Raw genomic sequence first — 69913 nt, 5'->3', positions numbered from 1 at the left:
CCCAACACATTTCTGCAGCCAGCACTTGCATTTCCAGCCCTTTTCCTTTCCTTCCTGCACCTGTACCAGCTGGGCAACCTGCCTCCTCACCCAGCAGGCCCAGGCACTCAGCCCTGGCCAAGATGCACCAACTCCACACCCACCAGGGACTCCCCATGCCCCAGCCCCAACCGGGGAGTCACCCACTGGCCCAGCCAGAGCAGATCTCCAGTTCCCTTCTGTTGCTGTTTCCTCATGCACCTTCCCCCACCAAGAGCCTCTGGAATTAGAGCCCTTACTGGGACCCTTAGACCCCAAAACATCTCAGATCTGGAAAATGCCCAGGTCACCTGATTCAACCCCACAGTCACAAAAAAGATACTGAAGACATTCATTCAGTCACCAAGTATTTATTAGGCTACTATTATGTGCCAGGGGTACACCAGGGAGATCCCTGTCCTCATAAAGCTAACATCCAGTGAGGAAGATGGGTATAAAACAAATAACAGTAGAATTAAAGATTCAGTTCTGAATCGTGCAGTGCTGGAAAAAGGCAAGTTTCTGAATGAGTGTATAGCTCATGGGGAGCGGGGTGGGGGAGGGTTTCTCTCTGAAGTCACGATATTTAGACTGGGAACTGAAGGATGAATAGAACTTGATGGAGGGGTGGAATGGAGAGGGTGAGGAGGACATTTCAGACAGACTTAAGCCCTGAGTCCATACTCCATGGCCACCTCACGTCAGTTCCCTGGTGGGTCTCCTCCCTTATCTTGTTCCCACCTATCTCCTGATGAAGACCTCCCTAAGCTGAGGGTGGGGGGTGGCAGGAAGGCAATACTGGTTGCCTTTAGCTTGCTCAGTGTGAAAGATTAGATTAGTCACTAAGTTGTGTCTGACTCTTTTGCAACCCCATGGACCATAGCTCACCAGGCTCTTCTGTCCATGGGATTTCCTAGGCAAGAATACTGGAGTGGGTTGCGTTTTCCTTCTCCAGGGGATCTTCCTGACCCAGGGATCAAACCTGTGTTTCCTGCATTGCAGACAGACTCTTTACCACTGGTAAAGAATGGTTATTTTATACTTCAGCTTATGTGTAACATTGCAACTTCTCCCTCTCTTTTTTCTTTAAATACTAATCTAGAAATTTTCTTCATTACCTAAACTTGACAGAGTAGAAAACCAAGATGATTAAACAAGTATCATTGGATTCACAGGAACTAGAGTCTAAACCAAGATTTCCTGTGATTTTTAAGTAACAGCATGCCTTTAACTTCCTCAAATACTAGAAGTGTACAGATCATGAAGCTCCATCAACCCTCTACATGCCATGCATTCATCAGAAAAGTCCTTGTACATGTCATATTTAGTTTATGATATAAGCAAATGCTATGCCCATGTGCCTGCTTCAGTAACAGTTAACTTGAAGCCCATAGTTAACCTGAAGAATTAAGGAGCCATGGTGCTTGCAATGTGAACCCCATCACATGCACGTGAAAGCACTAAGAGAGGGAAGGTAATTAAGAATGGAGTTAAGGCATATGCTTGCCTTTAGTGAAAAACAAGAATAAAAATTCCAAATTTGGGATGCATGAGAATATTGGTGGTTACTGAAATGATGCCTGTGGGTGCTCAAAAATGAAAATAGACTAATGATAGCAATGAACAGTAGTGTCTGCACACCACACATACACACACACCCCACATACACACACATTCACACATTTCAGCCATAATTCCTCTCTCCCTCCAGCAGAGATTGAATGAGAGTATCTGTCAGCATGTTTGTGGTTGTCGTAATGAACAGCAGAATCTTGTAGCCAGTGGAGGTAGATTCCTGGAAAGACTATACAAGGCAGTGGTGGTGCATGCAAGCAGGCACTCAGTTTAGTTCTGGGGCATGTCTTCTCATCTGTGAAATGGGGATCACAGTGCCCTCCTCACAGGTTCAAATGAGGCACTGTATGTAGGAGGGCCTGGGGCTCATCACCCAGTATACGTGGGTGTTTGGGGAATGATACTGAAAGATTTGAATAAAAATGCTGCTGACGAAGAAGTAAGTGATGACTCACAGAGGATGATAACATTAAAATTCAAAAAGATTTCAACAGAATTTTACCATGAAGAAACACTATTAGGAGGACACTAAATCAAAAAACGCTAGAGTCCTGCATTTAGGTTGAAAAAACAGGCCTGCTGAGGGCATAATGGGGTGAGAGATGGGTTAACAGCAGTTGTGTGAAACACTCCACTGGGCCAGTGGAGCTGACAATGTGACCGAAAGGCAATGCAATCTTGGACTGCAATGCTATTATTATTGATGTTGCTACAACATGAATTCAGAACTACATCATTTATATAGTTTTACATGTATCACCTTATTAACTGAAGGATATTGTTAGATCAAGGGAAGTAACGGCTCCAGTGAACCCTGAGTCAAGGGACCCTTGGGTGTACTGTCTACTGCTGGTCACTAGCTGTAAAACTAGTGTGAGCAACCAGAGGATAGCCTGATTTGTGCAGACAAAGGAACAGAAACTCAGCTCAGCATCACCATGCATTCGCCATGTAATCTTAAGAAAGTGACAGTCTCTCCAAGCTGAGCCTCAGTTCCTTCAGCTGTCAAACAGGAATGACGACTCCTATCCTACTGACCTGTCTTGGGGATTAAATGAAATCACGTGAATCAGGTACCTAGGAGAGTCCAGAGAAAGGACCACTGAATATTATTGGGAACCCAGCCCTCTCTATCAGTCATGTATGGGTATCTGTTACCAGGGTCTACTGTAATCTGGTTTGATCCCAGGCAAGTTGCCTCCTGGTCTTCACACTCTGCATCCCCACCCGACGTGATGAACCAGTGAGGACTCAGTGGGGCCTGAACAGACAAACCAGCTACACTGGCCACACCTACTATAAGACAAGTCAATAGACAACCACACCTCCTGTCCCCCGGACCCTGGGATTCTACTTGTCTGGATGTTTCCTGAGCACCTGTTGCAGGGAGAAAACCAATTCTGACTCCATGTTGGAAACTGTTTCTTTGACTTGCTTTTATTATTATAATCAGACTCAATGGCTTGCCTGGAGGACCCTGCCCCTCTGCTTGACTGTAAACTAAAGTGCCTTTTTTCATCTTATGGACAGATAGCTTTGTTAGGGGAAGCACGCTGATTGAAACCGCCCCCTGGCCAGGCACCACAGTAACCATTTGCTTGAGTTGTTTTACGACAGGAGGCACTGTAAGGAATAGCGAACTAATAAGCCTCCACCAACCAGAAGAGTTCGAGAAAAGTCAAAAGGAGACCCCACCTGTCTGACCACCTCCCAGAATCCTTCTCTCTGGCATCCATCTTGGCTGAACAAGACGTGCACCACCAGGAAGGACTCTGAGTCAGAATGATTGGCTAAGGACAACCCAGAAACTAATCCCATCACCATAAAACCTGAGACTGCAAGCCATGTGACAGAGCTGTTCTCCTGGGTTCCTTTACCGTCCTGCTCTCCACCCGGGTGCCCTTTCCCAATAAAATCTCTTGCTTTGTCAGCTCATGTGTCTCCTCGGACAATTCACTTCCGAGTGTTAGACAAGAGCCCAGTTTCAGGCCCTGGCAGGGGTCCCCTTTCCTACAACAGTTTGTCCCTGCCCACCTGTGAATAGAAGAGATTAACACACCCCTTCTGAAGACTGGACATTCCCTTGGAGATGTTTCACAAGACTGAAGACCCTTTTGTTGCAGGAAGGGGGACCCCTTCCAGGGCCCGAAACTGGGCTCTTGTCTAACACTCGGAAATGAATTGTCCGAGGAGACACATGCTGACAAAGCAAGAGATTTTATTGGGAAAGGGCACCCGGGTGGAGAGCAGTAGGTAAGGGAACCCAGGAGAACTGCTCTGCCTCGTGGCTCACAGTCTTGGGTTTTATGGTGATGGGATTAGTTTCCGGGTGGTCTTTGGCCAATCATTCTAATTCACAGTCTTTCCTGGTGGCGCACGCATCGCTCAGCCAAGATGGATGCTAGCAAGAGGGATTCTGGGAAGTGGACGGACAGGTAGTGTCTCCTCTCGATCTTTCCCGAACTCTTCCGATCTTTCCCGAACTCTTCCAGCTGGTGGTGGCCTATTAGTTCTGTATTCCTTATCAGGATCTCCTGCCATAAAACAACTCATGCAAATGGTTACTATGGTGCCTGGCCAGGGTGGGCGGTTTCAATCAGTGTGCTTCCCCTAACACTTTCACTTTACTTCCCCCCTGCATCTCCCTCTCTATTCGGCCTTTTGACTTTAGTTCTTCATTGCTTCTATCTCTCTGATCTATAAAAGAAGCTGGCATCCAGATCCCAATAAGATGGTTATTTTGAGGTGCTAGCCTGCCATCTTCTCAGTCTGCCGGCTCCCCAATTAAAGTCTCTTCCTTGCCTCAACACCTTGTCTTTTGGATTCATTGGCCTATCGTGCGGCAAGCAGAGAGAGCGTGGACACGGTAACACAACTGCTATGCACCAGGAGCAGACAGACACGAACACAATAAGCATGATCTCCACTATCACGGCCCTTGTAGTCTAGTGGGGAAGAAAGAAAGATAATAAGATATGTACCTACACAAAGAGAAACACATAAAATAAATAATGACAGAGTGCCAAAGAAGAAGAGAATAGATTACTAATTTGGGGGCCTCAAGAGATGGACTCGTAGAAGAAGGGACATGTGAGCAGAGTGCTGAGGGTGCATAAGAGATGCCCCAGCTCCCCTCTGTTAACTAAAAATATATAGTCACAACCTGAATGTAGAGAGTTATTTTATTTGGTGGGATGTTTAGGACTCCAAGCCAGGGAGACAGCATCTCAGTAGCTCTGAGAAAACTGCTCCAAGGAGGCAGGGGGGGAGTCTGGCTATATACAAGTTTGCTACAAAGGGAGCAGGCAGTCTGAACATCAAGTATCAAGTATCAAGTTAAGGAATTTAGCATTCTATATGGAAAGATGCAGGCCTCTGGGCTCACAGAATCCATTCCTTTCATATGCACCTCAGCTATCTGGGGCCAAATCCTGTTTCCTTGTTTACCTTGCTTCTTGGAATCACCATGGAGGGGATGGGAGTGGGTGGGGTGGCAGCATCCACTGGATCACAGTTTGGAGAGCTCTCATTCACACTTGAAGGCCAGAAATCACTAATGGCTGTGCCATTTCTTGTTTATTAATAATGGCAAGAGAGATTTCATTTCACACCTCTCTGCAGGCAGCTTCATCAGCCTTGGGTGCAAAAGCTCTTGGCCACCCTGAGAGGGAACCTCCAGCTTCCCACTGTGGGGACACACTTCTTACTCCAGCCCACTGCAGAAAGTCCCCCAGAAGTCCCTGCCACCCCCTCAGGGTCTCACACCCCCGTCCACCACTCCTCCCAGCTAATCACACCTTCCTCACCCACAGCCAGCTCCTGTAATTAAAGCCCTGTCCTAAATCAGCTGCCCCGGAAGAACCTGCTGGGCCAGAAACACACCTGTCCATTCTTTGTGGCTCTAAGCTTCCAAAAGATGTGTGCCTTCCCCAGAGCCACCCCACCCCGGCCTTCCACCCCCACTTCCTCCTCCCCAGCAGGGCTGGCAGCCCTGGTGAAGGAGGAAACAGACAGAACAGGCTCCATCTTGAAAGCAGGGCTCCATCTTGGGCCGGACTGTGGACTGTGAGCTATATACCCAGTATCTATGGAAACGACAGACCAACTGGAAAACCAGGCCCCCTGGATGGAAGAGCCCCAGGGCTCGTACCTAGACTCTCTGTTGCCTAAAAGAATACCCTAATTATCGGTGTAACCGAATAGAATAATAAATTCTATCTATCATGCTTATTGGGATATGACCACAGGCCTATTGATAATTGTCAACTGTTAACTACCTAGGCTTAAGGCATATGAATGGGGGTTAACTTTGTATCTTTCTTTTCCTTTGTTCAGACTAGTTTCAGGGAATTGGGGGAGGTGGGTTTGGGCACGTACACTTCGGGTACTTAGGTTTTCAGAAAAACTGGTCCTTGACTAAGTCTCCTTGACTAAGAGGAGACTCTGCCTTGGGCCCACCGGTGTAATAAACTGCACTCCACTATCTGCATCGTCCTTCTGAGTGAGTTTGTTTCCCAGAATGCGTGGCTACAATACTGGGACAGAGCAGAGCTTGGTGGAGGGCAGAGTCTATGGTACTACAGCACAGAGCCCATCATCTCCACGCTGCCGCAGCCTAGATGTTAGTGAGAGCAAAAGAGAAAGGGCGAAGGCAGAGAGATAAAGCAGTAGAAGGGCTGTCAGAGAGAAAAGCAGAGGCCCTGAGAGATGAAGAGGGAGGCAGCCTGAGAAAAAGAGAGAGGGGGGAGGCAGGAGGGAGACAGGGGCCACTAGAGAGATACACAAGTGTGGGAAGAAAGAAGCCAGTGAGACAGAGGAAGAGCCAGGAAGCCCATGAGAGGCTGGGCAGAGACCTCGGGGAGGGAGCCTTTCCTGAAGGGCCAGCTTGTGGGGAGCAGCCTCAAGGCCCCCACAGGGAGAAGGTTACAGAAGCCTCCAAGGGCTGGGGGAGCACCGGTGCTGGAGAATCTCTCCCCCACCCCAATCTCACACCGATGGAGAGGCCACCAGAGTGCGGAGGGCTGGGAATTAAGAGGAATTAACCCATGGCCTCTGATGTGTTATGAGAGTGGGCGGGTTCCTGGCACCAGGCAGACACTGGGATTTTCCACTCTGTGACAAACATCCCAAGACTCCCAGGGAAGGGCTGCCGCCCTTCTGGGCTGGGAACGCTGCCTCTGCTTGCCCTGCCCTGTACAGATGGGGCTCTTCCCCTTCCAGTCCGCAGACAGGCAGCTGCCACACCCCCACCTCAGTGCACCAGCTCTGAGCCAGGGAGGTGCAGGCACAGGCCCAGAAATCCAGGTCAGAAGGGGGAAGAGAGGGGACCAGCGATGAGCCACCAAGAGGACCAGGCAAAGGCCCCGGGCACCCAGTGGAGGGAGATGTCATCTCTGGTCTAGAGAAACAGACAAGAAGCCTCTGGAAACCTGGTGGGACTGGGGGGTCACAAGGAGGGCAGGGACAGGTGGGCAAAGGCCCCAAAGTGGGCAATTGCGGGAGGAGAATCTGCAAATTGCAACCTAAGTCTCATTCTATGCAAAAGGTAGGTTGGAGTTGTTTTGCCCGATGTCCGAATCCCCGAGCAGGAAGAGAGAAGGCTTCCAAGACAATGCAACTCGCAAAAAAAGGGAAGTTTATTACTGACTCGAGCCAGGGCTCCTGCCGCAACCAACGCAGTGGTACAGGGTCAGAGAGGCCAGAGCCCCAGCTGTTACATAAATTTATAGGGTGAACATAAGCAGTTGGTAGCTGGCTTAAGCGGATTGGTTACATGTTTGCAAAGCAATTTTATTGGTACAAACTTTTGTTCAAACTTAGGCGTTCACGGGCTTTTCCGCTTTCCCTCACGTTCCCTTTGTTCCCTTTTGGGCGCCTGTTGATTGGCTGGCTCCAGGCGGCCTGATGGGGGTGGGGAATCTTACCATTTCAGGGGAAACCGAAACTTAGGTCCGAGCCGCCTGTTAGCCCTGGCAGCCTCACAGGAGTGATTGTGGAAAGCCCTAAATGCTGTGCATGCTAAGATGTTTACTTTATTCTGTTGGAAAGGAGGGGTCATATGTGAGTTCAACCAGAGAGGTGCAAGAATGGGGCTGTGCTCAGAATCTGAGGATTCCTAGGACTTCCCTCGTGGTACAGGGATTAAGACTCCATGATCCCAGTGCAAGGAACCCAGATTCAAGCCCTGGTCCTGCAACTAGATCCCACATGCTGTAACTAAAGATTCTGCATGATGCAGCTAAGACCTGGCACAGCCAAACAAATAACCTCATCCCTTTAGAAAAGATCAATAAAGTTCTTCAGATTAAAAAAAAAAAAAAAGAATCTGAGGGTTCTTCTTTTATTTAACTCACTGAGTGAACTTAAGTCATCTGCCCTCTTTGGTTTCAGTTTTCTGGAAAATAGGCTTAAATTGAATTAGTATTTCAGAGTCAAATAAAAGTTTTGGTGGCATTTTGTTTCTTTCCGAGCTTACAGTTGTGGAAAATAGCTAACAAGATGGGCTTAGAGGCTCTCCAGCCCCGAAAGTCCAGGGTCATGAAGCCACTGTGTCCCTCCCGTGCCAAGGGCTCCTTCACCTGTGCCCGACCTGTGGGGCTCCTCCCTGCTCCCCCCAGCCTTTGCCAGCTCCCCAGGAGGCTGAGACTGATGCCCACAAGGGTGTATCCTTCCTGCCAGTGTCAAATAGCAGTAACAGACGGCAACCACCACCACAACAGTAACAAGAACCATGATACCACCACTCACCTTTGGCAGGATCACATTATATGCAACCACGAGTCATAGGACTCTAAATTCACTTAATCCTCACAGCTAACCTCTGAGGAGGGATGTTAGTATGAACTCCACTTTTTTTTTTTTTTTTTTTTGGCCACCCCTCACGGCTTGTAGGATTTTAGTTCCCTCACCAGGGATCAAACCTGGGCCCCAGCAGTGAGAGCTAACCGTCAGACCACCGGGGAATTCCCTGAATCCCACTTTAAATAATTAAAGGGGAGCTGGAAAGAATTTCTGCACACAAAGGACTCCGAAGAGGCAACTGAATGGAATTGGCTGCCTCAGGATTGACCTTGAAAAAGCGTTTTCTGACTGAGTGCTCTGGTTTCACCTAGATTGTGTGTATTTAAAACTAATAAAAGTAAATAATCTTGAAAAGACAATAATTCAGACCCTGCAATAACGCTGATTTGAGGAGGCCTTGATGAGCACTGATGGATATAAGGGTGTCTACAACCCACTTCCTCCCTCCCCCCCCCCGCCCAGGAAAGCCTGCCTAGGTCAGGGGCTAGGGAGGCTAGTGAGACCCTGAGGCCAGGAATGTGCTTTGAATCAAAGGCCAGAGACCCTCCGCTCTGCAGGGTGTTAAGAAAGGCAGAGAAAGCTGGAGGGCAGCTCTTTTCTTGGGATCACTTCTCATCACACAAACACCTTTTTGGCCACTCCCTGTAGGAAGGACTCTGAAACTCACCCTGGATGTTGAAAGAGAAGGGGAGACACACTGTGGCGAGTTGGGGAGGTTTCACCCCAAAGAAAGGACTGGACTGACCAGAGCTTCTGGTCCAGTGACTCCCATCCCAAGGGGGTCTCCTCCTGGAGCAGCCTCCCCTCTCCCCATGGCTCTGTAAGTCAGAAAGGGGTATTGAGACCCCCAGATAAACAATTCCTTCCCCTGCTTATGTGCCCAGGTGGCCTGAGTGAAGCAGTCTTTTGGGCCTAGAAAAGAGAACAACAGTCTCAAAGGCCCTTGCTGAATCATCTAACTTCGGAGAAAACTTTATAAAGTATAACTTTAGTTCCACCCTGATGCTCCAGGCTGGTTGCATCTATCTGGGACTTATCACTCCCTGTCCGTAAACCTACCACCCCCTACACCCACCCAGAAGACTTATCACCCCCTGCCCAACTACAAATGTCACCTCAACAAAAGAATACTCAAAATATCCCGCCTGATTGACGTTTGCCTTATCACTTCCACAAACTTCCCTATAAGTATGAAGCCTCCCTGATCCCTCTGGGCGCTCAGCCTGGTCGTTAGGACGACTGTCACCCCTCCTTGCCTAAATAAAGGTAACCTACTTCTGTTGAGGTCGTCTTTCCTCTTCTGCCTCACCAGAACTATACCCTACACTGAGGATAAAGTGAATCCAGTGAGATTGGGGGACAGTCTTTGAAAAGCACAAACAGCTGTGAAAATGTGAGGTTGAACCTGCTTTGTTCTAAGAGGTGTGAAACACTCTAAAAGCAAAGACCAAAATACCAAAGGAGGAGGTGGGGCGTCCAGGTTTCTCCCCTTCTTCCTCCTTTCCCTGTTTCCAGATCAGGAAAAACTACCATTAGCAGATAGTTTCCAGTTCCTATGGAACTGGAACTTCTAGTAAACAGCAGGAGGTTATTTCCCCCATCTGAAAGGATGAGGCTTCACTTTGGGCAGGAGGAGCCCAGGGACGGAGGGCTGCAGAGCCCCAAGCTCTGAGTCCCCGCTCAGCTTGATGCCTAGCAGACCCAAACGGGGAAGGACAGAGAGCAGCAGTCCACATAGAGGCTGTGTGGACACAGCCTCTGCCCTCAGGGAGCTCTGGGAGGATGGGGACATGGGACTCTGGAGACACAACAACCACAGCAGCCAGAGAAGCTCTGAGTCTCAGACTGGGAGGCAACAGAACAGAGAGAATGCTGGTGGGATGAGGTATTGTCCAACAAGTCTTCCCCAAAAGGGGGATGATAAGCAAATTGGAAAGGGGAGCAAGGACTTGGTCTACTCATTCTTTATTCATCCATTTCTCCAATGACTTTTGTATTTGTAGCACCTTCCCTGATAGCTCAGTTGGTAAAGAATCCGCCTGCAATTGCAGGAGACCCTGGTTCGATTCCTGGGTTGGAAAGATCCCCTGGAGAAGGAAAAGGCTACTCACTCCAATATTCTGGCCTGGAGAATTCCATGAACTGTATAGTTCATGGGGACACAAATTGCGGGACACGACTGAGTGACTTTCACTTTCACTTTTCTGTATTCCAGACACTGCTGAAGAACTGAGGACACAGACATGAATGAAAATGGACAAACTCACAACCCAGTGGAGAGAATTTCTATAAATAATCACTGCCCTGAAATAAGGGCTGCATACAAATATGGATAAGGTAGTGTGTGAACAGAGAGGAGGGGCTGGGTTGTTGACCTGGGTCACGTGTGAGGCTGGGAGCTGCCAGGCAGATGGTGAGCGAGGAAAGGAACAGGCCAAGCTGACTCCATCTTGAAAAAGAAGGAAACTCCATCTTGCATTTTCAGTGAGCTTTGGACTATGTGCCTGGTAGCCATGGGGATAATATACCTATGGCCGAACTGGCCTCCTGGACTGATAAACACCAGATTCCATACCAAGATTTCCCATCACCAAAAAGAATGTATTAATCCCCTATGTAGTCAATCACCTTTGTAATCTTTATGGCACTCATTGGTGTAGGCTACAATGCATAACCAGCTGACCCTTCTGATTGTGAATCATGGCTGTAACCTGATTGTATCTCCCTTTAAGACTTTCCAGGCTAGGTTTAAGGAACTTGGGATTGTGGGTTTGAGCAGTACACTTAAGGTATATAAGGTTTTCACCAAAGTCGGTCAGAGTCCTTGGCTAAGAGGAGACTCTGCCTTGGGCCCGCCAGTGTAATAAACTGCACTCCACTATCTGCACTGTCATTCTGAGTAAGTCTGTTTCCCGGAGTGCATGGCTACAACAATGGCAGGGGAAGGCACACCAGGAGAGGGGTGTGTACAAAGGGACAAGGAGGCTCACCTGGGTGAGGAGGTGGGTGCTGGGGAGAGGAAGGTGAGGAGGGAAGGAGGCTGGGTGCAGACTCAGAGGGCTGGAATGCCCCACTGTGGGGTTTGATCGTATGGAACTGATCACACTAGTTAGGAAATGATCATACCAACCTGAAGCTGAAGAAACAGGATGGGGCTGGCAGGGAGGGGACACAGGTGTTGAGCCAGGATGGAAGGTGAAGAAGGGGAGACTCAGGAGCCACGGTTCGGGAGGGGGTGGTATTGGAAGGAATTTGGGTTCCCTTATTGTCTGAAGTGAGGCCAAGTCTTAATGATGTTGTACAGAGCCCGCCCAGGAGACAGAATGTTGGTCACATCGCTGTGCCCCACCAGCAGGTAGTTGGGGACCAGATGCCCCTTGACCACGGAACACTGGATCAGGTTCTGAGCTGCCTCCAGCGCTGCGGCATTCGGTGGTTTTTCTGCAAAACACATTTAGCCCAGCAATCACTAGGGTCTCAAGGTTACTTGCTTTGGGCAGGGACAAGCACCTAGCCCAGGCTCCCTCTGTCCCCATCACCACCATAGCCAACAAATTCCTGTAAGTTTCTTGGGAAAACAAGGTCGTTGTGCTCCCTGATTCTGCCTTCTAGAAAGTTCAAAGCCTCTCTGAAAAATAATTGCAGCTCAACACACCACTTCTCAACAGTCACCACGGGGCAGACATGGCAGCACCAGACCATTCATTGCTTGTCCATAAGAGATAGTGATGCACCCCAGTGCAGTTGCCATGGTTACCAAAGAAGACGCTACATTTGCCAACAGTGCTATGAAAACACCAAAGTTTGCAAAAGACTTTTTTCTCTCTTGCTCCATGCTTGTGTTGGGCATGGCTCTAAAAACAGATAGAACTGGGTATTGGTACAGGTGAATTTGGAGGAAAGATTCTGCCTGAGAGGGACTCCTGGGGACCTGCCTCTTGCTTTAAGCATCCCACTGACACTGTCAAGCACCACAATGCATCTTATCCCCATTGCTTCCCAGATATTTCACATAATACTTCATCATCCAGAGTCCCTCTGCCCCATGTTTACCCCTTACCTACAAAGTTGCCTATGAAGGCAATTCCTAGGCCAATATCGTTGTATCCGTATGTGTGAGAGCCTTGGGTATGCCAGCCAACTCCTTCATACACACCACCATCCTGGCCCACCAGGAAGCTAAAGTTAGGCAAAGGGAAAAGGAGAAAATTACTCTGGGGACAACTGGCTTCATTCACTCCTTGAATCATTAATTCATCCTTTCATCCACTTGCTATTATTATTACTACCATTACTATCACTCTTACCATATGTGCCAATGTGAACAGAGACAAAAAGGAAAAAAAAAAAAAGAAATAGTCACTGAACCTAAGAAATGAAGACAGACAGTGACAAGCAATGATGACAGCAACATCAGTCCACTGCCACATGCTGACACTAGTAATGAAAACTGATTTTTATTCTGATCCTGTTGGCCACTAATTTCTTGACATGTTCTCCTCCCTGGTTCTCCTCCCCAGGACTCTGGTCTCACCCCTTCCCTCTTCTCACTCAACATATTCTCCCTGGACAACCATCCAGTCTTATAACTCCAATTGTTGTTGTTTTTTAGTCGCTTAAGTCATGTCCAACACTTTTTCCCTCTTTTGACTCATATCTGCTCATGGACTGTAGCCCCCCAGGCTCCTCTGTCCATGGGATTTGCCAGCCAAGAATACTGGAGTAGGTTTCTGTTTCCTTCTCCAGGGGATCTTCCCAACTCAGGTACTGAACCCACATCTCCTGTGTCTCCTGCTTGGCTGGCAGATTCTTTACCACTGAGCCAGCTGGGAAGCCATAGCTCAATTACAAGCTCTAAAAGCCAACATGTCCAAACAAACCCATCTTCTTCCACAATTTCCTTAGCCAGAAAATTGGGCATCAGACTGAATGCCTCACTCTCGTTCTCCCAGCCCTATCCAATCAACATTCATGGCTTGTCAACCATTTCTCCTGTTTTAAATTTCTCCACTTACCTCTATGCCGACAGCTGCTATGCTGCTCCAGGTCACCATCACCTGCTGTCTGAATTACTGTAAAAGCTGTCTGCCCAGAGTTTTACCTCCTCCCAATCCATGCTTAAAACAGCCCCCAGAGTGGTTTTGCTAAATACAGATCCCATCATAGTGCATGGATTTTCCATTGCCTTTCAGATAGAGTCACCCTATCAGGACCAATGCCCAGGCCCCTGTGCGGTGGCTTCTGTCAGCCTTTCCAGCCTTCCCTCTCACCATTCCCCTCTTTGTCTATTTTAGGTAGGAGTTAAGCTTCTCTGTGGGCATCCCAGGTGGTGCTCATGGTAAAGAACATGCCCGTCAATGCAAGAGATATGAGAGACACGGGTTTGATCCATGGATCAGGAAGACCCCCTGGAGGAGGCCATGGCAACCCACTCCAGGATTCTTGCCTGGAGAATCCCAGGGACAGAGGAGCCTGGTGGGCTACAGTCCATAGAGTCGCAAAGAGTCGGACACAACTGGGGCAACTTAGCACGCAAGCTTCTTTCATTTGTGCTCTGTCTGGACTCCAGGCCCTTGTGTGTGCTGCTCCTTCTTGCCTGGAACACTCCGCATCCTTCTTTGCCTGACTGACCTCCACTCCGTATCCATGTCCCAGTGTGGATGCCTCTCCCTGCTGAAGCCCTGCTGTGATACCGTTCAGTCCTCCGAAGTCTTGTTAGAGGTCCACCCTGGCACATTCTGTTACTCATCCATCCCAGTGCCAACACTCACAATCGTCATGACTGTTCACTATCCTCTCTCCTCCCCAAGGGAAGGAGCTAATTCATCTTGCTGAGCACCAAGCACGTAGCATGCATGCATGCTCAGTTGCTTCCATTGTGTCTGACTCTTTGCGAACCCATGGACTGTAGCCCACCAGTCTCCTCTATCCCTGTTTTTTTTTTTCAGGCAGGAACTGGAGTGGGCTGCCATTTCCTTCTCCAGGGGTTGCACCTGCATCTCCTTCATTTCAGGCTGGCTCTTTACCGCTGAGCCACCAGGGATACCCCAATAAATATTGGTGAAAAAGTAAGAAATGATGAATGAGAGGGCCCTTTGTCCATACCAAGCACAGTTGGTGCCAGAGTGGCAGATGCTGTATCCTGAGGCTGCAGTGGGAGTGAGCACCATAACAGGCCTCCAAAGTCAAAGGACAGAAATCAAGCCAGTCCCCAAAGAAAGAATGTGAAAGGAAACTAACATTCCCTCAGCTCCTGGCATTTTCCATTTGGAATTTCCACATTTAATTCTTTATTAACTAAGCTTACTAACCATAGCAAGGCTGTGGGAAATCCTGTAAAATGCAGCCATAGTTTTCTCCTACTTACAGAGGCTGTTTTTAAAATGGGAGTTCAGAGGAGAAAGCAGCCGGCCCAGAACGAGACATATGCTTAGTCACTCAGGCATGTCCAACTCTTTGCGACCCCAAGGACTATAGCCTGCCAGGCTCCTCTGTCCATGGGGGATTCTCAGGCAAGACTATTGGAGTGGGTTGCCATGCCCTCCTCCAGGGGATCTTCCCAACCCAGGGATCGAAGCCAGTTCAGTTCAGTTCAGTTCAGTCGCTCAGTCACGTCCGACTCTTTGTGACCCCATGAACTGCAGCACACCATGCCTGCCTGTCCATCACCAACTCCCAGAGTCCACCCAAACCCATGTCCATCGAGTCGATGATGTCATCCAACCATCTCATCCTCTGTCATCCCCTTCTCCTCCTGCCCTCAATCTTTCCCAGCATCAGGGTCCTTTCCAACGAGTCAGCTCTTTGCATCAGGTATCCAAAGCATTGGTGCTTCAGCTTCAACATCAGTCCTTCCAACGAACATCCAGGACTGATTTCCTTTAGGATGGACTGGTTGGATCTCCTTGCAGTCCAAGGGACTTTCAGGAGTCTTCTACAACACCACAGTTCTAAAGCATCAATTCATCAGAGCTCAGCTTTCTCCACAGTCCAACTCTCACATCCATACATGACCACTGGAAAAACCATAGCCTTGACTAGGCAGACCTTTTTTGGCAAAGTAATGTCTCTGCTTTTTAGTATGCTGTCTAGGTTGGTCATAACTTTCCTTCCAAGGAGTAAGCGTCTTTTAATTTCATGACGGCAGTCACCATCTGCAGTGATTTTGGAGTCCAGAAAAATAAAGTCAGCCACTGTTTCCACTGTTTCCCCATCTATCTGCCATGAAGTGATGGCACCGGATGCCAAGATCTTAGTTTTAGTCTCCTTCATTGCAGGCGGGTTCTTTACCATCTGAGCCACCAGGACATGTACAAAACAAACCCACCTGAGACTTCATAAAATTTGTTGTGATTAAGTCACAGCTTCCCTGTAGCTCAGTGGTAAAGAATCCACCTGCCAATGCAGGAGACACAGGTTTGACCCTGATTTGGGAAGATCTCATACGCTGTGGAGCAAATAAGCCCATGAGCCATAACCATGAGCCTGTGCTCTAGAGCCCATGCTCGTCAAGAAGCGAAGCTACTACAAAGAGAAGCCTGCATCGCAACTAGAGAATAGGCACCCCCTGCTCCCCACAACTAGAGAAAACCTGCACAGCAATGAAGACCCAGACCAGCCAGTAAATAAATAAATAATTTTTTTTAATTTATTCTTTTATAGGTTATCACTGAATCACTTTGCTGTATACCTCAAACTAACACATTGTAAATCAACTAGATGCCAATAAAATTAAAATTAGTACTAATAATTAAAAGTTATCATACTCTAACCCTAAATTTCTTCTATGAAAATTCCAAGGGAATGTTTAAGAAGCTTCCCACTCTTCTAGTTCACTTGGTATTATCAAATAGATAAGGTATTGTTGCCCTACTGCAGAGAGGAGGCAAAAGAAGTCCAGAGACGTTAAAGTTTCCTGTGTCTATAAATGGAGTAAGCAATACCAGAGGTATTGCAGGATTCTAACATCAGAGAGAGCAAGTTTGGGGTTGGGCTCAAGGGCAGCAGGGAGTGAACAGGGTCTGGGTTTCTGGCTGGTTGGAAGCGATTACATTTAAAAGGCGTGGTCTGTTGACAGCCTCCCATAAGGGTCTCACACTCTTGGTTTATCACTATTGTTTTAACATCTTCCTTTCAGAGTCTTCCCAACCACTCATGGAGAACATGCCCAGGGGAGATAACTAAACCTTAGCTAGGCTCTGAAGAATGCTCAGTCCAGAATCCTGCACAAACAAAAAGATGATGTCTTATGTAAAGCACTTGGCACAAAGGAAGAGCTTGGTAAACACTGGCTCCCTCCCCAAGTCTTCCTTCCTATAGCCTTGAAGAAAAGGAGGGTCAAGTTTGCACCAGTCCCACTTACTGATATCCGATGTCACAGAAGTTCTGTGTGTCCATGTGATAAGATTGTATATCTCGGACACGGATCCGGCAGTCCATGGATACGTTGCAGGTTGCCCCAGCAGTGTGGATGATGACAACATATTTGGCTGGGAGGCTCATTGTAGGGCAGTGTGTCTGTCTGGCTTCCCAAGCTGACCTTGTGATGATGTTGGGGCAAGCTGTGGAGAGGGAAAAAACAACGCGATGTGAATCCGCCTGTGCCCACATGTAGACAATCTCACAACTGCAGGCTGATTACTCCTCAGGCTCCCCAACCTCTGGCAACCACTAACACATCCTAACGTGTGGGATTCTGTGGGATTCTGGGAAAGTCTAGATAGGGACTGTCTGGGTCAGGCAGCTGGAGCCAAGGGGTAGAGGCAAAAGTCAAGTTCTGATAACAACTATGGAAATCAGTATGTGAGCAGAAGGGAAAAGACTACTGATACCTACACACTTGAATATGCATTGCAAATAAATGCAGATGTGCGTACTTATATAACAAGACCAATGTGCAGAAATCAGCTGACTTTCTGAACTGAGCACATGCATATGGTAATTTGAAATCTCTAAAGAATTCTATACACTTAAAAGTGTTATTAATGAAGACAACACCAGTCTGAAAGCAAGATAAATTTTAAAGATTTGCAACTTAAAAAGCTTAATAAAAAAACATTCCTGAGTCCTAGGCAAGATCCACTCTAGCAGAGAGTGTTAAACTATTGAAAGCACTTATAATTGTACTGGTTTTAGGTTGCTGCTTGTCTTTCCAAAATAATGCATGATTTTTATTATCCAACTTCTTGGACTGTTCAAACTCACGTCAGTGTAATCTGTGAACCCAAGTTTTTCTCAGTGTGCTGTGGTCATGTTGAAGGTTGGCTTGTTTTGCTTTTAGAAGGAGGTGTGTGTGTGTGAGAGAGAGAGAGTATGAGACAGAGATTGCGTGTGTATGTGTATTCATGTAATATACACAAATACATATATATTTTACCCCACCCCATTTCCATGCTTTATTCTTCTCCATAACCCTGATGTCATCTAACATCATATATATTTTACTTATTGATTCATTTTCTATCTTTCACTACTTAAATGTAAAGTTTTATCTGTTTTGTTCACAGCTGCACCCTCAGTACCTAGAAGAGTGCCTGGTATTCAGTAAATATTTGCTGAGTGAAGACATGTGTACATATATATTTATGTCAAGAATGGTTCGATGGCTATATGGTTCCAGTGAAAAGGAGAGGCCAGGAAGGTGCCCTCTTAGAATTTTCCAGATCTCAGCAAGAGATGTTCTTGGTCTGAGAAACCAATGAATACCAATAAGAAAAGGCATTCCCTATTGTTGCTGGGTGGTAACTGGGAGGAGGATGTGGCAGGACACAGAGGCTTTACCTTTCCTGGGCATCAGTGGCTGATGAGGGACCAGGCAGCTCTCTGCTTTCAAGAGAAGTGGCTGAATATACCTGGGTGATAGGTGACCCTTCTTTATGGCATAGAAGATCAGGTCCTCTGCGGCTGATAAGGCAGTGGGGCTTGGACTGCTGCCTGAGAGAGGATGACATGGAGCACAGAACTGTTAGCAAAAAGTTCCAACCTGGTCTAGATGTAGAGGGAGGATAAGTTGACCCCTTGAGCCTAAATAACTGATGGATGAGAAGAGAAGAAACTGGTCCAGTAGCCAGGACAGAGAGGCTAAGAGACAAAGAAGTACTTACACACAGCTCTTAGAAACCAAGTTGGTGACTTCTTCCAAGTGCTTTATTTATCCACTCTATCACTATGTGGAGTCACTCGGAGACAGTGAAAGCTACCTATAGAGCCCCACCTGACCAAGTCAGGAATGTCCTAGTTTGGCGGAAAAGGTGACTGTGTTTATTAAATAGCTTCCACAATCAGACAGGAGGCCAAGTGCTCTTCACATCCATTAACTCATGTAATCCTCATAGAAAACCTCTGAGATAAATGCTATTACTAGCCCCACTTGGAAGATGAGGATCCTGGCAGGTGCCAGTTATTTGTTGTTGGCTTGTTTTTTTAATTTATTAGTTTTAATTGAAGGCTAATTACTTTACAATATTGTAGTGGTTTTTACCATACATTGACATGAATCAGCCATGGCCTACTCTGTGCTCTCCGGTGCTTTGCTGAGGACTAGAAACCTGCAGACTACATTTCCCAGACTTCCTTGCCTGCTGGCCACTGGCTGGGCTCTACCAATGGGAGACACTGGAGGAAGAGAGAAGCCATATTTTTCTGCATCTGCCAGTTCCTAATTATCAACTTCCCTGATAGCTCAGTTGGTAGAGAATCTGCCTGCAATGCAGGAGACCCTGGCTCAATTCCTGGGTCAGGAAGATCCCCTGGAGAAAGGAGAGACTACCCACTCCAGTATTCTGGCCTGGAGACAGAGTCGGACACAACTGAGCGACTTTCACTTTTTTCAGACTCTCAAAGTGATGGCAATAACTGTGAGCTCAAGCAGTATCAGTGGTGGCTTCAGCAGTCTCACAGGAGTACAGACCAGAGAGGAGAAAGAGAACTCCAAAAATGCCCCATTATAGAATCCAAGGGAGAAAAGAACTTCAAGAGAGATGCCATCATCAGAAAGAACAACATGATGTAGGCTGAAAAGACAAGAGTGAGTGACGGAAGACAGTGTAGACAACTCCTTGGTAGAGGGTCAGAGGGGTGACCATTACCTAGATTATTCCCAAAGAATGCGAGGCCCAGGGAGATGTTGTTATAGCCCTGGGTGTGCATGCCTTGGATGTTCCAGCCAACACCTTCATACACCCTGCCATCATTCCCAACCAGGAAGCTGCCAGACAAGGAAACATGATTAAATGGCAAATTTCTGTAACAGAAAACTTCTCACCCATCCTGAGAATGCAAAAAGTTCTAGAGGCTCATGAGTTACAATGACATAACAGTGAAAGGGAGTGGGATAATGCATTTCAGACTTCCAAGAGATACAGGAATATGTCTTTAATTTTCTTGTGACTTAGTTTACCTGTGTTTCCCAGAATCTCAATTTAAAAATACTCATTTGGTTCAAAGTAGAATTCCAATGTGTGACTCTCAAGAACCTCAGAACTTTAGTTCAAGGGCATGAGAATCCATTGGTCATGTTTTTAAATTATAGGACCAAGCACTTGTACATTGAAAACAGTTGATTAGAATTTAGGGATTCCTTTAAGTTAACATTTTCTTCAGTTTCTCCTTAGGAATCCCTAATCTCTTTTTTATCACAGAAATTTGGTTAGGATGTTCCTTTTCCCAGTTTAGTTTTTGAAGCCAAAGTATTTTTTTTCCTTCTACCTCCTCTTCTCTTTGTAACTTTCTCATATTCCACATTCCAGTTACAGTCTTAAAACTTTATTTTCACAACTCTTACACATTCAGCTTTTAACAGGTCATGAATTTCCACAGCAAACTGAGCACAGAAAGAACATTTCCCCAAAGTCGCCAAAGACCCGGAATGAAGGGGAACAGATCTCCTACCCTGCAGTGACATCGGCCTGAGGACCAGGTGGGGGCCTCACTGTGTCCACCGGGTCCCTGGCTTTGCCACAGTACTTTCAGGTACTGAGATACTCTGTCCCTGCAGCCTTTGGTCAGTCCAAAGTGAATAGTCCCTGTGGCTACAGCAACTGCATCGTACAAACTAGAGACTGTTACCCTGCCACCCCAGAAACCTGAATGCAAGACGCAGTGGCTGAAGTAGGCAACCCAGCAGTGACAACGGCAGAGTGATGGGGGCACTCATGGCAGGCTCAGCGGCTAAGCTGTAGGGAACATGGCACCCACAGAGGGCAGACAGGAAGACCCCCAACCCTGGCCCTTTGGGGCTCTGGTGACTCCAGTGGGGGCTTCCAGCTGCCCTTACTTATTTGCAGTCTCAATAAATCAAGCATAAGATGTGGGTTACCCTTCGCAAAGTGGATAATTCAGAAAGCATTTATACTTGTCCTTAGAATTCAGGCAGGAGAGCACCATTCCCTCTCTCTCTTCTTCTATAAAGAAAAAGGGGGAAAGAGGAGGCTGTGGGCATCCATTCCGCTGATAATCCTCAGAGAGCATACTCAGTGCACAACACAAGCCTCTCCTTGCCTCACACATTTACAGGTCCTCCTCCCCGCATCCCCAGTGGAACATCTCCTATGGGATCCCAGTCTCACTGTGAGGTGGCCCTTCAGGGTACTTGGTGGAAAAAGCCCTGTCTCTGAGCAGAAGTGGAACAAGGCAGGACTAGTAGGCAGCCTAGGAAGAGTTCTGAATTCACACTCCTTCTCTGAGTGACTTTCAGCAAATTCTCTAACTTCTCCAGACCACAGCATCCTCACCTATGACACAGGGGTGGTAATATTTCTCCTGCCCATTCTTCAAGGTGGCAGGGAGAGCCTACTTGAGTAATAATTGTAAAGACTTTCGTAAATTGAAATGTTCTTCGAGCTTCAAGGGGGAGACTGTACTTATCACACAACCTCCCTCGCTTCTTTCCTGGAACCCTTAGAGGCCACGACCACATCTGAATATGTGGCTCACAATGGTCCATTTCATGACCCCTTTGGATTCTGTTTATATTAGCATTTTTTATTCATTAGAAAAGCAACATGAATGGGAGATTAAGAAATGCAGAGAAGGGGGCACAGGAGACCCCTTCCAAAGGAGAACTCAAACATGGGCTCCAGGGACCCCACCAGCCTCTTACTTGTAGGCCACATCACACCAGCCTTTGGTGTAGACGGAACGGGACTGCAGGCCCCTCAGCTTTTGACTGCACGCGTTCTGCTCCTCGCATTCCATCCCCGTGATCTGGTCCGTGATGACATAGGCCACAGGCCGGGTCAGCTGGGCCCTGCAGGTCAGGGATCTCGCTCCCCACTCCTTGCGGGAGACAATGGTGGGCACACCTGGGGGTAAGTGAGAGGGGAAATAGGCTGGTATGCTGAGGCCCTGCCAGCCCTCCATAGGCTGTCCAGGCCATCCTGAATCCTCTGTGATGGGAGAGGCCCCAGAAGGAGGCCGGCACCACCACAGCCTCCCCTTCCCTTCTCCATCTCTTGTTTGAAAGTGAAAGTAAAAGTGTTAGTTACTCAGTCCTGTCCAACTCTTTGCGACCCCATGGACTGTAGACCACCAGGCTCTTCAGGAAAGTTCTGTCACTCTCCTGAAACCAGCAGCTCCCCAGCCAGAGCCCACAGGAAGCCCCATGAACACTGGGGTGGGGGATTCCCTCTTTCAGATGGACATGCACTGTGGGCAAGGCTGTGAGAGCCCTACCCAAGACCCCAGGACCCCCGAGGGCTCCCTCATTATCCTTACTTGGGAGCTCCCGGGAACTGCCTGAGTGAAGTGGTATCTCTACCCTGAGAGCTAGAGACTGGGATCCTTGTCTTTTTTCCCTGGGTTTCCTCTCCCTTCTGGAACCCACCTTTGCCTAAGGACTCAGGACAATCCATGGGAGGAGTTGTGGTTCTACCCTACCCCCTCCACCCCGCCTAGCCATAGTGGTGTTCTAAGAAACACTTCTGTCTCCCTAAAAAGCCCCAGGCAGCACCCCCACTAAATGCCTCACCATTGCGACCTGTGTGAATGAGCTGTGAGATGCCAACAAACAGGTCCAGAAGCTCCTGTAACAGCCCCCTGGCTTGGGTCTCATTCCAGGACAACTCCAGGGAATCCCCTGCAAAGGACCACTGCGCCTGCTGCTGGTCCTTGGAAAATACCTGGACCAGCTCAGAGGCACCGGTTCCATGTTCCTCCCGTGACCCCACAGCCCCAGCCTCTGGGTCTCCCCAGATAACTTCCCACCTGACCCACCTGACTTCCTCTAGGAAACAAGAAAGAGGAAAACCACAGATGCATCTGGCCTCACCCTGCCTCTGCCTCTCACATCTGCCCCAGTGAGGCCTTTGCCCCTCCCACCCTCCCCAGCCTCCCCAAGCCTCCCTTCATTTCAGGTTCGATGCAGGCTCTCTTGTCTCCTCAGCTGGGCAGCTCATTCCCAGTTCACCTGTATATGTATTAATAGATCAGAGGGTCACATACCAAGTTGGTCATCATGTTAACATGTATTCATATGTTAAGCACCTAGTGATCCAGGCAAGGTTCTTGAAATACAGAAATTTACAGATCGTTGTGACTGCCCTTCCAACTTGATTTTTTTTTAAGATAGGATTAATGGAGGATTAATCACCACAAATGGGCTTCCCAGATGGCTCAGTGAGTAAAGAATTCTCCTGCAATGCAGGAGCCTCAGGTTCGATCCCTGGGTCCAGAAGATCCCTGGAGGAGGGCATGACAACCCCCTCCAGTATTCTTGCCTGGAGAATCCCATGGACAGAGGATCCTGGCAGGCTACAGTCCATGAGGCAGCAAAGAGTCAGAGCACAACTGATGCGACTAAGCACACAGACACAAAATCATCACAAATATGCCTCATTCTCCTCTGTCTGTTCAGTACCAGAGGTCATGGGGGCAATGTCACTGGAACAACAATGTCGCCCACAGACCAGCTCTGTAGTTAACAAAGCATTTTCTAGGGCACTATCACATTTGTGGCTTAAAACAACTTTGTGAAATAAACAAAGCAAATTAACTACTCCCTCTATACAAATGAGAAACTGAGGCTCGGAAGAGGTTATTTGTCTAAAATGATATGGGTTTTAAGCTGTGGACTTGGATTCCAAGCCAGGCTGTCTGACCCCAGCCCCATGTTCATAACCACTAGACTCTGCATCTGCCCCCAAATTGTCAGATGACCTAGAGCAAGTCACTGCCACAATGGGGCCTGTTTCTCTGTCTACAAGACTAAGTTGTTAAGGGTCTCCATCATGGTTCTGAGGTTCTGTCCTTCTGTGAAATCATCAGGAGCAAATGCCTGACCATGACACTGACACCAAACTGTACGGGGCAGGCTTGGAGAGGCTGCTGAGGACTGGAGCCCGTCTCAGCTGGGGAGGGGGCACCTGAGCTGGACTCCGATAGGGAACATAGCTGATGGGGAGGGATGAGGATCCTGGAGAGGATAATTTACAAACAAAACCAGGCTGGGGCTGATGCCAAAAGCACTTGTGACCTAGTAAAAGAAAACTCACCCCAGGCCGCGAGATCCAAAGCAGACAAGACAAGAAACCATAGCAGCATCCTCATGTGGTCTTAGGTCACCAGCAGGGAGAGTATGGATCACGGCCCTGGGGGAGACACCGATAGTTAGACCAATCATCCTCACCCTTCAAACAGAGCACCTACCAATTGCATGACCCCTGTCTGCCTCCTTGCCAAACTGTGAACCTCCTGAAGGCCAGCACCCAATGAGCCTTCTCAAGGTCCTCAAGACAAGGTTGACCCTTAGCAGATGCTCAATAAAGGTGAGCTAACACCTCTGTCTAGCCACCAGCCTACTATGACCCTGAGAATTCATGGACCCTCCTAGGAGTCCGGTGCCTCATCTACAGATTTCCAGCACAGATAATTTCTAAAACTCTTGAGTAACTATTTGAATAAACTCTGTGTGGATGTTTTTACATCTTAGTGGTGCTATTTTATATTTAATTCTTATAAAATCCCCATAAGATATTCGTAATTGTATTTTTTTTTAATTTTTTTAATTATGAAAGTATGATAACAGATTTACAGGAGGCTTGGAAAACACAGAACAAGGTTACATATAGTTCCACTATAGATTAAATTATTTTTTTAATTATTTTTTAAGTAAATAAATTAAGACTTTTAGTTGAAGTTTCAATATCAAACTCTCAAAAATTAACAGAATGAATATACAGAGACACAGAAGGCTACAGAAGACCTGAAAAGCACTGTGAATCAATTGAACATAATTGAAATTTATACAATTTTCACACAACAGTAGGACACAAATTATATTCAAGTTCTCTTAGACTGTAAGCTAGGAGACATACCCAGGGACATATTAGGTGCAAAATTTTCACGATCTGGAAATCACATGGAGTCTGTTCTCTCATCACTGTGAGATTATCATAATCTCATTTTTATATGTGAGAACCCTGAGGCTCAGAAGAAGCAAACTACAGTAGAGGCAGGGGTGGGCGTCATTCGCAAAGATTCCTAACAGACGCTCACCTAACTTCTTCTCAAGTGAGAATGGTTCTAATAACGGTATTTACCAATTACTGATCACATCTATATTGCAAGTATTTGCTGAGGTAGTGGTGGTAGTTTAATCACTAATTCATGTCCATCTCATGACCCCATGGACTGTACAGCCTACCAGGCTCCTCTGTCCCTGGGATTTTCCAGGCAGGAATATGGAATGGGTTTCCATTTCCTTCTCCAGGAGGACTTCACAGTTATTAATTAAGTATCTTTACAATGACCTATGAGACCTGCACTTATCTTCAGGAAACTGGACTTCAGAGAGGTTAAGTCACTAACCCAAAGTTACCCAGTTAGAAAGGGCAGATCTGTCTGACTTGAAAGCCTCTGCCTGGAACTTCTCCACAATCTGCTTGAGTTTCTGATGATAGAGATTCACAACAAGGGCCCAAGAGGTTAACCTCCAGGATTATTATGTCCCTTCCATTGCAGAAATATTTTCTTCTGTGTCAGGCAGAAATGAACTGCTTACTTCAACTCAATCCAAATGAAATATCGACTCCCTGAGATGTCAACCAAAACATCAACTGTTCTCCCAATTATCCTACTAAGAAACTGTAGAGGGAGGTTTGAGATCAAATGGGGTAGATGACTGCCCTCAAGAGATTTTATGTTATCACCAGTAGTTCTCAGATGGAAAATGTTTAGAACCCCAGTTTAAAATGAGCATACAAGAGCTTCCTGGATCAGTACAAGCAACCTCTCAGCCATTAACACCCAGGAATCCATTCATTCAAGAAAACTGTGTCCTGATGACAAATGAGTCCTCCACAAAGGAAGGCAGTCACCTAATGTGGAAAAGTGTTGAGCTTCCCTCTTCGGTCAAACAAGAGGCAAGGATTCACTTGCCCAAAACGGAAGCCCCGTAGGCTGGTCTCCCAGGAAAGAAGCTGGCATCTTACAAAACTACCTAGAAACCAGCAATCAGTTCTGGTCAACAGGAGGTCTAGACTCTGGTCACTTGATCATGGTGCTTCCCCAACCATGAATGATAAAGTAGCAAATGCTGTCCCGAGCTTGTCACATTACAGAGCCAAAGTAGAAAAGCTTGAGCCCAACCCCTGATCATGTCAAGGCAGGAATTTCTGGTGTCTCCCACCCCTACCTCTAACTGCAAACACTCAGCCAGCAGGACAGGCTGCAGCCACAATTCGCCCACCATGGCTCATATTGCTATGTATTCTCTGTACTTAAAATGAAGATGAAATATTAGAACAGGAGACAAGTGAGATATAATAGACAAAGATTCCAGGCTAGTCAGAAAGGAAAGAAATTGGGTAGAGGTGATCCCAGGACCCACAGCCTCGGCAAGAAAGATCCAGGCATGGTGGAACCAAACCTATTTAGAACAATTTAAGTTGAGAGTTTTCCTATTTGGAGGAAGAATTCAAGAGTGGAGACCAGGGGAACTTTCTCCACCATGTTAATTTTGTAACCTGATAGAGTCCAATCCCTCCAATGATAGAGGGTGTTCTCAAGAAGACACGCGTGCACACACATACTTAGAAATACCTGTGGGTCCCTTGCTCTCCCAGCTCCACAGGTCAGGCTGCAGCCGGCTCACCCCTCATTGGCTGGCAGGGCCTCCTTTCAGGCTGGCCTCTGGCCCTGCCCTCCTCCTCAGCCTTCACCCTCCCAGGCACTAGAGGGCACTCTCTCCCCGCGAATGGAGAATGGGCCCTAGCTCTCCAGAGAGAAGAGAAAGGCCAGGAGACCAAACAAAAAGAAGAGAGGGGGAGGAAGAGGAGGGCCAGGCTCTGCTCAGTCCACAGTTCACAGCACCGAGAGGGAATCAGTGAGACCAGACAGGTGCTGACAGCAGGGGACCCGCCCTGTGAATAATCCCAGGTACCTCCTCCCTGGGAAAGGGTGCGGCTGCCCAAGGTTCCCCAGCTGCTTCCTCAGCCCCAGCCTCCAGGAAGCCCTGCCAATTGGCTATGCCTCGCACTGGCTAGATGTGTGGAATCCAGAGAGGAAGAAGACAGGGTCCCCACCCTCAAGGAGCTCAAAGTCAGAAGTGGGAGGCTAGGCCAGCACACCAACAACCACCCTACAAAGCAGAAGCTGCACCTGACTGCTTGGAGACGTGCTTTATTGGGCTTGCATATTATGTTTAGTTTTGCATTTCAATTAAGATAGACACTATTACTTTAAAACCTAGAGATTTAAAATAAAATATTGAGGTATATAGGAGTCTTAATTCTGGGTGCCATAAAATACCCTAGACTGAATGACTTAGACAGAAATTTATTTTCTCACAATTCTGGAGGCTAGAGTCCACAATCAAGGCCCCAGCATGGTCAGTTTCGGGTAAGGACTGTCTTCCTGGCTTGGAGCTGTTAGGGGGAAAACTGGTTGAAACGACCCACCCTAGCCAGGCACCATAGGAACCCATTTGCATGAGTTATTTTATAACAGGAGGTCCTGGTAAGAAACACAGAACTAACAAGTCCTCAACAACCAGAAGAATTTGGGAAAGGTCAAAAAGAGATGCCATGTGTCCTACCAACCTCCCAGAATCCTACTTGCTAGAATCCATCTTGGCTGAGCAATGTGTGAGCCACCAGGAAGGACCCTGAGTCAGAATAATTGGCCAGAGACAACCTGGAAACTAATCCCGTCATCTTAAAACCCGGGACTGTGAGCCACATGGCAGAGTGGTCCTCCTGGCTTCCCTTACCCTCCCACTCTCTGCCCAGGCGCCCCTTCCCAATAGAGTCTTTTGCTTTGTCAGCGCATGTGTCTCTTCGGACAATTCATTTCCAACTGTTAGACAGGAGAACCCTCTCAGGCCCTGGGGTCTTCTCACTGTGTCCTGACCTAGTAAGGGGAAAGAGAGAGAGAGAGAAAGCTCTCTGATATCTTTTCTTATAAGGACCCTAATCTCTTCATGAGGGCCTCACCCCCATGATCTCATCTAGCTCTGATTACCTTGCAAAGGTCCAATCTCCAAATACCATCACCTTGGAGATTAAAGCTTCAACACATGAATTTTCAGGGAAACACAATTCAATCTATTTTGTTGTTCAATTGCTCAGTCATGTCTGACTCTTTGTGACCCCATGGACTGCAGCACTCCAGGCTTCCCTGTCCTTCACCATCTCCTGGAGCTTGCTCAAACTCACATCCATTGAGTCAGGGATGCCATACAACCATCTCATCTTCTGTCTCCCCTTCTCCTCCTGCCTTCAATCTTTCCCAGCATCAGAGTCTTTTCCAATGAGTCAGTTCTTCACATCAGGTAGCCAAAGTATTGGAGTTTCAACTTCAGCATCAGGCCTTCCAATGAACACCCAGGGTTGATCTCCTAAAGGAGATTGACTGGTTGGATCTCCTTGCAGTCCAAGGGACTCTCAAGAGTCTTCTCCAACACCACAGTTCAAAAGCACCAATTCTTTGGCTTTCAGCCTTCCTTAGAGTCCAGCTCTCACATCCATACAAACTACTAGAAAAACCAATCTATAGCAAAATTCAATCTGTAGTAACTGGAATATGAGATCCTTCTCACAATCCAGAAATCGAGAACATTTATACTTGATTTGTGAAACAAATATTGAGCTAGCAGGGTGACCCAGTGCTCCTGACACCATATTAGGAACTGGGGATATTCCTGGGAGAAAAACACACCATGTCTGCCCCATGAGGTCTGCATCCTGGTGGGAAAGAGAGGCGCAAAGCAATCAAATGAACACAACATCTCTAATGATGATGGTGCTGTGTGGAAAAGAGCAGGGCACCGAGCACATTTGTGAGAAAGTGATGCTGGAATTAGGGCATAAAAGATGAACAGATGTTTCCCAAGAAGTAGAGGGGAAGAGTGAATGCATATGAGAAGACCCTGAGGTTCACAGCTCCATGACTCCTAGAGCACAAACCACCTCCCTCCAGCCCTCTTCTTCTTGCAAGGAAGGATCTCTCCTGCCTGGATCTCTCCTCTTGAGGAAGGGAGGGACTTGGTGAATCCGTGTGTCAGTTCCCTGGCAAGTTCTCCTCACTCCAGAGCACCTACAGATGAAACAACCATGTACTATATGAAAACAAGAGGTTCACCTTTACTCTAAACACCCTAAAGATATTTGGACATTTGATTCTTTACCTTATTATAACCACAGTGTTCTAAGTTCTTACTTGCAATGTTAAGTTCCCATCCCTTGTCAACTAGCCTAGCCCAAGGTATTTCAATATCATCATTATTTGATGTGAAAGTAAAAAGAGAACATATAAATTTGGCCTCACAGTAACTAAGATCTAAGCCGAGCTTCCCCAACATTTCTGTGGGGATAGGCATACTCTGAACTGTCCATAGATCACATATGTATCTTGTATATTTCCTATCCCAGACTTGGAATCAATTATTTCTCCAAGAACCTCTGTCCTCCCATCGCAAGTAACAATCACCCAACAGTATCCTTTAAAAATGTCATGTTGTAAGGGTAACTCTAAATGAAACGCACGTGGCTCAGTAACTGGTTAGTGTCTGACATGACTTTGAGGCCTTTTCACCAACCACCAGGAAATTTACACTTGATGTGTGAACACTGGTGAAGTTTGGTGAAGTTTCTCTACCATTTGGTTATTCACTTATGTTCCTTGTATAGGAAGAGCAGAATAGGTGCTTTTTCTTTCCCCTTTTTACAGGTTTTCAAATAATAAGTGGATTCAGGTATTCCAAAGGTGATCAGTTAGGCATTTTGTATCATTATGAACTTATGAATTTAAATTTAATGAGCTCAAACCATAGAAATTGCTCTCAATGCTCAGCTTGTCCCATAGGGTAGATAGTAGACATTGGAATTCTCCCATTGGGCAGCAGTCTCCCAAGACCTTTTGACCCAAACTGAGAAAATGTTTTTTGGCTTCATTGTTATCTGATATAAGAAAATGTTTCACACTTATCTTGCACATTTTCTATCCCCAGACACAAAATCAGTTGTTTCTCCAAGAACTTTTGATTTCTTTTATTGGGATATTGTAATTTCAGCTCACAATCTTATGCTAACTTATTGCTACTGGATTGATCAGAGTTTCCAGACATCTTCACCAGACAGTGGTTAAAAATGTTAAGATGAAACACTTCATGAGTTCATAAGTACCTCGTGAGTTTATCCTTATATTTTCAATTCAAATCCAGGGCTCTGGTATATTACTTTACCTCTTCTAGGTTAGTCTGCATCTCCTTTTTCCACCCTGAGAATCTTACTTTCAAAAACACTGGGGATGATGGAATTAGAATATCACATATTAGCTCATTTGTTTGATCCCACATCTCACAGTAAACTTTCATATAAAAATAACACAAAGATTAGCACCAACAATATAATTACTAAATAGATTAAAAGTCAATTTGCAGACACTCTTCTCGTTCCTTCCACATTTTTTTCAGTTCTGTAATCTGCTACATTGTTAGCACTCACAACCATTACATACTATACTCTCACTTTGATAATCCTCATCTAGTCTTAATTTACAAAAACACATACATTAATATTCATCTCTGGTCATTATATTAATGTCTTATTTTGGTTGTTTGAGGTCATTATCTTGTAGACTCCTAAGGAAGGGTTCATGAGACTATATTCCCAGAGTTTTTACATGTTGATGAGAGCATATTTGTAACCTTTGTATTTGAAACTCAATTTTATTGAATATAAAACCCTTGGATCATATTATCACATTTTTTCCTTATATTTTAAATATATTCTTCCATTTTTTCCTAGCTGAAAATGTTGTCAAAAAGTCTGATGACATTTTTCTCTCTCATTTGTCACATTTTTGGTTTTTATCCTGAATGCCCAAAGGAAATGTTTTATTGAAAACCCATTAGCCTAATATACCCTGTAATTCATCATTGTGAGTCATTCTTTTTAAATACAAAACAAAGTAAAAGCAAATTTTCAAAACTTTTTTTTCAGGAAGGTCTTCTAGAATTAGTTTTTAGTATTTGTCCTATTCCCTTATTTTAGTTTTCTTGTTTAGGGACTTCAATTATATATACCTTGTAACTTCTTTGCTTATCAACTATATTGGTTACTTTCCCTCTAGTTGTTTTACTCTTGTTTTTTATTTCTTTTGGATTTTTAATTTTTTCCTTCATTTGATCTTCGTTTTCTTCTAAGGTATTATATGTTATGTGCATTGACTTTTTATCTTCTTTCTTTTACCTGGTCATTTCTGAAATGGTTACTATATTTCTTACTCTCTCATGAGTTCTATTACCCGATTTCTCCTATTTTACACTTCTAGTTAATTTTTCTTTCCTATCTTACATGATTTTCTTGATACTTTTAGCTGGATCTGAGGTGCTAGTTTATAGTTTTTTTATCTATGAGCATCTCCTATGTGGGGAGGTGCTGGATGGCCTGTGTGGACACAGCCTGGGCTGGACCTGGAGTAGTACACGGTCCTGTCCTCACAGGGGTGTGGAAGGATGGGGACATGGGACCCTAGAGACACAGCCGCCATTAGAAACAAGCAACCAGAGCCAGTTCTGAGCCTCGGATTGGAAAAGAATGGAACAGAGAGAATGCTGGCAGGATGGGGGACTGTCCGAGGTCCAGCAAATCTTGCCCAAAGAGGGTATGTCCAGCAAATTGGAAAGGGGAGCAGGGACTTGGCCCACTCCCCTTTATTCATCCATTTCTCCAATAAATATCTGCTTATCTTCTGAATTCTAGACACTGCTGAAGAACTGAAGACACAGACATGAATTAAACTGGGCAACCTCACAACCCAGTGGAGAGAATGTCTGTAAACAATCACTGCCCTGAAATGAGGGCTGCATCCAAATCAGGCCAAGGCAGTGAGTGAACAGAGAGGAGGGGCTGGGACGTGTGAGGCTGGGGCTGCCAGGCGGACGGCGGGGGAAGGCACACCAGGAGAGGGGTGTGCACCGGGGACAAGAAAGCTCGCCTGGCTGAACACATGGGTGGCAGGGAGAGGAAGGTGGGGAAAGAGGAAGACTGGGCCCAGACTCAGAGGGCTGGGAGCATCCAACTACACGGTTTAAGGGACTCTGGGAGATGCTGGCAGGAAATGACCATACTAACCTGAGACAGGAGGGACAGGATGGGGTTGGCAAGGAGAGGACACAGGTGTTGAATCAGAATGGAGAGGAAGAGGCGGACCAGCAGGTGGGGTTGGGGAAGGGGATGGTCTTGGGAGAAAAAGGGGCTCCCTAGTGTCTGAAATGAGGCCAAGTCTTAATGATGTTGTACAAAGCCCGCCCAGGAGATTGAACGTTGGTCACATCACTGTGCCCCAGCAGCAGGTAGTTGGGGACCAGGTGCCCCTTGACCACGGAACACTGGATCAGGTTCTGGGCTGCCTCCAGTGCTGCGGCATTGGGCGGGGAACCTGCAAAACACAGTGGACTCATCAGTTATAGGATTCCCAAGCTTGTTCCAGGGCAGGACACACTCCTCGATCCCCCTAACCCACCTTTACCACCAAACTGGTATATTCCACTTTACAGACAGAAAACCAAGTCGAGACTTTAGATTCCTCAGCACCAGTGAATTATCTGACCTGAAATGTTGATAATGCTGTGGTTGAGCAATCCTGCATTAGCCATGTAGTGTTTTCTTCACCTTCACATGACCAGCATCATCTCCAGGCATATTCCTGGCTCACACCTTCCCCTATCCAAGGCCCAATTTAATATTAGCCCCCAGTGACATAGCCTTCTCCTCCCAGAGATTCCACAAAAGGCCCCTGAGCTTAAACAAACTCTGATCAAATCTCTGAGCAATGGCAATTCTCAGCGTGCACTCTGGATGCAGAGACAGGGCTCATCTGTGCGTTTGGCAAATAAGGCAAGTGTCCACACATGGATGTCATGGTAAAACTTATCAGAAACATACACAAAGATCTTCTTTCCTTGTCTAATGTGTCTTGGATATCAGAAGAGAGAGGCATTTGTTTGGGTGTGAAAGATGTAAATTTAGGGTGGAATTCTGTCTCAGAGGCCACCTGTCACACTGAATTAGTTCAACGTTAAATCTGAAGCTGGGTAAATCTAACACTGCTGCTGCTGCTGCTGCTAAGTCTCTTCAGTTGTGTCCGACTCTGTGCGACCCCATAGATGGCAGCCCACCAGGCTCCTCCATCCCTGGGATTCTCCAGGCAGGAACACTGGAGTGGGCTACCATTTAAATCCAGCACACACAGCCACTAAGATGATACCTGTGTCTGACACCACTGTCTTTCACGTCTGACGCTTTCCCTCAAATACCACACAATGACCACTACTGCCCAAAGCATCCACTTACCAGAGAAGGTGCCCATAAAGGCGAGGCCCAGGGCAATGTCATTGTAGCCGGGGGTGTGGGAGCCTTGGACACTCCAGCCTACTCCTTCATAGATGATGCCATCCTGGCCCACAAGGAAGCTAGAAGACAGCCAGGGGAGATGGAGAAGGACATGAAAGAGAGGCACTCTGAGACTGTCCCATTCATTCATTCATTCTTGTCTACTCATCAGACATTAATTAGCTTATCAAGTCCTAAACACTGTGTAACAAATAAAGTTCTAAACACAGTGTAACCAGCATGACCAGTGTCATGCTGGTCAGCCAGCTCTCATGGGCAAGGGACATGGACCGCAGCCCTGATCTATAGCTTTTATTGATATCCAACCATGGTTGATCTCAGCCTACCAATGATTTGACAAAATTCTTAACAACAATCCTCTCATGAGCCCATGGGCCTCAGCACAGCACCACTGTCGCAGGTAGCTCACAGACTAGGAAGAGTGACAGCTTTCAACCCCTGCAGCCCTACCTCACCAGTGAAACTGTTGCCCACAGATGACCTACGCCTCCCCACGACTAAGAACAAACAAAGAGCACCTCCCCAGCCTTGCCTTCCCTGGCCTCTCTGTTCGGGAGGCCCTGCCAATCCCTGACTTCAAACATTCTTAGTTTCCATCGCACCACACTCTCCCAGTTGCTTCTTCTCTGGTTGCTCCTCATCACCTCATCTTCCTATGTCCTTCCCTGCATATGGGGGTTTCCTCAGGATGTGACCCTAACTCCCCTCTTCTTGACACATTGTCCCAGGACTAACCCATCTACTTCCTTGATTCAGCTGCCATCCAGAAAGACCATGAACCCACACCTGGACCCACCTATTCCCCTTGCTGGGCTCCTGATCTTGGTAAAAAATCCCACCATTCCCTCCTCCTACTGGGAATAATTCTGCAGAGCAGGGCCCAGCAAAACACATCCTGACAGGTAATAGATGTTGGAGGAAAAGTTTCCTCCTACCTTGAAAACGATGTTACTACCAGGGATTGGAGAGAGGAGAGGCAGTCAGCCCAGGAGTACGTATCAAGCAGTGGTAAATCCATCTAAGGCAGAGTCCCTGTACATAGCTGTCCTGGGCTTGGGGACAAGTAGGGATTAAAATCCAGCTCCATTAGGGCTCCTTTGATTCACGTGCACAAATATGCCATCTGCGTTAGTAGAGACCCACCCTAAGGTTTAAAATTCTGTGCAATTGTTTCTGATAGGACGTTGTTGTTGTTGTTGTTCAGATGCTAAGTCCAAGATATTAGATAGTATCTAACCCCAAACATCTTATCTTCAGTCTCTGAAAGCATCCTTCAAGAAGTCTCCACTCTTCTGTTAGGTCCGTGTGTTCTTTAAAAACGGATTACAGACTTTGCCATTAGAGAAATCCAAAGGTACTATCTGGCCAGGAGAACACTTCCCTGACCTTGCCTTCCCTGACCTCTCTGTTCCAGAGGCCCTGCCAATTCCCACCTCTTCAAACATTCTTAGCTTCTGTCGCACTGCACTCTCCCAGTTGCTTCTTCTCTGGCTGCTCCCCGTCACCTCATCTTCCTGTGTAAGGAAAGATGTCCTCCCCAAGGAGAATGATGCTTTCCAGATGCAAAGGAGAGTCTAACATGAGGGAGACAAACTTCAGGTTGGGGCTGAACTGAGAGACAGAGCCTAAGCTGAGGAGTGGGAGGTGATTATGTGAAAAAGGCATAATCTTTAGATGCTCCTTTCTACAGGTTTTACAATCTTCCCTGCATTTGATGTCCTATTAGTACCTTTTCAGCAGAGCCTTGGTCTCCATCATGTCAATATCTGACCTTTCAAAAGGACACACATTCACACTACTGTCCATAAAGGAGATAACCAACAAAGACCTACCCTATAGCACAGAGAACTATACTTAATATTGTGTGGTCATAACAAGCACCCTCTTCCAACACACAAGAGATGACTCTACACATGGACATCACCAGATAGTCAATAACAAAATCAGATAGATTATATTCTTTGCAGCCGAAGATGGCAAAGCTCTATACACTCAGCAAAAACAAGACCAGGAGCTGACTGTGGCTCAGACTATGAATTTTTATTGCCAAATTCAGACTTAAATTGAAGAAAGTAGGGAAAACCACTAGAGCATTCAGGTATGACCTAAATCAAATCCCTTAGGATTATACAGTGGAAGTGACAAATAGATTCAAGGGATTAGATTTGATAGAGTGCCTGAAGAACTATGGATGGAGGTTCGTGACACTGTACAGGAGGTGGTGATCAAGACCGTCCCCAAGAAAAAGAAATGCAAAAAAGGCAAAACGGTTGTCCAAGGAGGTCTTACAAATAGCTGAGAGAAGAAGAGAAGCTAAAGGCAAAGAAGAAAAGGAAAAATATACTCATCCAAATGCAGAGTTCCAAAGAATAGCAAGGAGAGATAAGAAAGCCTTCCTCAGCGATCAATGCAGAGAAGTAGAGGGAAACAATAGAATGGGAAAGACTAGAAATCTCTTCAAGAAAATCAGAGATACCAAGGGAACATTTCATGCAAAGATGGGCATAATAAAGGACAGAAATCATATGGACCTAACAGATAGCAAAAGCAGAAGATATTAAGAAGAGGTGGCAAGAATACACAGAAGAACTATACAAAAAAAAGATCTTCATGACCCAAACAACCACGATGGTGTGATCATTCACATAGAGTCAGACATCCTGGAGTCCGAAGTCAAATGGGTGTTAGGAAGCATTAATATGAACAAAGCTAGTGGAGGTGATAGAATTCCAGTTGAGCTATTTCAAATCTTAAAAGATTATGCTGTTAAAGTGTTGCAGTAAATATGTCAGCAAATTTGAAAAACTCAGCAGTGGCCACAGGACTGGAAAAGGTCAGTTTTCATCCCAATCCCAAAGAAAGGCAATGCCAAAGAATGTTCAAACTACCGCACAATTGCACACATCTCACACATTAGCAAAGAGTTCACACATTAGCAAAGAGAATGCTCAAAATTCTCCAAGTGAGGCTCCAACAGTATGTGAACTGAGAACTTCCAGATGTTCAAGCTGGATTTAGAAAAATCAGAGGAACCAGAAATCAAATTGCCAACATCCATTGAATCATAGAAAAAGCGAGAGAGTTTCAGAAAAATATCTACTTCTGCTTCATTGACTATGTTAAAGCTTTTGACTGTGTGGATCACAACAAACTGTGGAAAATTCTTAAAGAGATGGGAATACCAGACCACTTTGCCTGCCTCCTGAGAAATCTGTATGCAGATCAAGAAGCAACAGGAAGAACTGGACATTAAACAACTGACTGGTTCCAAATTGGGAAAGGAGTATATCAAGGCTGTATATTGTCACCCTGCTTATTTAACTTATATGCAGAGTACATCATGAAAAATGCCAGACTGGATGAAGCACAAGCTGGAATCAAGATTACTGGGAGAAATATCAATAACCTCAGATATGCAGATGACACTACCATTTTGGCCGAAAGCAAAGAGGAACTAAAGAGCCTCTTGATGAAAGTGAAAGAGGAGAGTGGAAAAGTTGGCTTAAAACTCAACTTTAAAAAAACTAAGACCATGGCATCTGGCCCCATCACTTCTTGGCAAATAGATGGGGAAACAATGGAAACAGTGACAGACTTTATTGTCTTGGGCTCCAAAATCACTGCAGATGGTGACTGCAGCCATGAAATTAAAAGACACTTGCTCATTGAAAGAAAAGCTATGACCAATTTAGATAGCATATTAAAAAGCAGAGACATTACTTTGCTAACAAAGGTCCATATCGTCCAAGCTATGGTTTTTCCAGTAGTCACGTATATTTGGGTTGGACCATAAAGAAAGCTGAGCACTGAAGAATTGATGCTTTTGAACTGTGGTATTGGAGAAGACCCTTGAGAGTCCCTTGCACAGCAAGGAGATCAAACCAGTCAATCCTAAAGGAAATCAGTCCTGAATATTCATTGGAAGGACTGATGCTAAAGCTGAAGCTCCAATCCTTTGGCCACCCAATGTGAAGAACTGACTCATTTGAAAAGACCCTAAAGTTGGAAAAGATTGAAGACAGGAGGAGAAGGGGATGACAGAGGATGAGATGGTTGGATGACATCATGGACTCGATGGACATGAGTTTGAGCAAGCTCTGGGAGTTGGTGATGGACAGGGAAGCCTGGCATGCTGCAGTCCATGGGGTCTCAAAGTGTCAGACACAACTGAGTGACTGGACTGAACTGAACTGAACTGAACTGAACTGAATAACCTATAAGGGAAAAGAATCTGAAAAAGAATATATATGTATGTATAAAACTGAACCACTTTGCTGTACATTTGAAACTTACAAAACATTATAAACAGCTATACTTCAGTTAAAATAATAAAGACACACATTTTGAGAATGTGCCCAAGGGAGATGACCACCCTTTAGCTACCTCTTAAATAAGGCCCACCCAGGGCTTGGTGAGGAATCTGTGAGTGAGAAGGACCGCCTCTCCTATGCTGGGCTCTCAGTAAATATTAGCTCCTCTTCCCACTCCTTTCACAGGCTCAGTATACACCACCATGGGAAGAGAAGCCTTCACAGCCTCAGGCACACTTACTTGTACCCAATATCACACGAGTCTGATCTATCCATGAAGAAGGACTGGATGTCTTGGACCAGCACGCGGCATTCATCAGACTTGTTGCAGGTTCGCCCCATGGTGTGGATGATGATGACATACTGAGCCGGCTGGTTCATCTTGGAGCAGTGGGCCTCCCTGGCATCCCAAGCAGACCGCTGGACAATAAGTGGGCAAGCTGCAGTGGGGCAAAAACATGTATGTGAGGATTCATTGTGCCCACTCAGGTCACCCACCTTACTACTGAACATCCTGCCCACCCTCTCGGCATCCTGCCCTGACCATGACTTCGGACCTGGAGAGCCCAGCAGCTCCCGGTGGCCCATCTGGGAACAGGAATTGCCTTCCAAGATGCAGGAGCCAAGAATCACCAGTTGAAACCCCAAAAATCAGAACCCAAAGGACAATGGGAATGTTGATCTTGAGGGGACATGGATGCTTTATTCTTAGTGCAAAGTGTGCTTATTTATCGGAACAACTGTCATGTGTGTGTACGTGTGTGTATATGTATCTGTAACAGGGTCTTTTTGGAGAAATCAATTGAATTTTCATCTGAAAACATGTCTTTAAGAATCACTTGTCGTCCACAAAACTCTGTCAGTGTAAACAATTATTAATACTGGCAGACGACACCATCCAAAGTCAGAGATCAAATTCACTCCAAGGTCTAATACAAAATTCCAATTTTCTTTAAAATTCTATTAAGTCCAAGAAAAGGTTAATAGTGCCTATCAACTATACTGTTTGTTTAGGCCACACCATATGGCTTGGGGGATCTAAGTTTCCTAACCGGGGACCACACCGGGGCCCCCAGCAACGAAAGCACAGAGTCCTAACCACTGGACCGCCAGGAAACTCCCTTCTAACTGTACTGGTTTTGAGGTCGCTGCTTGTTAAACTCCAAATCTGCTTTTAATCTTCCTTGAGTTGTGTTAAACTCTTCCTTTAAGTCAATACAAGTAATCCCTTAAGCTCTTTGATCTGCTAATGCGCTTCTGTTGATAATTTTTGTGTTCAGAAAGAGGTGTATTTGCACTTTGTGTTTGTATATCCTATCCCTCTCCAGGCTTTTTTCCCTTCATAGCACTTGTCACCATTTCACCATGTAACATGCCAACTATTTTACGTGTTTGTGTTCTTATTGTGCTTCTCTGCCATCCTGATTGAAACTTCATGAGGGCACGGCTGTTGTGTTGTTTACTTTCTTGATACAGCCTCAGTGACGAGCAGGTGCTCCGTAAATAACCGATGTAGAAATGAGTGAACACACAGTAGACTATGCAGAATGCCATGCCTCTATCATTCTAGGAATCCGAGGGACAAGTAGGTGACCTGGAGGGGCCCTCGCAAGGTTTGCCAGCCCTGAGGTTTCAGAGAGTTGGGTGACCAATTGCCTCCAGTGAAAAAGACAACCTCTTCAATAAGTGGTGCTGGAAAAACTGGACAGCTACGTGTAAAAGAATGAAATTAGAACACTTCCTAACACCATACACAAAAATAAACTCAAAATGGATTAAAGGCTTAAATGTAAGGCCAGAAACTATAAAGCTCTTAGAGGAAAACATAGACAGTACACTCTGACATAAATTGCAGCAAGATTCTCTCCGACCCACCTCCTAAATTAATGGAAATATAAACAAAAATAAACAAGTGGAAACTAATAAAACTTAAAAGCTTTTGCACAACAAAGGAAACTATAGACAACATGAAAAGAGAAACTGCAGAATGGGAGAAAATAATTGCAAATGAAGCAACTGACAAAGGGTTCAGCTCACTTCAGTTCAATCACTCAGTCGTGTCCAACTCTTTGTGACCCCATGGACTTTAGCATGCCAGGTCTCCCTGTCCATCACCAATTCCCAGAGTTTACTCAAACTCATGTCCATTGAGTTGGTGATGCCATCCAACAATCTCATCCTCTGTTGTCCCCTTCTACTTCCACCTTCAATCTTTCCCAGCCTCAGGGTCTTTTCAAATCAATCAGTTCTTCACATCAGGTGGCCAAAGTATTGGAGTTTCAGCTTCAACATCAGTCCTTTCAATGAATATTCAGGACTGATTTCCTTTAGGATGGACTGATTGGATCTCCTTGCAGCCCAAGGGACTCTCAAGAGTCTTCTCCAACACCACAGTTCAAAAGCATCAATTCTTCAGCTCTCAGCTTTCTTTATAGTCCAACTCTCACATCCATACATGACTACTGGAAAAACCATAGCCTTGACTAGATGGACCCTTGTTGGCAAAGTAATGTCTATGCTTTTTAATATGTTGTCTAGGTTGGTCATAAATTTCCTTCCAAGGAGCAAGTTTCTTTTAATTTCATGGCTGCAGTCACCATCTGCAGTGATTTTGGAGCCCAAAAGAACAAAGTCTGCCACTGTTTCTTCTGTTTCCCCAGACAAAGGGTTAACCTCCAAAATACATGAGCAGCTCATACAGCTCAATATCAGAAAAACAAGCAACCCAATAAAAAAAATGGCAGACATTTCTCCAAAGAAGACATGCAGATGGCAAATAAACACATGAAAAGATGCTCAACATCACTCATGAGAAAAACACAAATCGAAACTACTGTGATGTATCACTCATACCTGTCAGAATAGCCATCATCAAAAAATCTACACACAGTAAATGCTGGAGAAGGTATGGAGAAAAGGGAACCCTCCTGCACTGTTGGTGGGAATGTAAATAGATACAGCCATTATGGAAAACAAATGGAATAGTATGGAGATTCCTTAAGTATCTAGGAATAAATCTACCACATGACACAGAAATTCCACTACTGGGCATATACCCCAAAGAAAACCACAGTTATAAAAGAGACAAGTACCCCAATGTTCACTGAAGCAATATTTACAATAGCCAAGACATGGAAGCAACCTAGATGTCCATCAACAGATGAATTTGTATTAAAAAAAAAAGTTGTGATACATTTATGCAATGGAATATTATTCAGCCATAACAAGTAATGAATCTGAATCAGTAGTAGTGAGATGGATAAACCTAGAGCTTCTTATACAGAGTGAAGTAAGGCAGAAAGAGAAAACTAGGTATCATATAGTAATATATATATATGGAATCTAGAAGAATGGTACTGATGAACCTAGTAGAGAACAGACTTGTTCACACAGCAGGGTAAGATGAGGGTGGGACAAATCGAGAAAGTAGCATAGACACATACACACTACCATCGGTAAAATAGACAGCGGGAAGTTGCTAAATAACTCAGAAAGCCCAGCCTGGCACATTGTGATGACCTAGAGGGGTGGGAGGGGGGAAGGGGTATATATAACTATGACTGATTCACATTATTTTATGGCAGAAACCAACACAAAATTGTAAAGCAATTTTCCACCAATTAAAAAATAATTTAGAAAAAAAAAAAAGAACAACTCCAGTGAGAGCCTGACTGAAAAAGTCACATCCAGTGGCATTTGAAAGTGAGTGGGAGTGAATCTGGAGGGAGGTCCAGTAAGACTCAAGGTCTTAGGGACTTCCCTGGTGGTTCAGTGATTAACACTCCATACTTCCAAAACAAGCAACATGAGTTTGATCCCTGGTCAGGGAACTAAGATCTCACATGCCATGCAGCACTGCCAAAAAAAAAAGTGTTTTTTTTTAAGATTGAAAGTCTTTTGGGTCTTCCCAGTGCACCAGCCCTGAGCACTTGTCTCATGCATCGAACTGGGAATGGGGAGGGAGGTGGGAGGGGGGATCAGGATGGGGAACACATGTAAATCCATGGCTGATTCATGTCAATGTATGGCAAAAACCACTACAATATTCTAAAGCAATTAGCCTCCAACTAATAAAAATAAATGAAAAAAAATAAAATAAAATAAGAGTGAAAGTCTTACCTTCCTTGACACTTGCATTCTGCTGAGGGGACAGGCAGCTCTCTCCTTTCACAAAGAGTGGCTGAACATACACGGGTGACAGGTGGCCCTTGCGGACAGCAGAGGAGATCAAACCTTCCATGGCTGACAGGGCTGCAGGGCTAGGGCTGTGGCCTGAAAGACAGTGATCCTTAGGAAGCCTCGATCTGGCCTGAGTTGCAGAGTTCTGTGGGGGAGGACGAGATGTCCTGCCAGCCCCCGCATAGCTGTTGAAGGGGGAGGAAGGGGCACAGGCTCATCCTGAGCGTCGGACAGCTTGGAACTCAAGGGTCCGCCTGGACAGAGCTTTGGTGACTGGAAAGACCTTTCCCAAAGACCCACCGAGACTTCGTTTATCTGTCTCCCTGGGGAAGAGCTGGATGGCAGCCCCGTGCTCACTAACGCCCCCTGGCTGCGTGAGGGTTTCCCATCACTAGGGCCCTTCCAGGCATGTGCCAGCCCCTCTGTCTGCAGTGACTGCTGTAATCCTCACATCAAGCCTGTGAGGCAGATGCTATGATGAACCCCACTGTTCATAAAGAGGAACTTGAGGTTGCCAAGAAGTACTGAGCTCAAGATCCCACAGCTCACAAGGTAACACCCAGGGGCAAAGATTGGTCATGGAAACCAACCAAGTTGAACATCAAGACTCCTCTGGCAAACCTGAAGCTGCCCTGGAGCAGAAATGGAAGGGATGAGCTTGTGTTCTGATACCTCTCCTTACGACTATGTCACCTGGGTCACTTACCTGTCTGAAACTTAGGCTGTACACACTGTAATAGTAGTCATGAAACTTATCTGGGCCATCTCAAAAGATATTGGGAGGGGGCCATGAGAAACTAGATGTTTGCTAACTGTTGTTGTTATTTAGTCGCAAAATCATGTCTGACTCATTTGAGGCCCCATGGACTGTAGCCTGCCAGGCTCCTCTGTCCATGGGATTTCCCAGGCAAGAGTACTGGAATGGGCTGCCATTCCCTTCTCCAGGAGATATTCCCAACCCAGGAGTCGAACCCCTCATCTCCTGCATTGCAGGTGAGTTCTTCATCACTGAGTCACCAGGGAAGCCCACTTATTAACAGTAAACGTTCAGAAACTCAATAGATGTATGTTGGGATGCAGGTGGGCAGGGTGACAATAAGACTAGAGGACCATGGAGGAGACTTGGGGTTTGCAGCCCCAACATGGCTTTTAAAAATTGCACAGAAAATCTCAGAGAGACAGAGAGAGAGATGGAAGGAGGAAGTGTCTGGCCAGAAGCAAGGCCTGATACTACAGAAGCATCTGAGCTAGAGAGAAGGTATTCTAGTCTTTGATGCAGGAGTGAGAGTTGGAGCCCGGATCCTCCTAAGACCAGAGAGGGAGCAGAACCAGGGTGCAGGAGGAAGGATGGAGAGCCTTCCCTGAGGGGTGGCCAGGGGGCGAGGAGGCTGGGAGGAAGCCAGAGCAGGAAGAGGAAGACCGTTCACAGAAGTCAGTGGAGAGGAGAATTGCAGGGGAGGGTGTGTCATCACCAGTGTGAGGAGGGTGGAGAGACAGCGTGAGAAAAAGAACTAGCTAACTCTATGGAGAAGAACAGCTGGGGTGACCATTACCTTTGCTGGTGCCAAAGAAGGCGAGGCCCAGGGAAATATTGTTGTAGCCCTGGGTGTGCACACCTTGGACATTCCAGCCAACACCTTCATACACCCCGCCATCGTCCCCAACCAGGAAGCTGTGGAGAGGGAAATCCAGGCTTGGTGGCTGGCCCCAGGCACACCCCTGCAAGAGGAACCCCAGCCTAGCCTCCTAAGGGAGAAGGGGCAAACCAAGTTCACTAGAGGGAATTTGCATGGATTCATCTGAGACAATGGATAGACAAGGTGACTTCCACTCATCCTTAGAAGGACCACTCCCGTGTTCCTCACCCCATCCCCAGTTCAGATGCTGGGTTTTGTATAAATCATCCTGCACACTTGAAAGGGAAGGGGTCCTGGAGCTGCCACCCAGAGGCTCCCCCAGACCCAACCAAACAGTATAAGATCGTTCTCAGCCTCTACATTTCCTCAAACATGGCTCTCCTCCTCCTTCCAAAATGCTGCGTGTCTGTGATCTCCACACAGGCTGTTTGTGTGATTTCTCTCTGCCAGGGTAACCTCTTACCTAGACTTCTCAGGAGGCAGCACCTCAAACAAGGATGTGGACGCAGTCAGTTTATTTGGGAAGAGACCCCAGAAGCCAGACTGAAGGGGCCAGGGAAGTGAGACAGGAAGAAACTCGACAAAGTGTGAAGGATTATGTTGGCTTCCCCATGGACACCCGGGGCTCAGCACCCCGCTCCTTGACATGTGACTTTTCAAGGAGAGAAGTACTTAAAAATGTCCCTTCAGACGGCTGGAGACTAAGAAGTTAGCCGCAAAGCCTGCCCTCCAGGGGGTTCACTGTCAGGGACTTGGACGAAAGCCTGAAGCAGAAAAGCAGAGAGATGCAGGTGCTCTTGAGGTGGGAAGCCATTCCCACACACAGGAATCGTCCACAATGAACTGAAGTCAGAGGTGGGCTGAGGAACTGGGTTCTGGGCACTGGGAGGGCCTGCTAGAGTGACCAGCAGGGGAAGAAGAGGATGCCTCCCTCATTGAGGTGGAAGCCCCGACGCACACTGTAGTGGAAGAATCAGATGGCAAAGGGGCTTGGGCAACAACTTAGCAGCAGTGTGACCTCGATCCCTTCCTCGGTGCCCCCGCCTGTAACATGGAGATGGTGACACCCGTCCAGCCAACCTCACACTTTGTCATGGGGCAAACGCACCCATGCACCCACAGACGGGGAAGCCATTCCTAACCTGGGATGTGCTGCGTGAACCATTAGGAGGCGAACGGAAAGTAGAGTCATCACTTAAACTTCCTTGCTTCCTTTCAAGAGAACTCAAAGTCAAGAACCTCACAGAAAATTTCAAAGGCTTTGGAATTTTATAGGATATTGTTTCATTGCATTCATTATTAACCAGGTACAACCACAACCCAGAAAATGAGGGAAACAGTTAGAGAAGAGAAGGGGCGAGGGAGGCACCCTTAGCAGCACTGGGTCACATGCCCCCAGCCCAGCCTCTTACTTGTAGGCTATGTCACACCAGCCGTTGCGCACGTGATGGCCCTGCAGCTCCCGCAGCCTCTGACTGCACGAGGTCTGGTTGTGACATTCCAGCCCAGGGACGTGGTGCGTGATGAGGAAGCCCACCGGCAGGGCCAGCTGGGCACTGCAGCCGACGGCGTCTGCCCCCCACTGCTTGCGAGAGACCATGGTGGACACACCTGCAGGGGACATGCAGGTGTCCCTGGGCACACCCTGCTCCACTATTGCCACCTCGGGCCCCTGGGCCACACGTGCCAGCCGAGGCCAGTTCTGCCCCGTGGTGGCTGCAGAAGGGCTGCAGGAGGAGGCCTTCTGTGGGCAGGCGGGCACAGCCTCCTCTTCTTGCCTCCATGTTTCCATTTCACTACTCACTCCAATGCAGGGACTGCGCCCGCCCAGAGCAGCCTAGGTGCTTGGCCCCCACACCTGGATGACCTTCTCTGATTGAGGGTCCCTCCCTGCTCTGCTCCAGGAAACCTTTCGTGTCACCATTTGCCCCAGGAAAAGCCCTCAGGGGCCCCTCTCAGTTTTGCCCCAGCGCTACTGCCCTCCAAGTGCTCCAAGCCCACTGACAGTTTCCTCCGGGACTCTGCTTCCTTCACCCTGCTCCCAGCGCTCCTGGAGCGGGGCATCTCCTCCTCAATCTGGGGGGCCCTCCAGGCAGGGCCCGTGACTCCCTTTCAGTCCGGGGACTCCTGAGGGCAAAGTGTGAGTCTCCAACCTCAGGCTAGGGGGTCCTTCACGCACAGACTGCACCTCCCTTTCCTGGGTTTCTGGCCCCTCCCAGCAGCACTCCCACTTCCCCTTCCCCCCTTCCCTCCCTGCCAAGGCCTAAGACAACCCAGGGAGGTATTCCTGTGTCTTAGCCCCAACCACCCCATCCCACCATTAAGTGCCTGGTCCCAAGAGAAACCCAGCTGGTCCTCAAACCTCCTCACCACTGAGACCCCGTTTGTCTTTTTCAATGAGCTGGGAGATGTTGCCAAGCAAGTCCTGAAGCCCCTCGAATGGGTGTTTATCTTGTGTTTTATCCCAGGAGGAATCACCTGTAAAGGAACATTCCATTTCGCATCAGCCCTCAGAGAGCCCCAGTACCAGTCCTCTCCGTGGCAGCGGCTCAGGCTCCTCTCCACAACCCTCCACCTCCCCAGATCTCTGAGTCCTTTCAGGGAGCCCTATGGGGCCAGAGGACCACCTCCAGCAGTACCATGAGGCGTGGTTTTCTCCAACACCAGCTCCAGGTAACCTCCCAGGAAGTTTTAAACAGACAAGGGCAGGGGGTCGGAAATATTGTCCTTTTCTCATGAGCCACATCTCCACACACAATTGGCAAAATCAACAAAAACCCCCTGGAAATGCATCCAGGCACTTCAAAACCACAAAGTCTTTCCTTGTATGCATTTTGCCTAATGGAAGCAATGGGACAGATTGTGCCCAGAAGGGACTGGAATTCTCTGCACAAATCAAGTCAGTTCCTCTGGGATTAATTCTGGGGGCATTTGCTATGTCCATGCTCCTGTGGGAGGGACTCTGGGGATTTCAACAGATTCCCACCCTGAAGGAACTTTCTCTCACTGACAACCATAAACCCCAGTCATAGGCTGACATAATATTGCAAATAGAATCATTGCCCCATTGCTCAAGTGCTAAGTCCTTCCAGCAGTGCATTTTCCCATTCTATTCTCACAATAAATATAGATCATAACTTTGTGTCAGTCTTCAGGTGGGAAAATTCAGGTTTCAAGAGGTGACTAACTTATTTAAAATCATTGCTGGAGGCAGGGCAAGGATTTGCATCCAGGTCTATGGACTCCAAGTTCTGTGCTCTAAATGCAAAGCTGTCCTCCCACTCTGGCTTCCTACCATCCTCCTAACGGAGAGCAGGCATTTAAAGATTTCCTATTATGAGACTGTAGAATGATCTTTCTTAGTTACTCTCTAAGCCAATGAAGAAAACTCACCCCAGGCCCCGAGACCCAGAGTGGAGAAGACAAGAAGCCACCACAGCATCTTCACGTGATTCCAGGACACAGGAGAGATCTCAGCTCTACGAAAGACAATGATGGTTACCCCAACTGTGCTCACCCCTCGAACGGGGCACCCACCCTACTGCATGGCCCCATCTGCCCTCCTGAAGGCTAGCACCTGGACAGGCTTCTCTGGGTCCCCAGCACAGGTCAGGGGCTCATTGAATGAGGAAACACCCCCATCCTGTTTCCCTGAGCAACCAGATCTCATTGAGTGCCCACCATGTGGGAGGCCTGAGTAGACACTCACATGTGCTTTATTTAATCCTCGCACCAAGCCTGCAATCTAGGCTTGCTAACCCCCACTCATAGAAGAGGGCTGTAAGGTCCAGGGGTGAAAGTGAACGTGAAGGTTACTTAGTCGTGTCCTCCTCTTTGCGACCCCATGGACTGTAGCCAGCCAGGCTCCTCTGTCCACGGGATTCTCCAGGCCAGAATTCTGGAGTGAGTAGCCATTCCCTTCTCCAGGGGATCTTCCCAACCCAGGAATCTAACCAGGGTCTCCTGCACTGCAAGCGGATTCTTTGCCAGTTGAGCTACCAAGGACTAGGGGTAGCAGAATGGAAAAATACAAACTCACTTCGATGGGTCTAATGCAGAGAATTTCTTCCCAGCTGGGAATAGACTGCGATTGGGAAGAGGAGGGGATGTAAGAGTTGAGGAGGGGGAGGGGCCTATTAACAGAGCAGAGCAAAAATCCTGATCTTTACACTCCATCTGGTGGAGTCCAGTCCTTCTGATAAGAGAGGGCTTCTCAAGAAGAAACACAGCTACACACACACACACACACACACTCAGAAATACCTGTGGGTCCCTTGCTCTCCCAGCTCCACAGGTCAGGCTGCAGCCAGCTCACCCCTCATTGGCTGGCAGGGCCTCCTTTCAGAATTGGCCTCTGACCCTGCCCTCCTCCTCAGTCTTCACCCTCCCAGGCACTAGAGGGCACTCTCTCCCCGGGAACGGAGACTGGGCCCTGGCTTTTCAGAGAGAAGAGAAAGGCCAGGAGCCCTAACAAAAAGGGGGCGAGGAGGAGGGCCAGGCTCTGAGCGGCTCCCTCTATAGTCCACAGCACGGAGAAGAATCAAGACCAGACAGGTGTTGACAGCAGGGACCCGCCCTGTGAATAATCCCAGATACCTCCTCCCTGGGAAAGGGTGCGGCTGCCCAAGGCTCCCAGGAAGCCTGGCGAACCCAGGGGTGCCTGTGGGACCTGGGGGTCACGTCCTGACCTCTGGGAACTTTCTGCCTGTGGGGACAGATCTGCTCCAGGAGTCTGAAGGTTCTGGATGGAGGTTGCTCCCCAACCCCCACCTCCCACCCCTTTCCATCAGCCCCACCAGCAGCAGGCAGATAAAGCAGAAAAGTACATCCCAGGAGGTGATGCACACATGTCCTTATCACTAGAGCTGATTCCCACTCTGTGGCCAAGGGGACCATTCACCCACCACCCACGCCTCTGCATCAGACTGTCACCCACCCAAGAAGCCTCCCACAAGCCAGGATACTCCAGCCCCTCAGCCACTCTCAGCTCAAAGCCACAGTTATCACCTCACATGTTCCACGTCTCCTCCACAGTCCGAGGCTCTGGTCTCGGGAGCCCTTGAGTCTTCGTGGAGGAAGCGTCACATGACACCTTGTGTGCATGCAATAGGACATGTGTCTCCATGGGGACCTGCAGGGGCTCCCACCTCTCCATGGGTGGAGCAGCCTCCTGAGACGACTGAATGGACCCTTTTCAGGGAACACCGCAAATCTGGACAGGTTGTCCTTGGTGAAGCTATGGAGTCACCCTGAGGCCCGGGGTCCCCAGAAAACCTCCCTCGAAGGGGCCCCTTGAATACCTAATTCCATCTACTGTTCTCCCTGTTGACCCACAAAGGCCCAGGGCTGGGAAGAAGGGCCCTGGGATGGTGGGAAGCAGAGTGGGGGACTTCCTGATCTCATCTTGGGCCACCAGTACAAGTGGTAGCAGCCTCAGAGATATATGAGGGGGAGGGAGACCTGTAGCCTGGGGACTGATACTGCAGGGCCTGGAGGTTTCCTGAACCTGTAGACTGTCTCCCAGGCCTCCACCTCCCAGGCCTGACCAACAGTGAAGCTTTCAGAGAGGAGGCTTGTGGCCCCCAGAGCAACAAGTTAGGGAGAGGAGAATGTTCCATTCTGCAGACGGCTTTGGGAGGTGGGAACCCTGAGCAGAGACTGGGTGGGTGGTGGCTGCCTGAGAGAGGAGGGGAAGCAGGTGAGCCCAGGTCCATCCTGAGACCAGCAAATTCTTGGAGACTAACAGGCTGAGGGGCTCCCTGAGGGAAAAAACTTGTTCTGGACAGAGGGTGTCAGGAGGGGGAAGACAGCAGAGCAGGCAGTTCTCTCTAGTTCTGTGCGCTTAGGACCAAAATCCTAACTGGCCTGCTAATAGCCAGTATTAGCCCCACCCTGGTCACCTCCCCATCTCTCACCCCCCTTGGCCAGAGCAGCTACCTTGCTGAGGGTCCCTGTCTCACTCCTCACCTGGGCCAGGAGGCCCCACATCCAGCCTGGCTTCTTCCAAGAGACCTTCTGTGGAAAAGAAGGAAGGAAAAAGAAAAGCAGACAGACACACGAGCTGCTTCAAGTAACATATTGCCTGAGACAGTGGTTCTCGAAGAATGTTCCAAGGAGCCTGGGGGTTCCTAAGACCCTGCAGGGGCTCCATGAGGTCATGACTATCTCCAGTCATGATTTAACATTGCAGTCCATAATAATATACCCTGAACCACCCACCACAAGAAGCCTCCTACCAACCAAGTATCCCCAGATCCTCCCCTTCCTCACTCTGCTGATATTTACACCAGTGACCTTAGAACCACAGCAGGTCAGACTATTAGTGTCTTAGCGGGAACCGGGGAGGTGGCAGCAAACTTCACTAGCAGTCACTGCATTCCTCATGCTGTATTCTTTCAAAACAAAAATGTTTTTCACTTGAGAAATGTTCTTGATAAAGCAATGAAAGCTATTCATTTTATTAGATCTCAACCATGATTGTCTCAAGGAAAAGCACTTGCATGATCGAAAGGTAAGGTGAGCTAGCCACTTTTTTCATAGAAACACCATTTTTACTTGAAAGAACAAATAACAGCTCAATTATGGATACTCATGCAGACATTTATCTTGAAAATGAACAGAGTTAAACTTTTACTTCAAGGAAAACCAACAGGCTGTGTTAGTGTAATAAAACTGGAACTTTCAAGCAAAAATTAAACTTTGAAAAATTTGGCTCTGCCACCCTGAGTTTGACAGTCTCTCAAAACGTAAAGATTTTCTTGATGAGATCAGTGGTGATATCAATAAGTGTGATTTTTACATATGTATATATATTAGGTAATGAAATGTGTCAGCATTTGGAAGATGTGGATAACCCAGTGAATCAATCTTTTCCAAATGACCAGTATATTGTTACAGAATCATAGGAGACCGATTTATATTTCGTGATAGACCAATGAATTCTAATGTAACAAAGAATTCATTAATATGGTCTGAGATTCTAGGATAACCCTTTCAAAACGTCTGCTTGTTGAGTTTTGGTGAATTATCAAAGAAGGATATTCACAAAAAATTTTATTGTAATTATTTATATGAGTGTAGGCTCAGTCTGGAGAAGGAGATGGCAACCCACTCCAGTATTCTTGCCTGGAGAATCCCAGGGATGGGAGCCTGGTGGGCTGCCGCCTATGGGGTCGCACAGAGTCGGACACGACTGACGTGACGTAGCAGCAGGCTCCGTCATATCTGACTCTTTGAGACCCTATGAACTATAGCCTGCCAGGCTCCTCTGTCCATGGGATTTTCCAGGCAAGAATACTGGAGTGGTTTGCCATTTCAACAACAACTTTTAAAGGCTATTAATATATTCTCCTCTTTCCAACTACTTATCTGTGTGAGGTTTGATTGTCTTCATATCTTCAAACAAAAAACAAATATCGTATATTAACACATACATATGGAATCTAGAAAGACGGTACTGATGAACCTAATCGCAGGCAGCAATGCAGACGCAGAGGTAGAGAACAATGGACATGGGGTGGGGTGGGGTGGGGTGGGGAGGAAGGAGAGGGTGGTACAAATGGAGAGAGTAACATGGAAGCATATACACTACCATGTGTGAAATAGAGAGCCAATGGGAATTTGTTGTGTGACTCAGAGAACTCAAACCAGGGCTCTGTAACAACCTAGAGGCCTGGGATGGGGAGGGAGGTGGGAGCGAGCTTCCCGACAGAGGGGACATATGTATACCTATGGCTAATTCATGTTGACATACGGCAGAAACCAATACAATATTGTAAAGCAACTATCCTTCAACTAAAAGTAAATTTTAAATAAGAAAAGAAAAAGAAAACAACACATACAACAAACTGATTACAGACGTAGAAAAGTCCATTTGTCTTCATATAAGCCACACATTAAACAGGTGTGCAAAAATGTAACAAATGATATCATTGTTCTCACTAGCCTTTTTTTGAAAATATAATTATTTCTTACTTTAAAAATATGTTGATAGATAAGGGGTTTACTGATACTATTTTAAGTGAATTAATAAGTATTTTAAATTGTATAATATTGTATATAATAGCAGATGCAACCCATATAAACAAAAACTCTTTTAGACACTCAATAAACTGTGAAGCGTGAAAGGGCCTTGAAAACCGAAAGGTTAAGAATCAGGGCCCAAGGAACGCAGCAGGCTGTCCTGACACAGGTAGGCCACAAGAGGGCAGCACGAACTCTGATCATCCCAGGCTACCTTTTCACCCGCGGACTCTCCCTTATCTCCATATCTCCTTCACCCCTCCCCACTTCCTTATTTTCCTTCTCTGCATTTTCCCGAGCTGCACAATTTCTTAATTACAGGAAATGATCATCTTCTCAGCGTAGTTTCTATCAAAGCCATGTCAGTCACGTATTACTCTGCAAACGTTTATCAGATGCCTCTCAGATGACAGTTAATCACCCAGGGATGAGTAAAAGGAGTTAATAAGCTAGTGAGGGAGAGGGACCCCAAGGCCAGCCATTAGAATGCCAACGTGGTGATAATGTGACAGCCCTTTATTTCCTGTGTCAGAGGGATTCCCGCCAGGCAGAGGAGGTCAACAGGGACACACGGAGATATTCATCAGGAATTTCTGGAAGGATCTGGAACTTCAGGGACACGCTGAGAACAAAAACCAGGTTCCCCAAGAAACAGGAGAGGAGAAGGACCAGAAAAACAGGAGCCAGGGAACAGAAAATGGGGAAAGAAAATTTCCCAGAAATCACAGAGATTATGAGTGAAGACAGCAAGAGGGAGTCAGGGGAAAGGATTAAGACATGGGAACCCTGCAGAAGGGGTAAGGATACCGACCCCTCTTGGTCGTGGCCTCAGGGGACCAAGCTCACTGATAGGTCTAGAGCTGCTGAGCGTCTGCCTGCTCCCTTGTTGGCGTGTGTGCTTTTAACACAGCTGAGGAAGCCATACCCACCGTCCAGAACCAGGAAAACTGTCCCAATTCATGCCCACGCAGGAGGCTCTGAATCCCACCACCCTTTCCTTCCAACCTCTGGCCTTGGTTGGCAGTGAGGAGGCTGGGTGGGATCTGGGCACTTATTGACCAGGCCAAAAATAGCCTGCCCAGGTCATGGCCTCTACAACTCAGCCTCGGCCTCACCCAGGCCTGGGTTAGCCTGGGACCATGAGGTCTGCCAACCAATGCCTTTTTTTTTTTTTTTTTGGCTATACAGGCTGTTAGTTATGAGATCTTTGATCTTCATTGGGGCATGTAGTGTCTTTTAGCTGTGGCATGCAAACTCTTAGCTGTGGCATGTGGGATCTAGTTCCCTGACTAGGGATCAAACCCAGGCCCCCTGCCTTGGGAGCATGGAGTCTTAGCCACTGGACCACCAGGGAAGTCCCCTGCCACCGCCTTCTGTCATGAGGGAACTCACTGCCAAAGCAGGACCCCCAAGTGTGGACTCCCTTCTGTTTCGAAGCCCTGTCCTGCTGCTCACTCCACCAACCACTGACCCTACTCTCCTCCTCCCACCCAGTCACTTCCATCCTAACCAACACTGCATGATCCCAGCCAACATCTCTGCAGAAAGTCACAGGGCAACAAACAGACCTGTGTGCATTTCACACTCATTCATTTCCCCATTTATTTGTGCATTCCTGCAATTATTAATTCAACAACTGTTCATTCTACACCTACCGAGCAGGCTCTTGCTCCATCCTGGAACCGCAGAGGTGATTCAGGCCACATCCCTGGTTTGGGGAACCTCAGCAGAATGGAGGAGAGAGACCTGAAAGACAGGAACTTCAGGCGTTGGCCTGCAACCATGCTTTGTTCAGCACATACCATGTTTCCTAGTTAACGTTTTTATTTTCCTTTAAAAGTAGTTGACGAATCTTATAAGCAAGAGTTTTCACAGAAAAAATCAGATTTCCTGAACCTTTGGGAGGTCCATTAACAAAAGATCCACTCTCTCACGTGGCTGCCTTCCCCTGAGGATGAGTAACAGCGGCCCCCTCAAGTGAAGAATGCTCTGGTTTGCCACAGTCCCCACCACGCTCTAGTCCCTGCAACCCTGAGGCCCCATGTCTGCTGCCACAAGTCACACTTCTGACGGCGCTCTGGGTTCTTCGGCCCACACGGCTTGGCCCCTTGGCTCCGGGTCTCTAGTTCCTGTAAGCTTGGGTCTCGGATCCTTGGTCCAGAGCGAAACGTTCCCTGATAGAGGCAGCAGAGGGCGCTGTGGACGCACACACAAGAGGCACCCTGGCGAACTTGCCCCGATAGCCTGAAACAGAGATTTCCTAACTGAGGAGGGAACCGCACAGGATGGCTGCAGGCTGTTGTCTGCACTTCCTCCATCAGCTTGAACAATGGAGGCAGACCCCTCGCCCTCTTAAGAGCCAGAGTCAGACAGGCGCAGGAAGGCTCAGCTGCATGGGGAGCCAGAGTGGGTTGGCCACCTCAGGGGTCCTCAGCCCACCAGCAGCCCCTGGCTATCACAGATGGGAAGCACAACCTCGGTGGTTGTTGAGAGAGGGGTCCGAGAAGAGAGGCAGAGTGCTTCCCACCTCACTCAGTGGGGACAGGGGTGTGGGGTGGAGGGGAAGTGGACTAAGCAACCAGCTTCCTCCCAAACCAGCTCCAGGCCAGGGCTGGGAATTTCACAAAAAGTCAAAAAGAGCTCTGTGAACACTTCCTGTCCTGGCCCAGCCCCCTTCCTGGCAGTGAAACATCCCAGCCTGGGGTTACCACATAGGCTCACCCATGAGGCAATCTTCACGCTAGAGGGCTGTCTGGATCAGTGGTGTATAAAAACTGGGCCCGCATCTTGCTCTCAAACCCTTCTGCGTGGCTCCTTGGCTTGGGTAAGTGAGCTACCAGCTCTCCCGGGGCCGGAGCCTGCTCACTGACTCTTCACCCCCCTTACCCATCTTCCTTTCAAACCTGGAAGCCCTCCTTGATTGACTGCTCACTTTAAATCTTCCTTCCCTTTTTCTTAGGTCATGCTCTGCTATCCTCAAAGGCTCTCTTCTGGGGCATTCCCTAGACATTCTATAAGCCATTCCTCTCATGTCTGGAACTGGGTCATCTCCCAGTTCAGTTGCAGTCCCCAATTTCTTTTCATTCTGTATTTTTCTCTTCATTCCTGTGTGCAGACAGTAGGAGGGTCAAGAAAGCTTGACAGTCTTCTAAGCACCCTGCTCCATTGCTCAAACAGAAGGCAGGAAGATGGCGGACCAAATGTCACAAATGGAATGCAGCATAGAAACCATCATCAACATCTTCCACCATTACTCTGTACGACTAGGGCACCCGGACACCCTGATGCAGAAAGAATTCAAACAGCTGGTGAAAAAAGAGCTGCCAAACTTTCTCAAGGTAAGGCTGGATTCCTGGCAGACCTGAGTCAGTCTGGGCTAAGGATGGAGAATGGGGATACAATCTGCAACCATCAAGGAAAATGTTCCTGACCCTCAACCCAGCCTCCAAAGACAGTGGGCTCCGTGTTTGGAGCAGGATTTGGACCCTGTCACTAGAGGTGGTCCACAGTAGGTGGCACCAACAGACAGCTTGTGCAGCGTGCTAGGTTCTGTCCCAGGCAGGGCACATAGTGGCCAACAGGGACCCACTGTCTCAAGGGGAGAGGCACGTGGCAAACGTGTTGACCAATCAGGAACACAGATAGATCCACTGCCAATAGAGTGCTGTGGGCAATGTGGACTGGGCAGGAGAGAGGTAACTAGTTAAGTACGTGAAGGGTCCCTCCAAGGGGACCTTTGAGCTGAAACCTGAGTGTTGGGAAGGGGCTATGGGAACCAAGTGACAACGACCCTTGGAAGGAAGCTAATGAGACTGCAAGCATCAGATGAACTTAGAAGACCCAAGAGGACTTTTCTAATCCATAGGCTCTCTGGGAGGAAACAAATAAACAGCATTTGGGAAGGGACCCAGCCCAGCATGAGTGGACAAAGCACTCCATAACATGTTAGTTTATTTCCCTGGTCTGAAAATGATCTGGCAGCTCTAAGAAAAGGAAGATTCATTCCACTGGATCTTTTTGTTTTCTTTACAAATTTGGTGACTTGGGGGACACAGGTGCTGTGCTCAGAAGGGCGGGACGTGTAAGTCCCAGTCTCAGTTCCATTCCCGGAGCAGGATAGCCCAGAATAGGTGGCCAGCCCTGCCTGGGGCCCCTCCCCACCTTGGTAAGGTGGAGAATTACAGTGGACAGAGTCGGGGGACACTGATAGCTCCCCGCAGGGGCAGAATTCAGCAAGCCAGACTCTGGGTCAGGGGGGACAAGAGGCGATACAGCCAAGAGGTTGTGTGGGCAAGGTTGTCATCTGTGTGACCCCCTACTCCGCCCCATCCACCACCCCCGACATGCAGAGCAGATAGGCCAGGAGGGAAAGCCAGGCCCCTGCCCGGGGTCTGCTAAGGAGTGAGAGCTCTGCCAGGACAATGGCAAACATACAGAAGAGGAGATCATGGTGAAGCATTGCAAGAGGAGACAGCAAAATTGCCCAGCCGGTGGCGGGTAGAGCTGGAACCCAGGGGGGCCTGGATCCCCCCCTCATGCCCTTCCTTGCACACATCACACCATCTCATTTCCCTTAGATGCTTCCCCACCCTACAGGCTGAAATGAGGGTCACTAGCCTGGAGAGGGAGGGGAGAGGAGGGCGTGATGCTGACAGAAGCGGTGAGAACGGGACAAGTCCAGGCTCTGGGTCAGATCGTAACGTGGGTGTCCTCCCTTCCACTCCCAAGCTTTGGCAATCTGCACGAGCTAGTTACCCTCTGCAAGACCATTTTCTCAGGTGTTCCTCAGGGAAGATTCCAAGTCTCTCTATAATTGCTGTAAGAACCCAGTGAGGAGACATCGCTGTACTTACTGCGTGACCTTGGGCGAGTCACTTGACCTCGGATCCTCTCCTGTATAAGGGAGTGAATCATGGTGCCCAGTTGTGTGCAGAAGGAATTAGACCGTGGCTAATAGATGCTGTAGCTGAGGCCCAGAAGCCCAGTGTCCCTGTGCCTCTGCCATCGGGTCACTTGCAGTGCTCCTCCCCGTCCCCAACCCTGGCCACACCCAGCCCTGACGCCCCATGTCTCCCACCTGCAGAAGCAGAAGAAGAATGACAAAGCTATCAACGAGATCATGGAGGACCTGGACACAAACCAGGACAAGCAGCTGAGCTTCGAGGAGTTCATTATGCTGGTGGCCAAGCTGACGGTAGCCTCCCATGAGGAGATGCACAAGACCGCACCCCCAGGAGACGGCCACAGGCACGGGCCAGGCTTCGGGCAGGGTGGCTCGGGCCCATGCCCCAGCCAGGGTGGCTCCGATCACAGCCACGGAGGTCACGGCCACAGCCACGACCACGGCCACGACCATGGCCACGGTCATGGCCACAGCCACTAATCAGGAGGCCAGCCACTGCCCACCTAGAGCCTCAGGGCTGCCTTCGCTGTGGGGCAGGGCGATGGGGGTGAAATAAAGTCTTCCTCCGAGTCAGTGCTCTGCGTGCTTCTTCCCCCTCCCCCCTCCCAACCTGACCTTCCCAGAAGCCTGGGCATCAGACAGTCCTGGGCCTTAATTGGCCTCAACTTCTTCATTCAGTAATAACAAAAAAGAGAAGCAGAGAAACTGTGAGTCTCTTCTGGGTCCCCTGGGCTCATCTCCTGGACCATCTCCTCCCCCATGACCCCAGACCCCACTGCTCAGGTGCCCCTTACCTCACCCCAGCTCAGGATCTCCCAGTCCAGATGGTCAAGTTGGCCATTGTCACCACAGAAGGAAACAGGTGTCATACCTTCCCCTCAACCTTCCAGCCACGTCCCAACCCAGCCCTACCCCCTCTTTACCCAATGCTGTGCACACAGCCCTCTCTCTCCTACTAGAATCTTGAGTGTGTGAGTGTTCTGTGCTGTCATGTCTGACGGTTCGTGACCCCATGGACTGTAGCCTGCCAGGCTCCTCTGTCCATGAGATTTTTCCAGGCAAGAACACTAGAGCCAGATGCCATTTCCTTCTCCAGGGGATCTTCCCGACCCAGGGGTCGAACCCACATCTTCTGCATTGGCAGGTGGATTCTTTACCACTGAGCCACCTGGGAACCAGAACTTTAGGCCTCTGAAAGTCCTCCAGATGTGCACGCAGACAGAGCGTGTCTGAGGAGGAACGCTAGACTCAAGGACAGATGAGATGTTACCCACAGATGGAGTTCTGAATCATGGGGGCATTGGGCATCTCTAGCAGACCCAGAGTCCTTCCCATGGACACAAGGGAAGGTGTGCCCACAGGTGGGGAGCAGAGCCCTGGCCCCAGGAGGATAGAAGCTTGAGAAGGGCCCAGCCTGTCCGCTAGAAGAAACCAGAGCCATCCCTGGGTCTGCAGCCATGAGGCCCAACCAGCGCCATGAGGAGGGACGCTGGGTCTGGGGAGCCTCTCGGGCCTGCAGGTTCTGATCCTAAGACTCCAGGACAAGCTGAGCTCCTGGAAGGGGCGGGAGTTCCTCCGGGCCTTGTCGGTAGCTAAGAGCTCAGGGCAGCAGAGGCCCTGGCTGCCCTGTGAACCTGCAGCCTGGCCTGGCTCCCAGGTTCCCTGCCTCAGCAGCCTCCAGACCCAGGCGCTCGCCTCAGAGACACCCAAGTGACCCCCCTGCCCTCGCTGCTTGCCCTGAGCACAACTTCTCCCGGGTCATCACTGGCCTGGGGTGAGCCTTCCAAACACCAGAGCCCGAATCAGGGTCATCCTGCCCTGTGCTTTCAGCAGAGAGAGAACTCTGACAGGATTAGGATGGGGCACAGGGCAGGAAAAGATGAACAGCATCCATCCCCTGGGTTACAAGTAAAGAAAGCGAGGCACAGCGTGGAGAAGGGTCAGACAGTGGTGGTTGGTGAAGATGGCAGAGAGCCTTGAATCCATCTTCTCTGCAGCCTGGATCTTGCAGCTCCTTCCCCAATGCTGAGCACGAAGCCAGGAACCACGCTTAGATTCCAGCTCCCTGCAGCCTGCCTGCCATGGACCTTGCACATCTTATTTTAAGAGCCTTTGCTATGGTGACAGGGATGTCAGGGTTCCTGCTTGAGAGTATGGGGGTGTTTCCAGGAAGCACTCCATGCTGTGAGCTTGGAGAGCAGAGTTCAGAAGGTCCCAGTCCCTTCCCTGCCCAGGACACCCTATAAGTGGGGAGACATCTCCTGACAACCGTTCTAAGCCACCCTCAAGTCCCTGCTGTGCTGCTTGGTGCAGGAGAAAGAGAGCTGACCTGGCAATTGGGAGGTTTTTTCAGTCCTTAAGTCATGTCCGACTCTTTGCAACCCCATGGACTACAGCATGCCAGGCTTCTCTGTTCTTCACCATCTCCTGGAGTTTGTTCAAATTCATGCCCATTGAGTCGGTGATGCCATCCAACCATCTCATCCTCTGTGACCCCATTTTCCTCCTGCCCTCAATCTTTCCCAGTGTCAGGGACTTTTCCAATGAGTCAGGTCTTCACATCAGGTGGCCGAAATATTGGAGCTTGAGCTCCAGCATCAATCCTTCCAATGAATATTCAGGGTTGATTTATTTTAAGATTGACTGGTTTGATCTCCTTGCTATCCAGGTGGCTCTCAAGAGTCTTCTCCAGCACCACAATTCGAAAGCTCAACTCTTCAGTACTCAGTCTTCTTTATGATCCAACTCTCACACCCGTACATGACCACTGGAAAAACCACAGCCTGGGTTCTGGCCCGGACTAGATGCCTCGGATAGAGTAGGCTCCCCCCATCCCCTCCATCCACCGTTACCTATTGCAATGTGCCAGAAATATGTCTTTGACTTTGCTTCCCCACTGCACTGGGAACTCCACGAGGGCAAGTCATGGCATCTGTCTTATTTTCTAGTTTATCCCAGCACCTGGAGTAGTGACTGATACACAGTAGGCTCTCAACCAATAGTGACTGTACAGATGTCCTAAAATACTCTACATGCTCCATGATCCCTTCTTGGGGGGTAATGTGAAGAAAGGAGGGAGAGGGAGTAGGATTAAAACCAGCAAAATGTCCCCAAAGCCTCAATCACCAGGAGAAAATATCAGAGGTTCTGTATATCATCATGGCATCTCCAACTGGAAGATAAGGGCAGTGAGGGGATGGGATTCTGGAGCCCCTCCCCAGCTTTATTCGGTCTTACCAGTTCTGCCTTCAACTATTGCACACTAGAAGCTTCCATCTGAATAAAGGAGTTTGTCCTGAAAAAAGTTTGAACATTGTTGGTTTAACCCAACCTGTCCCACCCTCACAGTTGAGTGTTTCTCTCCCTGCCAAGCAGTTGGCCCCACCCTGCCCGGACTCCTCCAGAAAAGGGAGCGTCCTCCTTTGGTGCCGACACTTAGAAAGCCTTCCATTAGATCAGCCAAAATCTGTCTCCTCGTGCCTGCTGAGCATTAACCCTGGTTTCCTCCCACACCACTGGGGGCACAGAATAAATCTAACTCCTTCCATGCACACAGCTACCCAATCAGTTCTTCAAAACATTTCCCTAAATCACATCCCACTTTCCCCAGGCTCTGCACAATTGCACCAGGAATACTCTCCTCACCTTGAGGTCTCTAGGGAGTCCCTTAATGGCCATGAGGGCCTAAAGCCTGTGTCACCACCCCCTCCCCTTTCCTGACCACCCACCTTCCTCAAGCACATGGGGGCTTGTTGCTCCAGGCCCATAGGACTCTCCGATATGTCTACCTCCGCACTTGCACTAGGGAACTGGAATCCCTTATCTAGAGGCAGGGGCAATGGCTGATTGCCCCCAGGTGCCAGCGTGGAATAAACTCTCAGGAGCATTTTGAATGAGCAAGGGAAGATATGATGGTCCTAGGGCCCCGTGGGGGCTGGAGGGTGAAGTTGGAGCTGTCTTGGGGAGAGGGTGAGGTAGGGACCGCTTTGGACATAAGGGGTGTGCCGATGGTCTGGCAACCTGAAGGCCGGAGATTGTGGAGCAGCTGGGCTCAGAACAATAGGGGACAGAGCTTCTTAGTTACCAAGGGTTCCACTTTTTGCCTTATCTCTTTGTTAGCTCGGTCTGAGAGGAGCAGGCTGCTCCAGATCCCAGGGGGGAAGGTGTTATAGCAAACCGCTCTCACAGAGCCCTGAGGGATTTTGTTAAAAGAGCTGACCTGATGGAAGGGTGACTTAGCCCTTCCAACTGATTAGCTTCTCCTATTCCAAAAAAGTGGTTCTATGGAGTAGAAGGGAGTCATCTTCTTCCCTCAGACAAAGAATGAGAGCATCAGGGTCAAGGTAAAGATTCCCACTCCAGGTGAGAAATGCTGACTACCTCTATGATTAATGAGTCCTTTCAAGAAACAAAAGCTTTGGGATTTCCCCAGTATTATGCTGATTGAAGAACAGAAAGCCTGTTGTCAGATGCCTGTCCCCTGATTCCTGTAAGAGGGAGTTGCCCTCCTTGGCAGTGGAGCCTGAACGTCTACATACCTTTCTGGGAGGGGTGAGGAAGTACAGGGGCACCACCAGCTGCAGGACACTGCCCAGAGGCTTAACGATGCTCAGAATATGCTCTGGGACCTGGGCGGTGCCCAGAGGCTTAATGATGCTCAGAATATGCTCTGGGACCTGAGCGGTGCGAAATGCTTCCAGAACTGGGCATGGAGATTAATTCGTTTGTCATTCACTTGTCTTCTTATTCACTCGAGAGACAATAATAACAGACTTATTGTATGTCAAGCTCTGTATAAGGCTCTAAGGGGCCCCCGCAATAAATAACGCTTCACTCTGTCATTTAAGGAACTCCCAGGACTGCAGGGCAGAAAAGACAGCCTCTTAAATGAGTCTGATATAGAAAATCAAAGGCCAGAGAGGGGTAAGGTTCTGTGGGGCTTTGATGGGAGGGCTGTCATTTGCCTGATGGTCTCCTTGAGGGGTGAGTTAAGGCTGGTGGCTGCAGGCAACCTCAGATAAATGTGCAAGTGCTTCAGAAAAAGAGCCCATGTGCAAAGGCCTGGATGTAGAAGAGAAGGAGATGGGAGATAGAGAGGAGAGAGGAGGGGATACTAGGCCAGGGAGCTACACTTTCCAGAAAACAGAGGACAGAAGCAGCAGTGGAGATTTGGAGAGGGAAATGATATACTCATACTTTGGAAAAGTCTGCTGTGTGGGGGATGACTTGGGGCAGAAATGAGACAGGTTAGGAGGCAGCACAATGGTCCACGTGAGGCTAGGAAAGCCCGAGGTGGTGCTTCTCAGAGAAATGATGCTTTCAGCCAGGGTCTCAAACTACCCAGACCCTATGTCAACAGGGCAGGTGTGTCCCACCACCTCTACAGGAAAAAGAAGAGAATTGCGTGATGTTTCCCAAGACCTTGCTGGGAAGAAAGGCCTCAGCTTTCACCAGTGGGCTGAGGCAATCTTACACAAGCCTGACACAAGCCCTGCCATGAAGTAAACTCCAGAATCCAACCTCAGTGCCCTGTCTCCTCCCACAGTTGCTGAAAACCTGTGTTTTAGAAAGCCCTGTGTCATGGATTTTGACACTTCAATTACCAAAGTGACAGTAGGAACTGAAATAATTGGTTGCTCAAGTCCTACTTCTGCTTGGGACTTGGGCTGAAACAATTCGTCTATGGAAAGACTCTGGTCAATCCCCTGGCTGAACTAGACCCCTAGCTCTGTCCTCAGAGGTCCCTGCCTGCACACATTAAACAGGGAAAGTGGTCACTGGGGTAGGGGGAGAGACGGGCCTCCAGTGTGCATTCCCAGGGTTTCCCTTTTCTCTGTGAGTTCCCACACTTTTGCCCATGAACCCAGAATTGTCTCAAGTGCGGTGAGATTGTATAGTGAGGAGGGGGACTATTGCCAGTGTTGCAGGAAACGGGGACCTCTTCCAGGGCCCTAAAGGGAGCTGTTGTCTAACACTCAGAAGTGAACTGTCCGAGGAGTCACACATCCCGACAAAGCAAGAGACTTTACTGGGAAGGGACACCTGGGTGGAGAAAGGGACCCAGGAGAACTACTCTGCCATATGGCTCAAAGTCTCGGGTTTTATGGTGGTGGGGTTAGTTTCCTGGTTGTCTCTGGCCAGTCTCTCTGACTCAGGGTCCATCCTGGTGGTGCACACATTGTTCACTCAAAATGTATTCCAGTGAGGAGGATTCTGGGAGGTCGGTAGGATGCTCGTCTCCTTTTGACCTTTCCTAAATTCTTCTGATTTGAAGTGGCTTGTTGATTTCATGTTCCTTACCAGGACCTCCTGTCATAAAATAACTCACAGGAATGGTTACCACGGTGCCTGGCCAGGGTGGGCAGTTTCAGACCCTGTGTTTCCCCTAACACCAAGACTGAGGCAGGCGAGGGGTGAAGAGGAGAGTAGTGGGTGTTTGCACCAGGGTAGCAGGATTCCAGCATGGGGCACAGGGCAGCCCACTTCCATCCATCCCCCTCCTCTCTTCCTTCTCCTCTTAGCCTGCCTCCTCTCTTTCTCTTTCCTTCCTACAATTTCCTTTCTGAGTCTCTTTCTGAATCTCCTTCACTTGGTGCATTCCGCCTCTTGATCTCAGGCCTCAGGTGCAGCCTCAAGTAAGTAGGGTATTGTCTGGGAGGGGAATGCCTTTGAGGTATAATCAGGGCCATATTTCACCAGGGATGACACCTCCTAAGCAAAAGATGCTCAGCTTCTGAGATGCCCACTAGCAATGGAAGGAGATTACAATGGGAAACAGTTATAGATAGGGCTGAGGGTATTGAGCCTGGAAAAGAGAAGCTGTAGGGATTGTGACAACTGCCTTCAAATATTGCCGAGGTCTGGAGAAAGGGTTTCTCTCCACAACGAGGAGTCTAAAGCCCTCTCTGATGGGGTATACTTGCTGCCAGGTCTCCGCACCCTCCCCACCACCGCCACAAGCATCTCACTTTCGTTTTATAAAAGCTGTTGTTCCCTTCAGTTAGCAAACAGTAACTTGGTTCTACTAAGCCAATATGCATCACTGAATAACGGAAGGGGCAGGACACTGTCACAAGTTGACAAGACACAGCAGGTCCCAGCTCGGCTGGGGTTTCTGTTCAGGGAAACTCAGGCAAGAAACAAGCCAAAGAAGAAAGAGTAGATCATTGCAGGTGCGGATGAGCGCCACAGTAAGAGGAAGACATGCTAGAACAACTACTAACTGGGCTGGGGGACCAGACAGGGCTTCCCAGGGAGGTGACAATGAGAATGAGACCTGGATGATAAGAAGCACCGGAGAAAGAAAGTCTGCAGGGTCTTCGTCAGGTAGTGACACAATGTGATTTATGTTTGGGCGTCACACTGGCTACTGCAGGGACAAGGGACTGGGGACCCAGATTGGGAGCACAGGAATCAGGTCGGAGGCTGTTATAGGGATTTACTGAGCCTGATGTTTGTGTCAAACACTTTGCAGGCCCCCTGCCTTCAAGGAGCCTTCAACCTAACAGGAACAACAGACACCCAAATAGCTATTTCCCATATTAAGTTGTGGCCGTAAAACAAAAGTGATGAGAAGCATAATATGCCTGGCAGCACAAAGGAGGTGCTTTTCATTAGTGTTCTTGGGTGGAGCAGGTGTGAGGAGGAGGGAGGATTAAGGAAAGATTCCTCAGATTAATGCTGAAAGGGCAAGAATTGAACTTCTGCTTACCTGGGGCCGGGTTAAGTAACAGGAGAAATCAGAGAAGCAGAGGAAGTCAGGTCTTGCCCACCAGACTTTCACAATCTGGTTTGCTTCCTTTTAACATATGGGCCAAGTTAAATGACAAGTCCTAGCCAGGCTAGCCCCAGGGGCTCTTGGTGGCCATCTCCCTGAATCCAGATTCTTCTCCTGACTTCCAAAGTCCCAGTGTGCAGAAACTTAGCTCACGGTGTGCGGCAGTGTGCCGGCCCAAGATTTCCTCCTGAAGGGCAGGGGTGCACTCGGAACACCCGGAAGAGTGCCCTTTGTGTCCCTTGTCACATAATCTGGGCTCAGTCACTGTCGTGTCCGACTCTCTGTGACCCCATGGACTGTAGCCCACTAGGCTCCTCTGTCCATGGGATTTCCCAGGCGAGAATACTGCAGTGGGTTGCCATTTCCTTCTCCAGGGGATCTTCCCAACCCAGGAACTGAACCCACACGTCTCCTGCATTGGCAAGTGGCCTTCCCATATAAATTAGCATTTCCTGTCAGTGTTAACACCTCCTGAGTGCTTACTCGGCATCAGATGCTGCGCTAAGTGCTTTGCATGTTTTGCTAGGTTATCTAATCCTCACTTCAACTCTGGGAAAGATGCTGCTGTTATTTCCATTTTATTGATGGGGAAACTGAGGCTTAGAGATTTTAAGTGACTAGTTCAAGGTCTCACAATTAGTAAAAGGTAAAACTAGGATCTGAATCTGGAAATACAACTTTAATCCTCATCCTTAGGTCACTACCATTTCTTTGCCCAAGAATACCCTGATTCCCATCTTTCTAGATCCTACTTTAAGTTCTCCATCCCATCCAAGTATCTCAGTTAAAATTGAATTATACCTGAGTGTTCACCTAGTCTAAACTCTTCAAATGAATTTCCAAAATTCCTTTGAATTCTTCAAAAATGAAGAAGACAGAGATCCAGAGAGGCAAAGTGATTTTCCCAAGGTCACTCAGGAAATGAGGGCTTTCCCTGAGTGGTCCTCCTTTCTCATTCTTCAGCGATGGAAGCTTTCATTCCAAGACCACCTTCTCTGGGTCCTGAAGTCCTTCATCTTCTGCCAGTCCCACTCCATCCCCATCTTCATCCTCTGCCCCAGCCTCATCCCCAGGAGAGGTCTCCATAGGTTCCTACTTGCCACAATCTCCTCCAGCCTCAACCTTGCCTCATGTCCACATCACAGACATAGTGGTTTCCTCTGTTGGACACTCCAGCAAACTTCCAACCCTGGGGCCTCTGGGGCCAGGACTTATCACTTCCTGGCCTCAGTACTGAATCCCAGCTTTCTACACAACATCTCTGCCCGGTTTTGCACCAAAATACAAACCCACCTCTGCCCCAATATGAAGTTTCTCTTCTCACTTTTCCTCATATCTGTCATACCTGTGCTCCAGCAAGTTACCTAATCGTTTAAAATGGTGTCAGAAACTCTGCCCTCCTGGCCCATTCCTGCTGCTGAAGAGGAGGCAGGTGGGCCTGTCAGAGCCTAAGGCTACGCCCTGGCTGCTGCTTTCACAGTATCCCATCCTGTTCAGGCTGCTATAACAAATGCCCTAGACGAGAGGTCCCCAAACTTTTCAGCACCAGGGACCAGTTTCATGGAAAACAATTTTTCCATGGACATGGTGTGGAGATGGTTTTAGGTTGATTCAAGTACATAACTTTTCTTGTGCACTTTATTTTTAATCTAATTCTGCCACTGATCTGACGGGAGGTACCAGTTCACAGCCTGAAGGTTGGGGAGCCCTGCCATAATCCAGATGGCTTAAACAACAGACCTTTAATCTCCCAGTTCTAGAGGCTGGAAGCCTGAGATCAGGCTGCCAAGTAGAGTTGAGGGTGTGGTGAGGGCTCTCTTCTAGGCTTGTAGACTTGCTGTGTGCTCAGATGACCTCCTCTCCATGTGTGCTCATAGAGAGAAATCTTTATTCTTCTTCTTATAAGGGCACTAATCTCACCATGAAGGTCCCACCCTCATGACTGATCTAATTACCTCCCAAAGGGCCCATCTCCAAATACCAACACACTAGGGGTTAGAGCCTCAACAAATGAATTTCCAAGGGTACACACACCCATAGTATGCAGGTATTCTGACCTCTTGACAAAATGGACCTCTTGACATCTGGACCAAAGGAGCATGCCATCTATCCCAGACCTGACTCAGTACTTGACAGGGGATGGTGGACAGGGAGACCCCCACTAACTTCTTCCCATTCAGATGGAATGCACTTTTCACTAGGGAACCTGACACTTGGCCCCTACGGAGATTATTCCATGCTCCTTCCTGTTTCACCCTGGACCTTTTATAGGGATCAAATCAATAGCCTATTAATTTCCATGAGTTTTGAGCAAACTCCAAGAGATAGTGAAGGACAGGGAAGCCTGGTGCACTGCAGTCCATGGGGTCAGAAAGAGTTGGACATGACTGAGTGACTGAACAAAAACGATTTCCATTCACTCATTCATTTTTTTTTTTTTTAAACTGCACTGGGTATTTGATTCAGGATGAGAGCTTTTTTTGTGTGAGCCCTGTTGTGAGACCCAGGATGGTACCTGGGTCCCCTGCCTGCAATGGAAGGCAGATTCCTAACCACTGGACCACCAGGTAAGCCCCCATATGTTCACTTCTATAAGAGATATTTCTGAAATAACTACTGCATGCCAAGCACAGTGCTGACGACAGAGACACCGCACCTACTTGCACACATCCCTGTCAATGCAGGAGGCAGACATTAAACAAATAAGCACCCCAGTGGATACAGAATCTCAGCAGGAGCAAAGAGCCCGGCAGGAGAGCAGCACAGTCCTAGGGGACCATGTCACGAAGAACCTGGCCTAGATCAGTGCGGGGAGGGAGTCTGGCCTGAAAAGTCTTCCCTCCCCCGTACCCATGCTTGCCTCCTGCTCCTGTTTCCCTTTTTCCTGCACCTTTTCAAATCTGCCCCAAGTTTCATGATCCGTACAGGAAGCATAAGTGAAATCATCTCACTCTCTTGCTCAAAACCCCCTGTGACTCCTTAGCACACTTGGCACAAAGTCTAAGGTCCTCCCCACAGACTGTAAGCCCCTGCTCCCTACACCTGTTTCCTGCAGGCGCTCATGTCCCACCAGCCCCGCCTCAGCTCTGCACCCCCCACCATACTGGCCATCGAGCAGGTCAGGCTCGAGCCTGTCTCAGGGCCTCGACCTCTCTCTACAGGAGCTCTTGACCCCCAGACATCCACAAGCTGCTCTCCATCCTTCTCAGATCTCTGCCCAAATGCATCCCTCGGTCAGCATATTTAAACCAGGAACCCTGTCCTTCCCTCTGCCCTATAATGCTTTGCTTTGGGTTTCTGTATATCTCTTTTCGTTACCTACCAGTGTATCACAGATGCATTTGTATGCTAATACTTAGTCGTTTGTCAGCTGGTTCATTTTCAATTCCCTCCCTATTAGAATGAAAACCCCAAAAGGATGAGGACTTCATGTCTTTGGTCTCTGGCTATTATAGATGCTCACTAAATATTTGTTGAATAAATGAACAAATTAGAGAGATTTAATAAATTCTTGGTGAACAAATGAGCAGACAGAGAGGGGGTCTCAGAAGTCTAAATCGGGCTTGTCAGAACAGCAGGGGTGAGGAAGGATCAAGTTTGACAAAAGAAAAAACAGGACACAGATTCTGCTAAGAACTTTGCCAAAGTACGTTTATTAATTCTCTCTTCCCTCAGGTAAGGCAGCCTCAGGGAGGAGAAGAGAATGTCTTCTTGGGGACATTGCTGGAAAGAGCTTCCTACTCTTTGTGGATATCTTCGTGGGCTGTCTTCAGCACCCTGGACACCAGGACTATGAATTCCTCAAAGCTGACCTGTCCATCTTTATTGGCATCCAACTCTTGGAATATTTTGTCAATGGTAGCTTGATCTTTGGTGTTCTGGGGGAAAAGAAAGCAGGGGTAGTGAGTTCCACTTTCTTCAGGCCTCACATCCCTCAGATCTCAGCTCAGGGCAGCCAGGGAAGAGTAACTTATGAGCCAAAACTATGTGGGAGAATCCAATATGAGAAAATGGAAGGCAGAAGAGAAGCAGCTGTCTTGAGCCATCCTAGAACCAAGTCTTAACCTGAAGATGTTGTACAACTCAGTAATCCAACCCCGCCCGGCCCTGCCTCTCTCCACTTTGTAGAGAGAGGAAGGAATGAAGCAGCCTAAGGTGATGGAGAGAGCTATTCAGAGAGAGAGAGAGAGAGGTGGCCCCCTGTACTGCAGCTGGAAGGGGCTGGGGAATATCCTCGGGAGCGCAAACTGGGGTGAACCCACCCCAGTCCTTGCCCCCGCCATCATCCTTCAGGCCACCGCCTTCAGAGCAAGGCGGTGGGAAACTTTGCCAAGAGAGGAGCCTCCCATACCTTGAGGGTGTTGGGAAGTTCCTTTGTGATCAGCTGCTTCAGCTCACGTTTGATGAGGGTATCGTAATCCCCCAGCCGAACGGAGTACTGGTGGAAGATGTTGATGATTCCCTCCAGGTAATCTTCCAGCTTAGTCATCTTACCAACCTACGTTCACCTTCAGGAGACAAGGGAGGTCTTGGGCAGTGCTTCCCCAACCCCGCAGTTCCACTGTCTCCTCTTTCCTCATTAATGGTTTAGACAAGGGCTACTATCCCGAGTCTGCTGCTCTGTTTGACCCACGGTGAATGTTCTTATTTGTGGATAGAATAGGGGGAGAAGGACATAGGATACCACCTAAAGTATAAAAGAATCAGCCTCAACTCTCATGTGTTCCATGTGCCCCCATCTCCTGGGGAGTATAATTCAAAGAGTATTGGTCACTCAGGCTCACCTGGGAAGGGTTCTGTTGCCCAGACTGTTTCCTTTCCCCAAGCGATGGTAGTTTAAGGCCCTTACACATGCCGGCCACCCCACCCACCTTGGCCATTCCCAAGTCCTGAGGCTGGGTCTTCGTATCAGATCAAGAGCTGGCATCCTTGGTCCCAAAATGCAGTCAGCCAGAGGGGATTCAGATGGCAAGGAGTTATGGCTCCCACCATCCTGCCAAGTGGCCCCCAAGGGCTGAGCCAAGGAAAGGACACTTACCCCTCTGCAGAGAAGTCTGGAATGCCAAGAGTGTGCACAGCAGTGATGAGGAGCTCTGGGCTAGGGAGGTTTTTATAAATCAGGCTTTACCTTTGACCTCTGGTGAAGAAACATCTCTGATTCATCTTGGGGTGAGCGCTGGCTGATACTCTGTTGCTCAAGAGAAGCTTCAGAGCTGCGGCTTTGACTGCAATGCAGGCAGCTCAGATTGCACCCATGGTGGATGCCACCTGTCACACTCCCTCTCATCCTGAAACAGAACGCCCATCCCTGCCACACCCACACTCCCCCCACCCCATCCCCCCAACACACACACACACACATGTGTCCATCATGTTTCTCAGCCCTGGGGCAGGACCCAGCCTGCAGGTTGAGCTCTGTTCCCTGCTTCCTGTTAAGAGGCTAAGAGAACAAGTTTCAATGCCTGCGTGGCTCCTACCCAGAAAGGGAAGGGCTGGGGAGAGGCGTCTGCTAAGTATCTGTACAACAAAAACAAGAATGGTAATAAAAAACAATCAAAGTGGACGTGTAATCCTGAAACAGAAAAAAGACACTGGTTTAAAACTAAAGAAATCTATCCCAAGGGTCAGGCAGGTTGGGCTGTCGGAGCAACAGCTGCCGGAGCAGGAGGACGCACACCTGTGTGGGCACATGGGCATGGATGCTCCGCTCTCCTCACCTGTCTGTGGGCCCCCTCGTGCTGCTTCTGCAGGCAGAGCAGTAGCCCCGGCCCAGGCTGGCTGCGGATGGCCCAGCATTTTGAAGAGTACGTACAGAGTTATTTTCTCTTCGTTGTGTCCTG

The 69913-nt window shown here is 48.1% G+C and overlaps 4 protein-coding genes across 10 annotated transcripts; 1 reads left to right on the top strand and 3 right to left on the bottom strand.

Moving 5' to 3' along the window:
* Positions 1-10485: 10485 nt before the first annotated feature.
* PGLYRP3 (peptidoglycan recognition protein 3) lies at positions 10486-26759 on the bottom strand. 2 transcript variants are annotated; one of them, XM_043877756.1, is made up of 8 exons: positions 26421-26759; positions 23883-23978; positions 21494-21695; positions 19482-19600; positions 18175-18327; positions 16757-16955; positions 12455-12573; positions 10486-11835 (listed from the first exon to the last, which is right to left on the bottom strand). In XM_043877756.1, exons 2-8 carry the CDS (start codon positions 23935-23937, stop codon positions 11657-11659), a joined length of 1026 nt encoding a protein of 341 aa, XP_043733691.1. In that variant the 5' UTR covers positions 23938-23978; positions 26421-26759; the 3' UTR covers positions 10486-11656. The 2 variants fall into 2 exon arrangements, with proteins under 2 accessions (XP_043733691.1, XP_043733690.1); XM_043877755.1 differs by having other exon boundaries at positions 26431-26758.
* A 3102-nt stretch (positions 26760-29861) lies between these two features.
* PGLYRP4 (peptidoglycan recognition protein 4) lies at positions 29862-53130 on the bottom strand. Of its 6 annotated transcripts, XM_043877749.1 has the most exons (11): positions 53049-53130; positions 49339-49386; positions 47635-48463; positions 46765-46850; positions 45742-45849; positions 44784-44982; positions 43288-43406; positions 41675-41827; positions 37797-37995; positions 33186-33304; positions 29862-32271 (listed from the first exon to the last, which is right to left on the bottom strand). In XM_043877749.1, exons 4-11 carry the CDS (start codon positions 46811-46813, stop codon positions 32093-32095), a joined length of 1125 nt encoding a protein of 374 aa, XP_043733684.1. In that variant the 5' UTR covers positions 46814-46850; positions 47635-48463; positions 49339-49386; positions 53049-53130; the 3' UTR covers positions 29862-32092. The 6 variants fall into 6 exon arrangements, with proteins under 6 accessions (XP_043733684.1, XP_043733683.1, XP_043733686.1 ...); XM_043877748.1 differs by having other exon boundaries at positions 47635-49386; XM_043877751.1 differs by lacking the exon at positions 49339-49386 and having other exon boundaries at positions 47635-47807; positions 53049-53099.
* A 932-nt stretch (positions 53131-54062) lies between these two features.
* On the top strand, positions 54063-56869 carry S100A9 (S100 calcium binding protein A9). The gene is made up of 3 exons (XM_043877757.1): positions 54063-54217; positions 54509-54731; positions 56477-56869. Exons 2-3 carry the CDS (start codon positions 54582-54584, stop codon positions 56774-56776), a joined length of 450 nt encoding a protein of 149 aa, XP_043733692.1. The 5' UTR covers positions 54063-54217; positions 54509-54581; the 3' UTR covers positions 56777-56869.
* A 10828-nt stretch (positions 56870-67697) lies between these two features.
* S100A12 (S100 calcium binding protein A12) lies at positions 67698-69267 on the bottom strand. Its single transcript, XM_043876661.1, has 3 exons — positions 69112-69267; positions 68425-68581; positions 67698-67951 (listed from the first exon to the last, which is right to left on the bottom strand). The coding sequence occupies exons 2-3, from the start codon at positions 68560-68562 to the stop codon at positions 67811-67813; spliced, it is 279 nt and encodes a 92-aa protein (XP_043732596.1). The 5' UTR covers positions 68563-68581; positions 69112-69267; the 3' UTR covers positions 67698-67810.
* Positions 69268-69913: the final 646 nt, after the last annotated feature.

The sequence above is a fragment of the Cervus elaphus genome, chromosome 20 (genome assembly GCF_910594005.1).
Source record: "Cervus elaphus chromosome 20, mCerEla1.1, whole genome shotgun sequence".
Lineage (NCBI taxonomy): Eukaryota > Metazoa > Chordata > Mammalia > Artiodactyla > Cervidae > Cervus > Cervus elaphus.
Note: the sequence above shows the minus strand (reverse complement) of the source record. Positions and strands in the feature narration are given on the sequence as shown.

Bases quoted from the DNA above. Each gene is read 5' to 3' on its own strand.
- PGLYRP3 (XM_043877756.1), bottom strand. From the start codon at position 23,937: ATGAGGATGCTGCTATGGTTTCTTGTCTTGTCTGCTTTGGATCTCGCG. The intron at 19,601-21,493 runs GTAAGAGGCTGG...CTTGTCTGGCAG, and splicing joins TGGTGTGATGTGGCCTACAA to CTTCCTGGTTGGGAATGATG. The intron at 18,328-19,481 runs GTAATGGTCACC...ATCCTCTCTCAG, and splicing joins ATTCTTTGGGAATAATCTAG to GCAGCAGTCCAAGCCCCACT.
- PGLYRP4 (XM_043877748.1), bottom strand. From the start codon at position 46,813: ATGCTGTGGTGGCTTCTTGTCTTCTCCACTCTGGGTCTCGGGGCCTGG. The intron at 41,828-43,287 runs GTAATGGTCACC...ACTGTCTTTCAG, and splicing joins CTTCTTTGGCACCAGCAAAG to GCCACAGCCCTAGCCCTGCA. The intron at 33,305-37,796 runs GTAAGTGTGCCT...GCTGTCTTCTAG, and splicing joins TCGTGTGATATTGGGTACAA to CTTCCTTGTGGGCCAGGATG.
- S100A9 (XM_043877757.1), top strand. From the start codon at position 54,582: ATGGCGGACCAAATGTCACAAATGGAATGCAGCATAGAAACCATCATC. The intron at 54,732-56,476 runs GTAAGGCTGGAT...TCCCACCTGCAG, and splicing joins AGCTGCCAAACTTTCTCAAG to AAGCAGAAGAAGAATGACAA.
- S100A12 (XM_043876661.1), bottom strand. From the start codon at position 68,562: ATGACTAAGCTGGAAGATTACCTGGAGGGAATCATCAACATCTTCCAC. The intron at 67,952-68,424 runs GTATGGGAGGCT...CTTTTCCCCCAG, and splicing joins AACTTCCCAACACCCTCAAG to AACACCAAAGATCAAGCTAC.